Source organism: Lytechinus pictus, unplaced genomic scaffold, assembly GCF_037042905.1.
Source record: "Lytechinus pictus isolate F3 Inbred unplaced genomic scaffold, Lp3.0 scaffold_20, whole genome shotgun sequence".
Classification (NCBI taxonomy): domain Eukaryota; kingdom Metazoa; phylum Echinodermata; class Echinoidea; order Temnopleuroida; family Toxopneustidae; genus Lytechinus; species Lytechinus pictus.
This window is the reverse complement of record NW_026974141.1, coordinates 13,662,282-13,734,370: the sequence shown is the minus strand read 5'-3', so window position 1 is coordinate 13,734,370 and position 72,089 is coordinate 13,662,282. Positions and strand designations below refer to the sequence as shown.

Sequence of the window (72,089 nt, the reverse complement as noted above, 5' to 3'; positions counted from 1 at the left end):
TCCTGTAAACCGTCGCTCCTTCCGCCATCTGTGCAAGGATCTCGGGTAAAGACACACTGGCAAGGGTTGCATCCACGGGCGTCGTTGGCGGTTGGTGGGGGACTGCGTACAAACGCGGTAGAACGTTGTCCGGTGTGACGTCATTGAGTGTTTGTTGCTCTAGGTACTGTCTTTGCAGTTCCGAAAGTGCTTCAATCTCGTCCGAGGTATTTGCTTTGGTCGGGATTCTTCCACCGGTTATACAAATGGCATTGTAGCCAAGGCGACTGTTCAACCTACGTGGTTTTGATTTGCGTTTCTGTTGGCCGGTGTGCGCAATATCCGACTGTAAAGTGATCTCTCTGGGTTCATTCGTCATCGGCCTCTCTACATCTCCATGGAATGATATTTGAGATGGCAACGATTTGGACGTGAACTGATTCGACGCGTACAGTCGTTCATTCTCTCGCTTGGAATTATACATCGGATATTGCATGCGTAGCTTATGGCGTTCCTGAACAAGGAAATCAGTCGGAAGGTACTCATCTAGCGATTGTCCAATATCTAGTGTAGGCACCCTGCTTGAAGACCTCGTATACAATCTCTCAAGCTCCGGAGGAAGTGGTTGACTGCAGACTTTCGCGCTATCTCCTGGTGTGATGACACCTGTCATGATTGGACGTTCCCTGCCTTTGTGTCCTATATGAGTGTTATCCCTTGAATTTAGTTGACTCCGGCCACCATCAATCTCGAGGCGCTTTGGCAAATGCTCCTCCTCCAACATCTCCTCAAGACTTCGAGTCCTTGGACGCTTCTCTCTAGCAGCCGAGGACCAATCCAGGCTTCGACTTTGAAACATGTCCTGCTTACTGTTCATCGTATCCGACCTCTGAAGCATGGACATGAGCGAAACCTTCCGAAGGTACTCACTGTAGGTCATCTTACCAGTACGGACCGAGGCAGCCCATCTTCCGAGAAGAATCTTTCTTGTCATCTCATCAGGTACATCCTTTGGGGTTGCAGCCTCCGATGTACAGGTGTGGGTCAAAGCCTGTTGACAACGCGGTCGCAGGTCCGGCAGGGTGATACATTGGTCATCGAAGCCGTCTTCAGAGTAGTCATCAAGAACTGGCACTCGAACCTGTAATATAGGTGTATTCTGTCTTAAGACTGCATCAATAGCATTCGAATCGATTCCTTGACCTTGACTTGTATTTGGAAACGCGAGACCTTTTTCCCTAGGGGAATTTATTGGATCGTTGAGTAGTTGCAGCTTTTGCGTAGATATTGCAGGATAGGACTTCCAGTCAGGCCCTATTCGACTTTCCTTTAGCCGTTGTCTAGACTTATTCGAAGCGTCCTGGATGATTTTCCAATTGTTGCCTGTCCGATCACGAATCTCCATAATGTGAGGAAGTCGGAGCTCTTCCGTTAGTTCAACCAGACCCGAATCTCCCAAAGGTTTACAGAACCTTGGGGACACCTGGACACTTCCGGTATCGCTTACATGCTTTTTAAGCTGGTGCTTCAGGTCTCTTGTTGCTTCCTTGATGATGTCCTCCGATGCCTTTGACGTTGCAACCGGTGGGAGCTTCACCTCAACATTCTGTCGCAAGGGACCAGGCTTCTTTGCGTTGGTCACCTTCAACTGACCGTTAGGACCAAACAAGCCGGGGTTGCTCTTGGCAAAGAGTTCCTTGGAGTCATAGCTCTTCCCTTTGCATGTACAGTGTTGCTTATGCAGTGCAGTGTTGACACTATTCGTGAAGAGCTGAAGGAATGCCCCCGTCTGCATATCATTGGGGTCTGGGAGGGGAGGATTATGGGTCCGTGAGTGATCCGGACGTTCTGCTATCTGCTTCCATTGTCGAGTAAGATCCTCTTGATAGCTGAAAGTCAAAAAAGGAGAGAAGATGTGACAAGGTTTTGCTTAATTACACCTTGCAAGCACTATCAATTACATTTACATAATATTTTGTCAGGTTATCAAATGGTTTTCTGTTATCACTCCAAAGGATTTAAATGATGATATTATGATAATGATGGTGATACAAATGATGATAATGATGATAATTATAGTAATGATAATAATGATAACAATCATGCCATGATGATGATGATGCTGATAATAATAATAATAATCATAATAACAATAATGATTATAATACTAATACTACTACTAATAATAATAATGATAATAACAATAAATGCAATAATGATGATAATAATAATAATAGTAATAATTCTAGGAGTCGAGGTGTCCTTTGAAACGATACAGAAGGCAAGCTTGCTTGGAACAGCTCATATCCTTCGGAAGGTCTTGAATTAGAAAGAGAAGTGAACAATGAGAAGAGGACCCATTTGATAGAATATAGAACAATAACCCTAGATTTCTGGAAGAAGTCCGGTTGCTGTTTAATATACCAACAGAACACCAAGTTGTGGACAAGGGAAATAATAGTAATAATGATAAAAATGATAATAACAATACTACTACTACTACTACTAATAATAATAATAATGATAATAATAACATTAGTTATAATAATAGCAATGATATTACTATACTACGACCGCAGCCGGGGTAATAATATGATACCAAGTATCAAACGCAGTAGAGTACTGTATATGCAATTATAGTTGTTGCGCTATACAAATGGAACATACTACTACTACTACTACTACTACTACTACTACTACTACTACTACTACTGCTGCTGCTGCTGCTGCTGCTGCTGCTACTTCTACTACTACTACTACTACTTCTACTACTACTACTACTAATAATGATAATAATACTTCTATTATTACTATACTACTACTACTACTACTAATGTTTTAATTGATATTCACATAAAACACGTATTCGCGAACACGGGTGCGCAAGACGCATGCAAATAATGGATCTTTGCTAGGCGACGAACAATATAATATTTTAGAAGCACAGATTGACGGATGATTGTCAAGGGTGGAACAAAAAGAACTATTTTTGTTTAAGATTTTATTCAAGATTGTCAAAAGTAACAAAAATAGATATTTTTTTATTTAAGATGACAATCTGACAAAGCATTCCTCTTCTGAAATCAATAGCGGTTATTGCTCGCAACCTCAGAGTTACATATCTCCGTTCTCACAGTCTAACAAAAAACATCAAAGTGAAATAGATATTTATTGTTATAGCAACGGCGATTGAGAACAAGTACAGTATCAAATAAATGGCGTACGAGTCAATGTTTCTAAAGAGATTTTGACTTTTTCAATACAAGAAGTGAATTTTGTGATAGATTTTGACATGACATTCAGAAAATAATAGGGCCTATCATATTTCACCCTTTTCCTTTCCTTTTCTTTAATTTACCCCTTTTTTTCTTGGTCGTGATTTTTCTTCGCCCCCCCCCCCCCCATCTCCAGGCCAGCGCTTTTAGTCTATGTTTGCTTAGTTATATTTACGCATACTTCTGTGTATGATATAAATACTGTTTTCATATCAATTTTTTGGCTTTTGTTATCAGCATGACTTTATACAAAAGTGTAATTTTGAAGAAAATAAATGTTAACTTAAAATGAAATGAAATGGAATGAAATGAAATGAAAATGAAACTTAATAACAGGGCATTTCAGAAAAAAAAGATGGAGATAGAGCCAGATTCCATCCATGTAAGCGAAGTCTTTGTGCGAATTTTATTCTCCATTTTGTCATAATGGTATGTTTCAAATATTTCACCCTTTTCCTTTCCTTTGCTTTCATTTACCCCTTTTTTTCTTGGTCGTAATTTTTCTTCGCCCCCCCCCCCATCTCCAGGCCAGCGCTTTTAGTCTATGTTTGCTTAGTTATATTTACGCATACTTCTGTGTATGATATAAATACTGTTTTCATATCAATTTTTTTGGCTTTTTTATCAGCATGACTTTATACAAAAGTGTAATTTTAAAGAAAATAAATGTTTACTTAAAATGAAATGGAATGAAATGAAATGAAAATGAAACTTAATAACAGGGCATTTCAGAAAAAAAGATGGAGATAGAGCCAGATTCCATCCATGTATGCGAAGTCTTTGTGCGAATTTTATTCTCCATTTTGTCATGATGGTGTGTTTCAAATTTCTTAAAACGCGTTTTACTCTTCCTCTAGCTGCACTTTAACACGTTTCATTATGCATGCTATGAATTTTCAGTTTTGCCCATGTCATATCGAAAACCATTTTATTTCTGTATTATTTCATAAGCATCTTATTTATTAATGTTTAAAACGGCTTACACGAAATATAATAATACATACAATTCTCAATTCGATTTTTATTCCCAAGTCAATAAATATAAGAACTCATGATTATAACTGAAAACAAAAGTTTCAATCGTAAATAAACACAAAGGAGTTTAAATAAATTGAAATGAATTTCAAAAATCAACGAATAACGACAGGAAAATACTTTTAGAATACAAAATCCCTAAAAAGAATGGTAAACTTTTGCACATTTCCGTTGATATGTTTGAGTTTTGATTAATAAAATTTTCGTCTACTTAATCTTAAATGCCATGTAAATAATTTGGTCTGCATCGTTGTATCTTTCTTGATTTCTTTATAAATATATTTGTTATTTATGCTGTCATATCTTAGATAAATACTCAATCATAAAATGTATACCCTCATTCTTTTTATACGAATCATTTTCACAAGTTGAATTGCACAGTAAGCATGTTTAGTGAGCATCGTCAAATTATTCAACATACAAATCGTCAGACACTCAACTGTTTAAGTCCCAACTGCATTTATTTAAAAGAAAAACACTCCGATAAGATAAATAGCTATCAACTGACTATGTACACATTGTAGTTATGGTTATTATCATGATTATTATGTAACCATAATGTAAGGAGATAGATTATTTATCATCAATTTATGCAATGAATCCGCCTGAGTTTACGGACGACAAGACAGACTGTGAATATTGTTTTCATTTTCAAATAAAAATTATTTCCCTTGAAATTTACATTTCTTTTAATTAAAAAAGATGGAGTATTTTGGTGAAATACCCAGTGCTCGAGATAATTACACAGAATGGACTATCAATTACAATGCAAGCAGAAATTGACCTTATTGAAGCTACTCAAATATATTCGACGCTTATCTAAACTTAGTGGATGAGCAAGCAGATAATAGTCGTTCTAAAATTACAAATAACATTTGAGTTTCATAATTGATGTTTGTTTTCCCTTCTAAAAACTCGCGATTAGGTGTGAAAAACAAAAGAAATTCGGATGCAATTCTGCTTTTTTATTTCCTTTGTGAACCTAGACACTTTAGTTTCATTAAAGTATATATAAAGTAATTAATTTTTCATTGTTTTTGTTGTATTGCTATATTTAGCTTTATAACATGAACTAGTCATTTTCTTCCGTAGTGTGTTTTACGACAACCCGACCATCGAATTTTTAGTTCAAAAAGTTGTGTCTTGTTCTTCAAGCATGGCATTATGATTGGTTCCGTTTGACAAACCAAGCCTAAAATTTAGTTGAAGTTATAATTCTACCGTGCATGGCATAGCATGACGGACATTAATCTCCGAGTAATTAAAGAAAAAATGACAATGAGAATTCATAAGGTTAAATGATAATAATGAAGTTGATAAAGAGTATAGCTTCCAAAGTATTGAAGTGGTAAAAAAAAGAACTCCTACAACGTTACTCTACTCGCAGATTTATTTATGTTATATCACTCCTGTTTCTATTTTTTCACTTGATTTTTGTATTCTTTCCATGTTTTCTGTGTTAAGATGTTCCATGGACTGGCCTGCCAGAGTCTACCGGGATTCAACCCTACACCCGCTTACTCGATCAACCGGCGCCCCGCACATCAGCATTCGATAATAAAGATATTACCCCCTTCGCATACAATTAATCTTTACCTTCCTTCCATCGGACTTCTCGTTGCCATGGTAATTCACTAATATCCTCTCATCTTACAAGTGAAGCTCTAATTGCATATCCGATGAAGTTGGATTTTACACACATTCCTAATTGAAGAATACAGACATATATTCCTTCCGTAGCAACCGGCGAATTAGACTTCTGATATCAAAGGCCGTACTTTTATTTGTTATATCGACTGTTCGATGCACCACGCGGGGGTCGATAGTTTCTCCTATTGCCCGATGTTGTTTCCTCCCCTGCCCCATTCTCCAATCATTATCAATATTTAATGAGGAACTAGTTCCTGACTGGAGGGGTAACAAAAGCAGGATTGATCGGATTGTGAGGGGGTAAGAAAACTCTCCACGGTGGATAAGCATGAGAGGGGGGGTAGGGGTGCAACGCGCCGGTGTATGGTATTGAGCGAGGGGGCTGTAGGGGTGAAAGGTTATAGGAAGGGGTGGTATAGTCTTTCCCCATGAGCATGGATGTTGTTGCCATGGTGATGCTAATAGTGTATTGCAGACCGCGGAAAAAAGAAACGTGATGGAATGGGCGGGTGTGTTGTTGCGTGATTGGGATAAAATGTGAGGATTTATTTCTTAAAGAATAAATACAAAATTTAATTCCCAAACGCCCCTTATAGAGGGTTAAATGACTAACCCTCTCGCTGTCTCTCTTTCTCACTCTCACCGTGGGGGATCAATTTCGGATAAAATGCCTTGCTCAATGCATGGCATAAGTCTCGTGGCCAGGTTTCGAACCTCGTATACCTTGTACCCACCCCTTCCTCACTCTCTCACTCTCTCTCCCTCTCTTTGCGATCTACATTCCAGCACCACCAGTTATCATGGATATCCCGCTCGTAGAACTGACCAAAAACAAACCCTTCTTTCCTATTGTAAAGTCACCTTCGCGGGGTGCTTCAAACAAGTTGTTAAAACCTCAAATGACAATTAATTCTTTCTTTTGGTATTGTCTGATTCTACACGTGTTATTGAAAAGCGTCGATAAATATCTTTGACTGAGGAATTGATCAGTTCTATCGCCTGGGGCTTTTAGCGCAACAAAGCCGCAATGCTATCGATCGTGGAGTAGGCCACTCAGTGGAGTAACTAGTAATGGCGAGCATTCATTGTAGTTATAGTTTGTTGCTAGGCAACGGACTCGTAACCATGCCCATTTTTTAGGGCGAAGATGAAAAATGGAGACAGGAATGAAGTAAAAAAGCGAGAATAAAAGAAGGAATAGAGATCATAAATGATAATGGATGTAAAAAAAATGCAAGCTATAGTGAAAGAATGAAAGGTAGGAAGAAGAATCTTTAAAAGGAAAAGAAAGATAGATAGAAAGAAAGAAAGAAAGAAAGGAAGAAAGGAAGAAAGAAAGAAAGAAAGAAAGAAAGAAAGAAAGAAAGAAAGAAAGAAAGAAAGAAAGAAAGAAAGAAAGAAAGAAAGAGAGAAAGAAAGAAAGAAAGAAAGAAAGAAAGAAAGAAAGAAAGAAAGACAGAAATAAAGAGAGAAAGAAAAAAGAAAGAAAGAAAGAAAGAAAGAATGAAAGAAAGAGAGAAAGAAAGAAAGAAAGAAAGAGAGAAAGAAAAAAGAAAGAAAGAAAGAAAGAATGAAAGAAAGAAAGAAAGAAAGAAAGAAAGAAAAAAAAAGAAATAAAGAAAGAAGAAAGAAAAAAAGAAAGAAAGAATGAATGAAAGGAGGATGAAAGAAAGAAAAAAGAAGAGAATATAGAAAAAAAAGGTAAGGCAGTGAGTGATTCGTGTTTTGATTGGGAGGAATATTTTAATGGCTAACTAAACTTTCAAAAAATGACTTCATGAAATTATTTGGATAAGTATAATAGTATTGCTCAAATTTTCCCTCGTTAATTAAAGGTCAAGTCCACCCCAGGAAAATGCTGACTTGAATAAATAGAGAAAAATCAAACTAGCATAGTGCTGGAAATTTCATCAAAATCGGATGTAAAATAAGAAAGTTATGACATTTTAAAGTTTCGCTTATTTTTTTTTTATTTATTTGATATGCACAACTAGGTGACTCGGTCGATGATGTCCATCACTCACTATTTCTTTTGTTTTTTATTGTTTGAATTATACAATATTTCTTATTTTTTTATAGATTTGACAATAAGGACCAACTTGACTGACCCATATAGTATTAAACAATGATAATTCCACATGTTCAGGGAGGAATTAATCGTTGTATCACTTGACAATGAGGAGAAAATTGTAATATTTCATAATTCATACAATAAAATACAAAAGAAATAGTGAGTGGATGACGTCAAAGTCTCCTCATTTGCATACCAGCCAGGATGTGCATATAACTGTTTTGTGAAATTAAACGAACCTTTAAAATGTCATAACTTTCTTATTTTACATCCGATTTTGATGACATTTTCAGTGTTATGCTTGTTGGATTTTTTTTCTTTTTATTCAAATCAACTTTTTGTTGGGGTTGACTTGTCCTTTAACAACAATTTTGTGCCTTATTCATGTTATTCCAGAGAAGAATTTCCTGCATTGCCCAATATCGATATTTTGTATCATTCTTGCCAAAACCAAAATACATGCTAATATTAACTATTACATGTTATAACACAGAACTCGAGGCATAAGGGTTATTACATAATTTTTTTTATACCAGTTTTTATAATTGCTGTACACTGAATAATTCTACACCATATACTTTAGACCATACTTTAAACATATTCCTTTACTAGTCTGACATTCATTCATTCTATACTTATTTCATTATTATGATGTTTCATAAGTGACAATTTTAAATCCAAATGTTAACATTGATATTTTACATATGCGTTTCACCCATTTTGTTATGTTTCAGGGCCTTAAGGGGAAACAACGTACTGTTGGATGAACCACCCACTTGAAATAAACCAACTAAATACATTTTTGATTTTCAATAAAATAACTAAAATAAATTATTGCGACTGATGTTTTCTTCTTAGGTCACCGTGATAAATAAGATTCTAAATCATTTTGATTTCCATATTTTTCGCAAAGTTATGTTATAATTTATCATTAATATTTTTAAACATCTTTGAAAATAAAAACACGAACCATTCTACACACACGAGCCAACATGTTACCCTCCGCTTTTGATATTCAGATATGAAATACTACACTTACTAATGCACATAGACTGATTTGACAGCCATTCTTCTCAAATCAGTGTCGGGAGAGGTATTTTCTGTAGCTGTTTGTGATAAACAAAAATCTAAATGATATTCATGGCAAGAAAGCATAGACTCTGCTGTACGTTTCACCCGCAGATCAAAGAATTCTAATCTGCGTTAATGTTTCTTTTGCAAATTGCAAGCCTTTTCGCAAGTGTCAATTGAAAATTGTGGGAGTTTTGATTTCCAATGCGATTTTTGCCTTTATGTAGTACTATTGAGCGTCATGGAGGTCGTTTTGAGAATATGAATGAACTTTAAATGTTCTAAAGTGATCTTAAGTCAGCTCGTGTCACGTGAGACAGGTGTCGTGTCGAGGGGTGCAATATTATACTTCTACTGAACGAAAAAAAAAAAGGTTGAAAGGTCAGAAGGAAACTGCTTTTGGAAAGAAAGTGAAAGAAAATGTAAAAGGGTACGAAAGCTTGAAAAGCTTGATATATTTTATCTTGATAGGTTTATATATATAATATACATATTTCATCAACTTGAAAGTATATCTTTAGGAAAGTCAGATGTGTACGTGTGTGTAGGTAATATGTGGAGAGAGCGAGAGATTGATGTTGGAGAGGGGGAAAGGGTTGAAGGGAGACTGGAAGAAAAAGATTGATTCCCCGATAAAGGGGAGGGGGTGTAATTTTTTTTTAATTTCGGGTCAGTCCATGGTGTTATAAAATAGCAATGTAATATGTATGTATATATATATATATATATATATATATATATATATATATATATATATATATATATATAATACTATATAATATAATATATAATAATATATAATACTATATATATAATAATATATATATATATATTATATAATACTATATAGTAGTATATATATAATAATGTTATATTATATATATATACTATTAAAATACTATATATATATACTATTATAATATATATACTATTATATTATATATATAATACTATTATAATACTATTATATATATAATACCATTATATTATATAGTATTATATATATGATACTATATAATATAATACTTAATACTATATAATATGTATATATAATACTGTATGTAGAGCGTTGTGGCCAAGTGGATAAGTCTTCTGACTTGTATATGTTGGTAATGTATATATATATATGTATTCTGGGCAATTATTACCCAATTAAGCAAATTTATTACCCAATTATTAGTTTTTATTACCCAATTTGGGCAGATTTTAACCAATAGTTGTGTGGACAGTATGTTGCCTAGGGTTGGTTAAAAATTTGGCATTTTTTTGCCAAACTATTTTAAAAGTATATATAATACTGTATGTGTATATAAAATATATGTGAAGTAGTAGTTCATATAGTTCATAGTAGTTCATATAGTTCATATAGTTCATTCTTCCTTTCATAAAATTCATACATGGTAGTTCAAAAAATATTAAGATTAAAACAGATTGTCCACATTACATAGATTGAAGTAGTTACATATCTCACGTCATATAAAGAGTAGGATTCCGAACACAAAAGTTACACAAAACTTAGATTTTGAAAGAAAGAGGATAACTTAAAAAAGCTAGGCTTGTGAAGACAAGGTCCTTAATTAGGATACGATGTGTACAGATATGTCTTAAATACCTTAAATAAGACTACAAGACTAAATCTACATGGAAAAAATGAAAGGAGGAAATACAAAATGAAATTAGTAACAGAAGGAAAGAAATGAAGATAAATATCAATTAATAAATATATATAAGTTTAAAGGTCAAGTCCGCCCCAGGAAAATGCTGACTTGAATAAATAGAGAAAAATCAAATTAGCATAGTGCTGAAAATGTCATCAAGATTGGATGTAAAATAAGAAAGTTATGACATTTTAAAGTTTCGCTTATTTTTCACAAAACAGTGATATGCACAACTAGGTGAGTCGGTCGATGATGTCCATCACTCACTATATCTTTTGTTTTTTATTGTTTGAATTATGCAATATTTCATTTTTTTATAGATTTGACAATAAGGACCAACTTGAATGAACCATATAGTATTCAACAATGCTAATTCCACATGTTTAGGGAGGAATTAATCGTATCACTTGACAATGAGGAGAAAATTAGAATAATTAATTTTTCATATAGTAAAATACAAAAGAAATAGTTAGTGGATGACGTCGTAGTCTCCTCATTTGCATACCAGCCAGGATGTGCAAATAACTGTTTTGTGAAATTAAGTGAAACTTTAAATTGTCATAAATTTCTTATTTTACATCCGATTTTGATGACATTTTCAGTGTTATGCTTGTTGGATTTTTATTTTCTTATTCAAATCAACTTTTTGTTGGGGTGGACTTGTCCTTTAAGTTAAAGAAACAAAATTTGCTCATCTCTCGGATGTACTTAGGGTATAATTTCAAGATGCCAGGAAATCCTTCAATTATAATCTCTAATTAGTCAAAATGTCCCCAAAAAATAAAATTCCGAAGTGAATGAAAATTGAGGAAGGAGGAGCGAGCTGAGGATTTTTCGAAAGCAACTACTTCGGTTTCTTTCATTTTGGTTACTAATTCATTGCATTAGGCAAATATAATTGGAATTTTCTCCGTCGCGTGCATTATCATCGATTCATCAGCAAATGGTTATCAGCAAATATTTCATATAATGAAATACAAAGGAAATAGTGATTTGATTTGATTTGATTTGATTTGATTTGATTTGATTTGATTTATTGATTTCCGTTTCACAACATAAGCATGATAAGTATAACAAAACAAGGTCGAAAATAATGCAAGACGTAATAAAATATATATAACATAATCTTAGATTTAAGGAACACAATTCAATAAGTGAGTGGGTGATGTCTCTTGATTAGCATATCGACCAGGATGTGAATAAAAAAGTTTTGTGAAAATAAGAGAGAAACCTTGAAATGTCCCAACTTTCTTATTTAGCATCCGATTTTGATGAAATGTTCAGTGTTATACTTGTTTGATTTTTCCCTTTTTAGTCAAATCAAAATTTTTATGGGTGGACTTGTCCTTTTCATACCCCTCTTCCTTATCTAACCCCCCCCCCCCCCCCTTCTCTCTCTCTCTCTTCAACTCGTCATGAGGAAATAGCTCCTCCATATACATGGCATTTTTCAATTCAATTTTTTTTTTTCAATTCAAATAAACATTAATTTTTTTCCATTTCATTACATTTCTCGTAAACATAAATTCATACATAAATCAATTTGTTATGAAAGATATAAATAGGTACATGTTGGGTTTAAAGAAGAAGGCGTATATCCTAAAAGCTGAGGCTTGTGGCGGGATACGCCTATAGACAAAAATACAATACAAATACAATAAACAATACAAAGGAAATGGCAGAGAAAAGAAGAGAAGGAAAAGGAACAAGAGCATGAAGAGAGGGAGAGGTGAGCGGGGAGGCGGGTATGAATTACTAAATAAATAAATAAATAAATAATGAACAATAATTACTGTTTTCAAAATGTCAATAGCTTGCTTGCGCATTCGATTATTCCATCTTGGAAAAGGGGAAAATAAAATCTACCCCCCCCCCCTCTTTGGTGGATAATATCATACTCATTTCCCCATGATTTATTTACTTCATCCATTTTGTAGAAGCCAAAAGTCAGCACTCTTCTGCTAGATAATGTCAAATCCATTTCCACACCATAAATTGTGTAATGTACAAGTAATGCGATAAGACTGGACATGGTTTAATAATGTCAAATATTGTTTGGGTTTTCTGATAAGATAGATTTTAATTTTTTCCCAGAAAAGTCCGAGATGTGCGCATTAATACAAAATGAATATATTGTTCTATATTTGATATTTATCATTTACAGTAAATCTATTCGTTGAGGTTGCACGGCCCTATTAACAACTGGAAGGCAAAACTATCTTATTATTTTATATATATATATATATATATATATATATATATATGGCCCCCAGCTTTGAACGCCGGTGCCTTAACCACTAGACCACATAGACGGGTTAGTGGCTAGGGCGACCCCGATCCGATTGACGTCAGATAGCCAGATATAATTTTCTTTGTCGGGTGTAGGTGGGTTTTGAATAATGACAAGCCGCCATGCCTCAGCTGGATCAAAGCTATTGCTTTGATACAATTATACACGTATGAGAGAAAGTATACAAATGTGTGAAAATATACATGTACAACAGCTTTGGCAACTCTTTTATTCAAATATTTTGTGAAAGAAATGGATGAAGAGAACAATGGTATATATATATATATATATATATATATATATATATATATATATATATATATATATATATCTTACATTATATCATGTAAAATTACAGGAAATTGGTATTTGGTGTATATGGAACCTTACAAATTTCCTGAAATAAAACACAATTTCCCCCTTTTTAAATAGACCTGGGCCCCGTCTTACAAAGAGTTACGATTGATCCAATCAATTGCAACTATGGATGGCCAGCAACGTCAACATGTATTATGCATGTTTGTTCCAAATATTTTCAAACTATGATGTATATTCATGCATTCATTGTTTTCTTTAAAAATTCACTGTGCTTCTCTTTGTTTACAAAGGACATTGTATCAATCTCCTATTGAAAAAATTATGACACTGTTGGATTTCCATAGAGTTACGATTGATCGGATCAATCGTAACTCCTTGTAAGACGGGGCCCTGTTCTGTTCGTAGAAAAATTCCTGTTTTATGAATTTACAGAATGATTCTGTTATTGCTTTCTGCAAAATCTTGTTTTTTCCCCTTGTAAAATCAGGGTTTTTTTTAACAGTGTGTGTCCTGACAAGATGAATTTGATCCCTCGGATGTTTTCATAAATGCCGATTTTTATTTTTAAAATGAGCCGGTCGAGGAACCCTTTTGGGGGTCAGATATGGATTGTCAGATATATGTCCTATCCACTGGTAGTAAACATATTCGACCCCCGAATTTCATCCTTATTTTGTTATGATTTTTTTAAAGTGCTATACTTTTACACACAAGTCTATGGGAAATGATTTAGACCCGTGAAACCTGGAATATTGACCGTTTTCATCACCCTATTCGATTGACGTGCTAATAATTCACAGACGGAAATATAACCTTGCTGTTATTTTTCTTTTGTCATTTATTATCACTGTGACTATCATCTTGAAATTCAAAAATATATTTTTGGGGTTTGTAGTTCGGCAAACTGCTTACTTTGGTTAGTTTCCCAAAATACATTTTCCTAGTTTGGGGGAAGGCCTTATCGACCCTTCCCCCTTTTCCATGATTAATAGAAGACAAAATTTCCTTAAATTTACAATCAACAAGAACGTTTCAGTTTCAGTTTTATTTTTTCTCATTTCCAACAAAACAGTAGACAAATCCATAAATAATACAGCTTTAAGATTTGAAATATAAATAAAGAAAGATGTAACGCACACAATATACATATATATATCCATATATATATATATATATATATATATACATTATATATAATATATATACAGTGTACATTCATCTTAATTATACATTTTAAACTTAATATGAATCATTAAATATTTGTAGATGAAAATAACATGCTGGAAATGGAAAGGTTCACTGTGAATCTGTGCTTGTAAATCGTGGACCCCTCAAATCAAATTATTCATTAATATTAAATTACATAATTAAAACGTCTTGGGAAGAGGTCCACAAAAACATATTGCTGTTGCTGTTGATGCTCCGAATATTGTTCGGTTTATAAAAATTATGTTCGCAGTTTCGCATTCTGCCCCTTGTTTGAATTAACTTTGTCATCCGTTGCTAAATTGATGAATAATCCCAGGATTAAGTATATTTGTAATCTAAAAAACAAAACAAACAAAAAACACGACAAAGGTGTACACAAATAACTCACTGGATTACTAAAAGCTTCGATAGACTTTTCAGTGAGCTCGGATAATGACTTGTTTAATGTACAGGCTATATAGGAATACACTGCAAAACACCGGTGTTGATTTAACACCAGCCCGGAATCTATATTATGTCCAAACCAGAGAAGTGTTAAACTACACCAGTTTGGTTTTGATCTAACACCAGATAGGTGTTTATACAACACCAATTAGTATTAAAACAGCATGCATGGGTTTGATTCCAAACTGGTGTTGTTTCAGTACTTCTCTGGTGTGGACATATGTAGATTCCGGTGGGCTGGTGTTAAATCAACACCAGAGTTTTGCAGTGTAAGAGATTTTTTCATAAACTAAAAAAAAAGGCTGATAGTATTGATAAAAAACGACAATACAAAATAATACATCCTGACATTTTTAATATTTTAGGTATATGAATTAAAGATATCAAATATTCGCATTAAAAACCCCTTTAATAGAGCATGATGGGGGTGGAAAAGCTGTTCGTATACTACACATGTAGTTACAATTACAAACATAACATTAATCTTAGCTAAATTGAAATCGATCTTACCTTTCTGAAAGAAAATCAAATCATTTCATTAATGACGTAAAAGGAGATCCCTTGATCTCGAGTTTTATTTGGCCATGTTGGCTATTTCGATCTGTCACTTCCGTTCCCCGAGTGTGTTATGTAGTTTGGCGTTCCATATGACATAGGACTGTTAAACACAGTAACAGACATTATTTAAAGATTGTAGTGTGTTTCTACGACGCTGTAAACGTATTAGTTTAGGAGAAAGAAGAAAATAATAAAGAAAATCCTGACAAAAAAAATTAACGGCAGATAGAGATCACTTTCAGTTGTATCGATCGAATGCCCCTTTTCTTTTCCAAATGCATTGATTTGATCCTTAATACTGCATGCTCCTGATAGGCCTACTGCGTAAATCAATACTTAAAGACTTGGTCATGCCTTTTATAGCCACCATTATTAAGTAACCAGGCAATGATCGCATTTCCCCTCCATAACAATAGAACTTATTTCGAAAGTGGAATGGCACTTTTCTGGTTTCGCGGCATTCATTGTATTCACTTTCCGCCCTTTCACACGGTAAAAGAAATCTTAATTTGAATGATGATTCCAGTGAAATATAAGGCTAATGACGAATTTTTAGCACGTGTGAAACCAAACTAGAATCACGAATGCTAATCACAATCACGAATTCAAATTCTACTCCAGAGGTGAATACCATGAATTCCAGTTAAGTTTCATTCAAATTACGGTACGAATTTTCCGTGTGAAAGTCCGATGATTCTAAAGACATGAAAGACGAACTACAATCATCATTACAATGATGATTCAAGATTCACATGTGAAAAGGCCCATTGTCTGAGGCCTAGAAGGGCTCTACTTTATAAGGGTGCCTTTTTAATTCATACATCGTCTTGCACTATAATTATTTGCCAACACTCATCTATTATCTCTTCCGAAATCCCTCTCTCTCCCCCATTATTTTCTCTCCCCCTTTCTATTCTCCTTCTCGTTGCATTTTTGTCTCTAATTCGAATTCTTACCATCCCCTCGTCCTCTCTTCGACCTTCCCCTCTTGCCGCGGCCCTTTCACATGGTTTAAAAAAAAAATCGCAATTTGAATGCTGATTCCAGTGAAAAATAAGGCTAAAGACGAATATTTAACACGTGTGAAACCAAATGCAGAACATGCTTAAAATCACCAACGCTAACCACAATCACGAATTCAAATTCTACTCCGAAGGTGAATTCTAGTTTAGTTTCAATCAAATCACAGTTTTCGAGTGAGCGTGTGAAAGGTCCGATGATTCTAACTTAAGACGAATTGTAATCATCATTACAATGATGATTCAAGATTCACGTGTGAAATGGCCCACTCTCTTTATTTTCCCTCAAACCCATCAAAATCTCCACCACTTATTCCCCCTGGAAGTACATCATTCGTTTCTTCAAAGTAAAAAATAAGAAGATACACCTTATGTTTTTGTTAAGTAGTCTTTATTGTTAATTCACTTAAAATTCACATACATAATCTGAAAATTATTACATCAATCATTAATGTTGCAATTATAACATCGTTGTTCAAATCGATTGTATCTAAAAGTCTTTATTTTTTGGCAAATCCCCACAAGCATGTCATTTTTCTGATTCATTACTAGATTACATTACATGATGAATTGAATTGAATTTATTAGAACGTCACTGGCATTCGCCAATATTTTGTTCAAAACAAGAAGTACAAAATAATACAAAACAAATATATACAATTTAAGGAATATAAGCAGATAAACAAAAACAAAATAGTATTTCGTCAAAAAGAGAGACATGTATAGAAAGATGTAAATAAAAATGTATTTTATTCGATAAAATAGACCTATATAATCCTACGCAATTTAGGTTTTGGCCTACGTTATCGTGCTGCAATTTTATCGATTCATCGAACAGACAAAAAAGAAAAGAAAACAAACACGCACAGACAAAAGTGTACAAACAAATTTAAATCGAGCCATTTCTACAAGATAGTTGTCTTCAAGTTTTCTTTGTTTTTTTTACTATTTCCCCAAACCTTTATAGATTCCTTCAACATCGTTTTAGCAAAAAAAAATAAATCAATTGTCCAAACAATAAAACAAGCAGACTATAATACCGCATTGAGTGCCAGTCACACCAACGAAACCGAGTCCAAACCAATCGATGGTATGTCATCGGTAATAACGTAATAAATTTGATCGGTATGGAATCAGTTGTACAGGTGTGACTGTAACACGAGAACTAAGTCAATTGCTGACGTCACATCCTCGACGATTTCAATATTGTCGTGAAGAGTGGGTTTCTTTGTATATTTCTTGTGACCGGAATACGATCGAGGATTCTGAAAATATAATTCCTAGCCATTCTCTCTCGAAACGTTGCTTTGTTATTCGTCTCTTTTATCTTTGCCAGTTTGCCTTGATCATTTTTTTTAATTCAGACTTCTTAATAATCGATTTTGATGTTCAAGGTTTTTCTTCTTATACTGCTCCTTCATTGCAAAAGGAATAATTCCCCCGGTTTACTGCACTGCAGTAAAACGGGGGAATTGATTCATTTTATGATAATTATCTTCTCCGGCATTTAAAGAAATATAGTTTGGGGTCATATTTCTTGCTTTGTTGCAACTCTCTCTCTCTTGTGTTCTTCCTCCGCTAAGGTCGGAGATCAACGGCACCGTTGGAAGGGCCGCAATTCATTGAACTAGATTCCATGTGTAGGCGATACCATGCTAAAATTTTTTAATCATAATACACTTTGTATTACAATGTGACATGATGTTTGCATATTGTTTTTTTAAATCTAATTCGGAGTTATGAATTTGTATGCCAACTCACAACTGTATTCTCCCGATTTTGTGCATGACAGAAGTGCCTATAATTATTGAAGAGTTTGGTTGCTAAAGGGGTTAGGTCCACTTTGGATCATTCCGAGAAGAAAACACGTATTTTATTCTCACTTATTGCAATATTCTTATGAGAAACTAAATTGTCATGATGTACTACCCTATCATGTGAGTTAAAATGAAATTGGGTATAAGAAAAATCTACCTGTCTTCAATTTGTTTCAAAAATTATCATTGTGGACCTAACCCTGTCTGCAAGCAAACTAAAATGAATCCAATCTCTTTTGAATTAAAAAAAGTGATTTTTCTTTGCCACGTTTATTCACGTTTTAATGTGAATTTCAACTTTTCTTTGGTGTCATCTTATAGAGTTACTAAAATTATATACATTGAGACCAAAAAAAAATCAAATTTGGTGAAAATTGACCTAACACCCTCTGCAACTGAGCTCTTCAATTATTGCTTGTGTCTCAATCATATTTAAAAAGTTCAATTCAATTCAATGCTTGAAAATACAATCAATACATTGTCAATAGCAATCTGAAATTAAGAAATATCACTTGTTTTATTCTCCTATCATTTAACTTTCACCATATTCCGAGTTATTTTGTATTCTGGATATTACAACTTTTCGTTACCTCTTTCTCTCTCTCTCTTTCTGTTTTCTACCTGCAATATGAGTTAATATTTCTTTTTTCATAATTTTAAAGATTTTTTAAATTTCAAATTCTCAAAACAAATCAGTAAAAAATGACAATTTAATCGAGTCAGCAGGGTGCAACTATGAATATACATTATATTTGACTATTTTCTAATCGTATTTTACTAGAACAGAGTTATTTCTGACTCGAAGATACGTCTGAAATGTGACTAAACATATCAGTTGCACCCAGCTACATACAGATCTAGTCAATTTGTATGATTCGTTATAAGAGTGAAAGCTGTGTTTGTTGTCGAGAGATTGTATGTTTACATTGACCTTTTTTCCTCTAATTTGTTGTCATCTTTCCTTAATAACTACAAAGTAAATCCCTTTATTTTCATCATCTGCCCTTGACATGCTTGAATCGTCCATACAGCTATTTCGGATTAAAGATTAGCGTTTGCTACAAAGTAGCTTTTAGTTCACAGCGGACTTTAGAAGTGACCAAATAAGTAAAATCCAATACATATACAAAAGAACGTCGGGTTTCTCGCATCAGGGAAGAATTCATTCTTCATAAGTAACAGGACAAAGTACTAAAAAAATCGTCATGAAAATTCATATTTTTGAATTAACCATCTCCTCCCCACTATCGATTAGTTCCTGATCATCCTCCACAATCTCTCTCTCTCCCTCTCTCTAACCTTTCTCCCCCTTTCCTTATTTATCTTCCTCTCCCTCTCTTTTGCCGCTCTCTCTTTCTTTCCTAGTTTAATACTCTCTTCATTATTTTCATTTTAACATTTCCATTGAATTTCAAACAGAATATGCTAATAAACATGCAACTCCCACCCCCACCCTGCGTAATAGAGACATTATTTACCATCCAGTGTAATTATTAAAAAACAAATCAAACAAAAATTTGCAAAACTGTTTGGTTTTTCTAGTCGGGTAACATTTTATTGCATTTGTGAAGGCTTTACCAAGCGGTGCTAATTCTGGTGTTTTTAATGATAAATATGTCACAATGTTTAATTCAAAGTTGCCCCCCCCCCCCCCGTTCTTATGTTATGACCCATATGCCTTTGGAATGTGCATTATGTGTGAATAATTATGGGCACACCGTTGTTTCATCCGAGGGCTTGCAAAAGATACTTTCCTGATATCCTGGGGAAAGTTTCATCGAAGTACTTGTCGGACGTTTAATCTGGCAAGTCCTCTTTAATCCGACAGTTACCATAGTAACCGTGCTACTCAGCCAATCAAAATGAAGGAAACTTGTCAGATCTGACAACTTGTCGGATGAAAATATCGATGAAAATGCTCCCCGGATCTGTATTATCCTATATACAAACATAATGATGCACGATCGATTGGTTGAGATCTGGCGCTGGTCTTTCTCAGTCTGTCCTCAGAATCGCGTTTTTGAGACGAGATTGTTAAAGCTTTCATTTTCACGAGACAATGCCCAGACATTAATATTGGAACGGCCAATGGAAGTCTGTATAAGGCCTGCAGGAGTGATGAACTGGTTTCATATATGCGTATATAAGTTTTGTTCATTTGGTATCCCCCTTATTCTGTTGGCAACTCTTTATTGCATGTCATTGCTGTATCCCAAGATTAACCAGTTCAGAATTATATAACTGATTCAGTCGATATTTCTATTGACATATTACTGTCCGTCTTTCTTTCAGAGTGATACAGCGACCATTGATTGCAGAGTTTATATTTGATAGACAATTGAGTCGGTGCAGGGATATGTGTACCTCCTATCCCTTGTCATACATGGCTCGATTTTGCTTGACCTTGACCTGCAAAACAATTAGAATTGTGAGTAATAATTTCGATTATTTAAAATGTATAGGTTTCACACTCTAACATGTATATCATTATTGTGGGTCTGAGTAATTTTTCAATAAAAAATGTTCTTGACAAACCAACAGCAATAATAATAATAATTGGCATTTATATAGCCTGCGCTTTATCAATCCACGACTGTTCAAAGCGCTTCACAATTATTATTACCCGGTCACTGGATTCATAGCATTTCAAGCAGCCTGTTAGGCGCACACTTGCTTAACCAACCACAATGACGGTTGCTTCCTACCGGTACCCAATTAACACCTGGGTGAGAGTGGCAATATGTGGATTGACGCCTTGCCAAAGGGCGCTAGGCCATGGTGGGATTCGAACACACGACCCTCTGATTACAAGGCGAGAGTCAGAACCGCTACACCATGGCGCTTCCACACTGTCGAACAATGTCGAACGGTCTTTCAAATAGCCATATCCATAATTTATTTTGAATGTAAAGTATTTGAGAATAGCTTACCATTACCATTAAGAAAGTATTTTTTTAGCTTCTTTATTCCCTTCATCATACTTGGAGATTTAATGATGGATTGACAAAACTCCCTATGTCAAAGATACAGTTTCGGCTTAGTGGATTCATCCAGTACAGTAAGCATCGCACATCACCATGATATGACAGAAACCATTGGTTTTTATCTACTTCAGAAGAATGTCGTAGCTCTGTAGCTGATGCCTTGATCACCTTTCTTTCTTTCTTTCATTCATTCATTCTTTCTTTCATTCTTTCTTTCTTTCGTTCGTTCTTTCTTTCTCTCTCTCTTTCTTTCTTTCTTTTTTTCTTTCTATCTTTTGTTCCTACAAACCAAAAGAGTAATAAGAACGATTGTGTATGTTGTTGATGCAACGATTCACTTTGATCACAATCCAATTTATTGCACAATTGAACTACTATCCAGCTAACGACAAATTATAGACATCGAACTCAGCTGTAATATTGCTAATTGAATCGGGGTGCTTACTTGTCCGGTAGTTCGAGAGCAAGAATGAAATCGTTTCATTGAAGTTGATCGTGTTGGCAGGTAAGAAGAAAATAGCACCAGGTTTCGAACCCAGGTCCTCATTATAACAAGGCCAATGATTTCCTTGAACCATCAAACTCCCAAGTCCGTATCCTGATTCTAGACCGTGTATAGCATCCCAAAAGTAAGATATTTCCTCTCCAAGTGCTCTGGGAAAAATCTTAAAAAACAATAAAATGAAAAAAAAAAATAAGCATGGTAACATTCAAGATTTCGATATTCGATTTTTAACATTCCTTTACTAAGCAAATTAAGGCTAAAACGGGAGATAGTTGATTTAACAGTGTTTCTGATACTGGTATGGAAAGCTTGATGAATTCAATTAGCATTTGCTTGTACAATTTCCTCTTACGGATTTGAGATATTTCGAAAATTCAAGTAGTTTTTTTTAATTAAAAACAGAACATCGCAAACATGTCTAAATTTTCAAAGTCCGTTGACTCTCTATTTACATTCATCACACTTATTAATTTTGTTTTCATTTGTGTAATTATCGGATTTACAAACCTTGGACATATTATACGATCGTTTTGGTTCTCAGATGACCATTCTAGTCACAATGGTTGTTGATACCCTCCTCCAATGCCGTTCCCTCCTTCTCATCATCTCCATAGTCGCCCCCTTCCATCTCCTTCCTTCTCCTCCTTCCCCTTCCGTCACCTTCATACTCCTCCTTCTCCCCTCCAACTTCGTACGGGATCCTTCCCCTATAGTCATCTTCCTCCTCCTCCATCTGCCTCCTGCTCCTCTTCTTCTACGTATCCCAATTCTCCCCCTTCTCCTTCACCTTCTTCTCCCTCTTCTCTAAGGGGACCCCTGTGATCATGCAGTTGATGACGTCCCAGAGATCAGGGTGACCTAACAGAAAAAAAGCCAAACTTAACATAACGACCTATAAAGTATGATTATGACATCGTTTAGACTTTTCACCATGAAAATATACATCAGTTCAGAGATTTTCTTTTCCTCTGATAAGAAGCCAGCATAATATTAGAAAAAAAATCAACAAAACATTAGAAAAATCAATAAAAGATTGTAGGGGGCAGCCACATCCTGTCAATTTTCAAGTATAGGGGGGGAAGGAAGAAACCGAACGAAAGGATAATAACAAGAAATAGAAGTACATAAGAGAAATGTTCCGGTCGTGCTACTTTATACCTCTTTATTTCATGAAAAAATGACACAATTTTGGGACCATCTTGCCCCCACATATTAAAATACCATGGCGACCACTGGCGGATCCAGGGGGCACAACCGCCCCCCCCCCCTTTAAGAGGCACAATTCAAATTGTTATGTAAAAATGCTGTTAGCTGTTAATAGAAGTCCCCTCCCCTTTGAAAGTGAAGACCTATTTTTTTTGCTTGTCAAATTTTTTCGTGGACGAAAATCCCCTTAAGTTTTGGCGAAAACCCTTTTTTTTTGCATGTCAAATTTTTTCGTGGACGAAATCCCCTTAATTTTTGGCGAAAACCCTTTTTTTTGCATGTCAAATTTTTCCTCGATAAAATATGCCCCCCTTTTCGGAAAATCCTGGATCCACCCCTGATGGCACCATGCCCCTTTTTCTATAGAGTATCTACAGCCCGTGACAAAATATGCATTGTTTATTTATGTTATTAGTTTCCGATTGTTCTGATTACAATAATACACATTGGCAAATATTAATTGAGATGTTTTGATAATTTTTAGAATATATTGACTGAAAATAATTTATAAGTAATCTAAGCACATCAAAGCTTTTAGGCGTGGAATGTGTTCTGTTCCTAATCGTTGACCAACCTGATGAAGTATGATCTCCTGTTTCTTTATCATTGACCACGGTGCATCCCTCATCGATGTCCATCTCTTTCTTATGTTCTCCCATTACGATGTCGTGTACGATCTGGAGTCCTGTTCGGTAGACGTTGCCGCATGCATTCCTGATGTCATCCAGGATATTAAATTGGAAGTCATGATACTTGTCTGGATGTGCGATTAATAAAAACGAAAAATAAAGTTATTCAATAATGACTGGATCTTACTGTAGATATATTTTAGTGAATAATTATTAATATTTAATGAAGAAGTATTTTTATAATTAGTATTATTGTTATTTTTTTATGTGGACACGTCCTGTCCTTCCAATGTTTTCAGAACATTTTTAATTTCCTCTTTCTACTACTTCTTCTCTTCTTCTTCTTCTTCTTCTTCTTCTCCTCCTCTTCCTCCTCCTCCTCTTCTTCTTCTTCCTCTTCTTCCTCTTCTTCCTCTTCTCCTTCCTCTCCTCCTTCCCCTCCTCCTTATCCTCCTCCTTCCCCTTCTTCTTCTTCTTCTTCTCCTGTTCTCCACCTCCTCCTTCTTCTTCTTCTTCTTCTCCACTTCCTCCTCCCCTTCTTCTTCTCCTTCTTCTCCTCCTCCTTCTTCTTCTCCTTCTCCTTGCCCTTCTCCTTATTCTCCTCCATTTCATTATACTTCTCCTGTCCTATCCATTTTCCTTATTCTTCCTATTTTTTCTCTGTCCTATCTTCCAATCATTCAGATAGACAAACCTAAGAGAATACGATCTCCAATCTCTCCAGGGACACCAACACATTTCTCCTCGTCGACGTCCTTATCATCCTCACTTGCGACGTCATTTCCCTCTGATGTGCTCGAGGGATAGATGGTGTCTTCATCTGATAGGTAGAAAAGAAATTAATAAAACTAACTTAATTTTGAAGCTTTTCCTCAGAGTGACAATTGCGCGTATAATAAAACCTGTGGTTTTCAATAATTTCCACACTTCAAATTGGGAAATTTAGAAATTATCAAGGAAAAACACACAACTACATTTCAACTCATACATGTAGACAGAAGAGAAAACGAAGGAGGAGCCAGCTGAAAAAAAAGAGAAATGCAAAAGGAAACACAGAGACGTAGGGCATACATAGGAAGAGAGAGAATGTTAACAGAAAGAATGAGCTTCTTCTTAAAATCTTCATAATCGCCGCTCAATATAAGAGTAGCTCACCTGACCAATTAGTGTCCATGATATTTGTAATCTGGTCAAGGACACACCCCTTGACCATCACCGACTCTGAGCTGGTCATATTTCCACTGCACCCATCGTCCGTTTCTTCGACAATGTTCTCGAACTCCTTATGAACGTTGACGGTATCTTGTTAAAGTTAAGAAAGATTTAAATGATACTTCACAACTACATGTATGATAAAGAAATGTTATAATTGTCATCTCTTCAGAATAAAGTTCCCAAAGGAGGTAGACATCTTTAGTATCATCGAATTCATCATCATTATCAATGTAACTCTTGTTTGATCAATTTTGTTTAAAAAAATGTTAATGTTCGTTGAGTGTATAATCCTTTATGCTTGGATATGGAATCAATAAAATAAACTTGAAACTTGTGGTTTATCATTCTCACCCCTTCACTCCCTCCCTACCCCTTTAAATTACCCCTCCTCCATTCTTTGGATCTCACCAATGAGATAAAATGTACCTTCATGATATCACCCTTACTGGCGCTCTTGTCCTCATCCATTATTGTATAAAACACTTTATTATTACCCGTTAACCAATTTTGCTCCTTATGACGTATATATAGTTACTGAAATTACGACCATGTTTTTTTTCTTGAAACTTACACATATCCTCTGAAAAATCAAAGCCAGATATTGAGGTCTGGTCATCATCGATGTTGGATTCAACATCAGCATCGTTATGGTCATCACTGTAATCGACGGCAGATGAAACCGATACGTCATCGTCGTCCTTATCGTTGACGAATCGATCTTTTTGAGAGGCAACAAAAGAAATGCAAATAATAATTTTAAAAATAAACATGACTGCGTCCACACACCCCTTTTAAACATCTTGTATACTTCTTGCTCTTTTTATGACTCACCTCTATTTTTTTCTCAACATCTTTGCTGGTGTTTTCTTCTTCCTCCTCTTCCTGCTCTTCTTCGTCTCTCTTCGTCTCTTTTCTTCTTTTCTTTTTCCAATTTTTTTTCATCTTCTTTCTTCTTCTTCGTCTTCCTCCTCTTCTTGTTCATTTTATTCTTCCTCAATTTATTTCGTCTTTTTCTACTACAGTGCATATAAAAAAAAACCGGACAGATTTGAAAAGTCTATACAATTTTTGTTTCAAATTATGATGTCTATATCTAAGGTCTTATCTTTGAAATGCAATTTTAAAAAATAAATTTTGTTCATGCTTGAGCGAACACGGGACGTTTTTGTTGGGGGTTCAAAAAGAGGCTTGCGCCAGAATTGCAGAATATGAGTAATATGATGATCAGACTTCTCGCTAATCAGGAGACTACCTCTTGACCTTTTCATTATCTGTGCCACAATTTTATTTACAAAGTTTATTTACAAATTTATTTATTTACTTGAATCATTTTGTTTTTTCATTTAAACTTCTCTTACCTTTTAATTTTCCTTCCTAAGTAACTGAGAAAAGAAGATTTTTTTTCAACCCAAGCAAAAAGATTTGCATTATTAATTGGGAAAACTTGTGATTATTCAAATCCTTTTATCATGTGAAACAAATTATGTTATGTACCTTTAAAAGACATGAATCTATTTTTCAAGGGGTCATTGATTCCTTGACCAAGTTTAATTATATGCTTGACAGGACAAACAGGAAGGGATTCATGTCTTTCAATGACAATGGTGTATTGAGTCGATTTTGAAGGAGTTAGATATGGCAGATCGGGTAAAATGTATTAAAAAGTTGTGAGCGAGCGAAGTGAGCACGCAAATATTCCCACTTTTTTATTACAATATCAAATTTTGTGATAGATTTTGACATAATATTCAGAAAATAATATCATATTTTACTTTCTTTCTTTCCTTTTATTTCCTGTCCACTTTTTTTCTTAGTCATGATTTTTTTTAATTGAGGGGGGGCATCCCGAGCCCCCATCCATTTGTGTGGCACTGTTCAAGAGGCACCATAACCTTTGTAGCACACAATGAAAGGATTTGAAAAAAAATCCACGCTCTCCCATACTTCGGTTGAAACAAAATTGTTTTAGCTTGAAGAAGGAATATTCAAAGCTAACAGAGAGCATATTAAAAAGAAACAACAACAGAACAATTCAAGCAAATAAATAGATCTGAAGGTGAATTTTGACCGCATGATTTGAAAATTATGGCAAAGTTAATGAAAAGGTTAAGAGGAAGTCTGCTAATTAGCAAGAAGTCTGATCATCATATTTATAATTTTATGCCATTTTGGCGCAAGCCTCCTTTTTAACCCCAGACAAAAACATTCCGTGTTCGCTAAAGCATGAACGAAACTAAATTTTTTTAATAGCATTTGAAAGATAAGACCTTAGAGCACCTATTAACACCAAAATATAGACATCATAATTTGAAACAAAAATTTTATAGACTTTTCAAATCTGTCCCGTTTTTTTTTTATACGCACTGTATATGCCTGCTTAAATCATTAACTTCTTTTTATTTCTCGGTTTTCTTCCTCTGTCTCTTTTTCTGTTATTCACATGTAATACTTCAAATCCGATTATCTATATTTTATTTGACGCTCCAATTTAAATCACCAAACGGATAGCCTATCCAACTTACGGTAGGACAAGAAGTCTTGTGCAGAGACCATCACGTCCCTCGGATAGGACGTAGAGGGCTGCTCATCCTCGGTTCTGGGGCTCATTTCGGGCATCAAGGTCTGGCGGCTGTCTTGGTGGCTAAGAATAGCTGGAGCAGACCAAGACTGTCGGAGTGCCCTTGACTCGATGGTAGTGACTGAGTGGATGGATGTGGCGGAGTGGATGGAAGTCACTGATGACTGATCAAAGTTGATGCGGAAGCTGCCTTCAGTGTCGGCATCACTGCATATATATTCCTCCAAAAGCTGCAACTCCTTCGAAGTTTAATTTGGTAATAACATTTTGTTTAACTTTATTACAAATTCATAATCACTTTTTAGGGGAGCGGTCAACTCTCGCATCATAAACTATAGAAAATCAAAGCCATAAAAGCAATCAATGGTTGACAGTAACTGTTTCAATGGAATCATTTTTCTCATTATCTAACGTCTACCAACTCAGCTCTCTTCTTTCTATATTCATCTCTTCCCCTGTATCTCTCTCTCTCTCTTTTGATCCATCAGTTTGTAGACCTCGAGATCTGCACTCTAAAACAGGATTGTTCAAATTCAAAATAGCTATTTTGTTGGTGATAGATGACGTGTACGACAGAGAATGAAGGTTAATTGCAAATAGATTCTAAGTTAAACCAATAATGAATTGATTTCGATAATTTTCTTTGTCGGTCGGACACAATCAACAAAATGGGCCTTGTCAGACCTTTTATATTTTCCATGACAATATAAGAGTTTCCTTGCCGGGCTCTTTTTCCTCATGAAAGCATCTTTATAATAATCGGCTACAATGCCATTTTTATCTCCAAAATGGTGGTTTGAATCTAAAATTCAGTTTAAGGTAAGCCTTTCTTAATGTGTTCTTGTGAAGGGAAATCGGGCCTCCTCTGTTCCATCTAAAGATGAATTTAATATCTAATATTTATCTTCATTCCATATTAGGTTTAACTTACACCATAAAACATTTTTTTTAAATTGAAAACTATAGAAATGTGTAATGAGTCAGTCGGCACGTTGACGGCCCGCGACAAATAGTTAAAAAAAAAAGACTTAGGGAAGAGAAAGTGGAGAAAGTGAAGGTTCATATAATAATGAACATATTCTACACAGTACTAAAAATATTAAACATGTATCAATGTTTTATACCCCCCCCCCCCGTTTACTCTATAAAATTGTTTGTTAAAAAAAAAGTTTAAAGAAAATGTTAACAAAAGTTTCACAAATTTAAATAACAAATCTGCAACTTTAAAACAATATACATGTATATTGCGTTTTTATTATGTAGAGATTATATATTGCAGTTGAATATTTGATAAATAATATTTGTTAAAAATTTAAATATTATCCGATATCAGTACATATAGTAAAGCAGATTGTATAAGACCTTTTTGCTCTGCAATCAATCAATAATTGGCTCGTGAAATTATAATTTAAGATCATTCATCAACATAACAAGTCAGAAATAGTCGAGACAAGAATAAATATGGGGGCCAACGTGAACATTATGCTATAAAATATTTGCATGTCAACCCTTAAAAGGCTAATTTCCTCATGAAGTGGTATTGAAAAGCATTTAATTCTCTTAAAGAATATTTTGCATGTCTACATTATGATAATTTTCATGCATCCTCATCTGTTCTAAACGAAGCTTACCATCTTGTTATTGGAGAAGAATGATCTAATTCCTGTCAGACAACAGGTCTTGTTCTTCTCTAAATCATCTTTGTTTTCTCTCGTGAAAGACAAAGATCGGGGTCTGGATTTTACACAACCCATCTTGAAATTTTGCTCGAAAATTTCGGAAAGAATTTGAGAAAAATCGCTCAATAACTCTATGTCAGCAAGCTGTAAGAGATAAATGATAATAATCATGAAAGTAGGCGTGGCCGTGGTTACCTGAACAACACGCATGCGCATTGTGGGTTTAGATTCGCGCGTTTGCCAATATACGTCAACAATAAATATGCGCACGCCTCAGAAAGTTTGGAAAGTTTTGTTTTGCCATAAGCTTTTGCATAATGCTTGTGTCTTTTAGTTTTCTTCATTCTCGAGATTATGATTAGTAGGACCTATGAGTAGCATGCTTATACACTTTTTTTGTATCCATGGATTAACATAGACCTCCCCCCCCCCCCCCCACCTCCTATGAGGCTAAGAGCTCAAGACATATTGGAAAATATATATTCCAATTCGGCCCTCTCTTCTTTTATCTCATCGTCTTAAAAAAAATTATCTCCTTATCTCTTAGCTTTGATCAACTATAAAAATAATAATAATGAGGGGGTGGGGGGCAAGACATGGCGTATGCTGAAATTTTTATAAAGTTGCAAGCCAGCGGAGAGAGCAATTTTTTCCCTTAACAATACAAAAATCGAAATTTGGGGTAGATTTTTACATAAATCCAGGGCAAGATTCTTACCCTTCTCGTTTCCTTTTGTTCCATTTCTCCCTCTTTTTTTTTTTTTTTTTGGGGGGGGGGAGGGTCCATCCCCCTATCTGTACGCAAGCTTCTCCGATCAATTTCTCCCTATCTTTGTTTTGTCACTCCTACATTATGCATAACCATTCTAATCTCTCTTATCCGACAATTTTCTCTCTTTTCTCACATTCTTTCTTATTTTTCCCTCTTTTACTTGTCTCTCTCTATCCTCTCCCCTTTTCTCCATCACTCCTCTTTTGCAGTCTTGGCATCATTCCCCCTTCTCACTCTCTCTTCCCTCTCCATTCTATTTTCTTCCCCTCCCAATCTCTCTGTATCTATACCCTTTATTTCCTGTACGTTGTCCTTTCCACTGTGACACAATCCTCTTTATATTGCTTACCTATATTTTTTTTCTTTTTCTCTTGTCTTGACAACACCCCCCCCCCCCTCGTTTACCTCTTTTTCTCTCTCTCTCCATCATCTCCCCCCTCCTCACCCTGTCTGGTTATCATGACGTCATCCATTTCTTTCTACCTTTCTCTCTGTCCCTCTCTCTTTCCTTTGTTCTCTCAAATTTCTCTCACACATAAAACCATCATCAAATTAAGTGATGCAAACATTTCATGCACACCTCAAAAGATATGAAGAGGGCAATAACACAGATGCATTGCATGTAAATAAAATCATGTTTATTTGATGTAGTACATTTCCACCACTCGAATGTCAGTTTTCAGGGTAATAGCCATAAAAGATATATATATTTTTGCAGTATATGAAAGTACTTGAATGGGTAAAGGGGTAGGAAAGTATTTTATGATTACATTTATGTATAATAAATATATTTAACAAAAATCCCTATTGAGAGAGTATAGGGGCGGAGTGAGAGGCTACATACCAAGAAAGTTTTTCACAAAGATACAAGTCACAAAAATCACAATTATTCAGACTGAACACTTTGTGGAACCCCCCCCCCCCCCCTCCCCAACCTCAAAATTTGGTTCAAGCGTGAGTATGCAGAGAAAGCATCCGTATCAGTGACCAGACCCATGTTATTAGATGGGGCAGGGCATTTTGGTGAGCAATTCAACAAGAAGAGGGCAAACAAGTCTTTATTTCTTCCTCCATTGAGTAATGAATTAACAAGCTATCTAGCTTATGTTTTCACAGGAACAGAGTAGCAAATTGGTAAATGTAAGGTTATGGACACAAGATGGCGTTACACACTATATGGGTACAGCAAAGAAATACCGGTAGTTTAATAGGTGAGGGCAAACCTTGCAATCCTGGAGCTCAAAACAGTTCAGGGGGTCGTGACACAAAGATGAATTAATTAAAGTAATTAATCATACAATTGCTTTGTATGCTAGATTGCGCATAATAATTAATGTAATCATGTATAAAAATATGAAGCTATGTAGTAAGTAGCCTCATGATCAGGCCTTGGCGACTGCTCTTGGTTTGTCGATAGTATACCAGGCGAAACATCTGAGCTCAATTATATATTCACTAATGAATATACATGTTCTCATGAATAATTAACAATCACCAAGTAAATCGACCAATGAAATGTCAAGAGTGATTCAACTGGAGTTTGGAATAGTCAATTTTTAAGGCAGGGGGTTCAATCAATTGAAGAAACTTTGTCTTTAAAATATGGTCATAAAAATCACATCATGATACTGGCATTAATTTCATTGTAAGTATATGGGCTATTGAAGAAATTTTCATTAAAAATCATTGCAGAATCTTAACGAATAATATTGAACGTGATTTGCGGTAGAACGTTCAACCATGGCGTTCAACAACTTCACATGGTCGCTACCAACGGGTGATAACCAGCATGCTATTGTATCAGCTGTGTACCCGACCCATCACCTGCCCAACAACTTCCCAGGGGAGATCGGCCTGGTCCACACAGCGAAGTAGCAACAGGACAGCTCCATGTTCCGGTCGCAGAGAAAATTTGTTAGCGCGAACAGAGGCCCTGTTACCAGCGGTAATGTTGCGGCGATGCCCAATGTGACAACAACGTGTTATTTACGTCTTTGATCAACGTTTGACATCGCAATCCGAAAGATGTGACGGAGCCTACTGCACAGTTGGCACTCTGTTTGCACTAACGCTTCTGTGCGGCCAGTAGTTAGGATAAGAACATCTGCTTGTAAGCCAAGCACACGTAAACCTCATGTAGTGGTGACAACTGAAATAGTTTCACTGTGGTCATTTAAGCAAGTGTCTTTTATTAAATAGTTCATGATTCATCTAAAATGAATAAGCCCAACTTCAGTCACTTGGCTCTTTGTTCTTCTTCTTCTTCTTCTTTTTCCTCTTTGCGCTCTTTGACGCCGACGATGTCGTCGATGACGATGCTTCCGATCCTGTCTCCATGGAGTCCGCCTCCGCTGCAGCTTCTTCGCTCTCGACCCCTTGTGACCTTTGACCTCTGTGCACCAACTCCGAAGGGTGTGGTATGACGGGATCTTTCTGCCGCTCTCCAAATCGCTTCACAACTTTACAAAAGAAAATCAAATTGAGAGGATAACTTATTGGTACGTACATAAAATGTAAGTATAAAAGTAAAAACCAATGGTGTTTCAAATTGAAGAATTTTTTAGGGTTCCATTTTTTCTCAAAACGACATAGAAAAAAAAACATAGTACAGAATTGCACCAATTTCTGTACATGAATAAGATAAGGCCTAAAATACAACAAATCTTTGCTTGCTGTAACTGACGAAAAATATGAATGTTGATCTGTCGTTTCATTTTTTTATAAAGACATCATACAAAAGATCTCCTTGGTTTATTTTTATAGAGGTTGAGGGTTGTTCAGTTACAAGATAAGGCCTAAAAAATTGAACAAACAAATCTTTGCTTGATGCAATGGCGAAAAAAAAGAATGCTGATCAGTCGGTACTTTTCTTTTTAAGGGATGATACGAAAGATCTCCTTGGTCTAGTTTTATATGGAGGTTGAGGATTGTTCAGTTACAAGTGTCTCCTGCTTACTAAAATGGAGTCTGGACAATGTTCTTGCTCACCATTTGCCAATTTTAATCAATTTTATTTGTAAAAAAATGTATAAAAACAAATGAATATAAGAATCGACAATTTAAGGGATAGAGCAAAGTCGATCTGACGCTGCACAGTGGCTGCCAGGCCCACGATTATTTGAGATTTCTATTTCAAACAATAAAATATGGATTTACATCTACATTTACATTTACAGTTTTGGGTTTCCAATATTGAACTACCGTAAACAATAAAACTTGGCAGGTTTTACAAGGGTTGATCGGGTCACGGAAAACAAACAACTTGTTGATGTCGAATGTATCCATTCAATAAAATTTGGCAGGTTTTACAAGGGTTGATCAGGTCACGGAAAACAAACACCTTGTTTATGTCGAATGTATCCATTCCAAATCAAAACATACTATGCATTTCATCGATAGACTGATATTTACCTGGTGCATGCTGGGATAGATCCATGAGACGTAGACTGTCCCTCTCGCCTCCCATGGCCACAAGGAATGGAGAATCGGGACAAAAGAGGGCGTTGTTTATGATACCCATTTTAGGGTCTTTAGATACCACCAGAGCTGGCTTGTTATCCTGTAGAGAGATAGAGGTGAAAATATGTCATCTATTTAGAATATATTTATTCACGTAAAAAGATCAGCGAAAAGCTGTGTTTCATCAATGGCCTGGAAATGGAAGTAATGGGTGCTATTACTCTTTTCCTGGAAATTAAAATTTTGACTGAATCAGTATTTATAATGTAATAACATGTGTCAAACAACATAAAGTATATATGATTATACAAGGATGTAATAAATGGAAACAACTATCTGGAATATGAGAAAAATGTGTCATTGTTTGTGGAAAAATGTAGAGTTTCTAGCTTTTGAAACATCCATATTTCAGAAATTGGGGGCTATGTGACTCCCATGTATTTGGCATCATGTAGAGCATACATAAAATGTAAAAAATCAGGAAAAAAAATCAATTTTGAAACTAGCACATCAATGATGTGGAGCTCATCCGGCATCTCGCAACAAAATTTAATATAGTGGTGACATTAATTGAGGATATAGAATTGAAATCGATGAAGAAATGACATAGAAGCATTTTTTGTGATCTACATGTATGAATAAATTTCATATAAATTAAGCATAAATAATTTTCTAATCAAAATTTCTAAACTCTGTGTAGAACCATGGTGAACATCATGTAGCTCTCAGATGGAACAAAAATAATAAAACTCAATCAACAAATAAATATTTTTTGTGAGTTTTGAAAATATATGAATAAATTAGCATATTTAATGAATTTCAAGATTCTGTGTTGAAATTTTGTATCACCACCTAGAGCCATCATATAAAGCAAACAAAATTGAAATTGACCAACAAATGAAGGAGAAAGAACATTTTTTTGTGATTTATGAATAAATTTTGCATAAATTAGCATAAATAATTTTCTAGACAAAATTTCAAAATTCTGTGTACAAGTTTGGTTAACCCCATGCAGCTCTAGCAGATGGAAGAAAAAAATCAAAATCGGTCAACAAATAAAGAAGAAGAGGCATTTTCTGTGATTTATGAATAAATTTTGCATAAATTAGCATAAATAATTTTCTAGACAAAATTTCAAAATTCTGTGTAGAAGTTTGGTGAACCTCATGAAGTTCTACCAGATGGAAGAAAAAAAAATCAAAATCAGTCAACAATTAAAGAAGAAGCATTTTATGTGAATTTTTAAAAATACACATAAATTAGCATATTTAATGAGTTTCAAAATTCTGTGGAGAAGTTTTGAATCCCCCACCTAATGCTATCATATAAAGCAAACAGAATTGAAAATCAGACTTGAAATGATGAAGAAGAAGCATTTTGAAATTCAGTCAACAAATAAAGAGGCATTTTCTGTGATTTATGAATTTCGCATAAATTAGCATAAATAATTTTCTACTCAAAATTTCAAAATTCTGTGTAGAAGTTTGGTGAACCTTACGAAGCTCTACCAGATGGAAGAAAAAAAATCAAAATCGTCGACAAATAAAGAAGAAGCATTTCATGTGATTTTTTTTAAATATGCATAAATTAATTTCGCATAAATTAGCATAAAAATTGTTCTAGTCAAAATTTCAAAATTCTGTGTAGAAGTTTGGTGAACCTTATGAAGCTCTACCAGATGGAAGAAAAAAAAATCAAAATCGTCAACAAATAAAGAAGAAGCATTTCATGTGAATTTTTTGAAATATGCATAAATTAATTTCGCATAAATTAGCATAAATAATTTTCTACGCCAAATTTCAAAATTCTGTGTAGAAGTTTGGTGGCCCTTATGAAGCTCTACCAGATGGAAGAAAAAAAAATCAAAATCGTCAACAAATAAACAAGCATTTCATGTGAATTTTTTGAAATATGCATAAATTAATTTCTCATAAATTAGCATAAAAATTGTTCTAATCAAATTTTCAAAATTCTGTTTAGAAGTTTGGTGCACCTCATCAAGCTCTACCAGATGGAAGCAAAAAATTCAAAATCGGTCAACAAATAAAGAAGCATTTTTTGTGAATTTTGAAAAATGCGCATCAATTAGCATATTTAATGAGTTTCGAAATTCTGTGTAGAAGTTTTGAATCCCCCACCTAGTGCTATCATATAAAGCAAACAGAATTGAAAATCAGACTTGAAATGATGAAGAAGAAGCATTTTGAAATTCAGTCAACAAATAAAGAGGCATTTTCTGTGATTTATGAATTTCGCATAAATTAGCATAAATAATTTTCTACTCAAAATTTCAAAATTCTGTGTAGAAGTTTGGTGAACCTTACGAAGCTCTACCAGATGGAAGAAAAAAAATCAAAATCGTCGACAAATAAAGAAGAAGCATTTCATGTGATTTTTTTTAAATATGCATAAATTAATTTCGCATAAATTAGCATAAAAATTGTTCTAGTCAAAATTTCAAAATTCTGTGTAGAAGTTTGGTGAACCTTATGAAGCTCTACCAGATGGAAGAAAAAAAAATCAAAATCGTCAACAAATAAAGAAGAAGCATTTCATGTGAATTTTTTGAAATATGCATAAATTAATTTCGCATAAATTAGCATAAATAATTTTCTACGCCAAATTTCAAAATTCTGTGTAGAAGTTTGGTGGCCCTTATGAAGCTCTACCAGATGGAAGAAAAAAAAATCAAAATCGTCAACAAATAAACAAGCATTTCATGTGAATTTTTTGAAATATGCATAAATTAATTTCTCATAAATTAGCATAAAAATTGTTCTAATCAAATTTTCAAAATTCTGTTTAGAAGTTTGGTGCACCTCATCAAGCTCTACCAGATGGAAGCAAAAAATTCAAAATCGGTCAACAAATAAAGAAGCATTTTTTGTGAATTTTGAAAAATGCGCATCAATTAGCATATTTAATGAGTTTCGAAATTCTGTGTAGAAGTTTTGAATCCCCCACCTAGTGCTATCATATAAAGCAAACAGAATTGAAAATCAGACTTGAAATGATGAAGAAGAAGCATTTTGAAATTCAGTCAACAAATAAAGAGGCATTTTCTGTGATTTATGAATTTCGCATAAATTAGCATAAATAATTTTCTACTCAAAATTTCAAAATTCTGTGTAGAAGTTTGGTGAACCTTACGAAGCTCTACCAGATGGAAGAAAAAAAATCAAAATCGTCGACAAATAAAGAAGAAGCATTTCATGTGATTTTTTTTAAATATGCATAAATTAATTTCGCATAAATTAGCATAAAAATTGTTCTAGTCAAAATTTCAAAATTCTGTGTAGAAGTTTGGTGAACCTTATGAAGCTCTACCAGATGGAAGAAAAAAAAATCAAAATCGTCAACAAATAAAGAAGAAGCATTTCATGTGAATTTTTTGAAATATGCATAAATTAATTTCGCATAAATTAGCATAAATAATTTTCTACGCCAAATTTCAAAATTCTGTGTAGAAGTTTGGTGGCCCTTATGAAGCTCTACCAGATGGAAGAAAAAAAAATCAAAATTGTCAACAAATAAACAAGCATTTCATGTGAATTTTTTGAAATATGCATAAATTAATTTCTCATAAATTAGCATAAAAATTGTTCTAATCAAATTTTCAAAATTCTGTTTAGAAGTTTGGTGCACCTCATCAAGCTCTACCAGATGGAAGCAAAAAATTCAAAATCGGTCAACAAATAAAGAAGCATTTTTTGTGAATTTTGAAAAATGCGCATCAATTAGCATATTTAATGAGTTTCGAAATTCTGTGTAGAAGTTTTGAATCCCCCACCTAGTGCTATCATATAAAGCAAACAGAATTGAAAATCAGACTTGAAATGATGAAGAAGAAGCATTTTGAAATTCAGTCAACAAATAAAGAGGCATTTTCTGTGATTTATGAATTTCGCATAAATTAGCATAAATAATTTTCTACTCAAAATTTCAAAATTCTGTGTAGAAGTTTGGTGAACCTTACGAAGCTCTACCAGATGGAAGAAAAAAAATCAAAATCGTCGACAAATAAAGAAGAAGCATTTCATGTGATTTTTTTTAAATATGCATAAATTAATTTCGCATAAATTAGCATAAAAATTGTTCTAGTCAAAATTTCAAAATTCTGTGTAGAAGTTTGGTGAACCTTATGAAGCTCTACCAGATGGAAGAAAAAAAAATCAAAATCGTCAACAAATAAAGAAGAAGCATTTCATGTGAATTTTTTGAAATATGCATAAATTAATTTCGCATAAATTAGCATAAATAATTTTCTACGCCAAATTTCAAAATTCTGTGTAGAAGTTTGGTGGCCCTTATGAAGCTCTACCAGATGGAAGAAAAAAAAATCAAAATCGTCAACAAATAAACAAGCATTTCATGTGAATTTTTTGAAATATGCATAAATTAATTTCTCATAAATTAGCATAAAAATTGTTCTAATCAAATTTTCAAAATTCTGTTTAGAAGTTTGGTGCACCTCATCAAGCTCTACCAGATGGAAGCAAAAAATTCAAAATCGGTCAACAAATAAAGAAGCATTTTTTGTGAATTTTGAAAAATGCGCATCAATTAGCATATTTAATGAGTTTCGAAATTCTGTGTAGAAGTTTTGAATCCCCCACCTAGTGCTATCATATAAAGCAAACAGAATTGAAATCGAACTTGAAATGGCGAAGAAGCATTTTGAAATTGTGGACGGACGACAGACGACGGACGCCACGGCTTAAGCTCATCTGGCCCTTAGGGCCGGATGAGCTAAAAAAATCAGAGGTGCTTCCTTTTGTCATGGGACAGCAATATTGTAAAACAATGTAAGTTAGGATGGTTGCAATAAATGAAACTGGATTGAATATAAATTGAATAAACACTGTCTATTGCTCACCTGTGTGTCCCAAACTTTATACGAGTTATCTGCTGAGCAAGTCACTAGAAGATCAGGAACGGTATAACTCAAGGAGATACCTGTCGTTGCTTTCTCATGAGCATGTAACGTGAACAAGGGCTTGTCGGTACGGATGTCGTAGTTATACACAAAACCCTTGTCCGAGCTTGCCTGAGAATAAATAATTAAAAACATCAAACCATAAATGAATTGTTTGAAATGACTTTGCTACATCTTATAGAACAAGTTGATGATGAGGGCATGATGGCAAAGTATATATTAAAGCATGAAAAGACATAAGTATATGTTTTCAGTATGAAATAAAATTTCATAAAAATCAATGATAATATATCAATGATATGATTACAGTCCGACCTCTCTTATCCGCCTCCCCTTATCCGGATCTCTCTATCATCCGGACGCACACTTGCCGAATTTTTTTTTACCAATTCAATCTAGTATGTGGGGAAATGAGATTTCAATCGAAACTCAATCCTACGCAAACTCACTTTGATTACATTTATTTTCCAATATAATCTACCTACAACCACATTATTTTTCATGAAAATATCTCACCCAAATCACTGAAAGAACTCAGGATTATTTTCCAGTAAATTAGGGCAAACATTTCATCACATTCTCTTTATTTCCCGGGGGAAAAAACAACAAATATCTCGTTATCTAGCGCTAGGCCTCAATACGGACAGCGCCATCTATCATGTTTGAGCCTACAGTCAGTATAACAATGCCTGACATTGTGAAGCTGCGATACCTGCTGCGATTATCCAATTGTAAAACTTAGTTTTGAGTCATTCTCTTTCTTTCCATTGATCGATTTCAGTTCTGTAAAAATACCGCCTATAATTTGCACTGACACTGCAGTGAATACTGTCTGTATGCCCACTACAATAGATTACGTGTATAGCTAGCTACCGCCGTTGGGGAGGCAGCTGCGTGCATTTGATATTGGGTCTCCCAGATTCGGATAAATCCCTATCCGGATTGGTGCTGGTCCCAACGTGTCCGGATAAGAGAGGTCGGACTGTACTTGCAGCCATTTGCATGTTGATATCAATTGTGAAGTAATCGTGTATTTTATCATTAAGGTGTGATGATCAGTACACGTGTCAATGTAGCACTTGTCACTATATTTAGGTAAAAAATAGTTGTTGCAGCAAAAATTATTTCATGAGAAAGTCTTTAAAAACCAAGGTTAAATGCCACAATATTATCATAGATCAAGATCTGGTACATTGAAATAAACTTATCTTTGTGAAATCATGAAATCTTAGCTGAAAACCGATAATTCTGATGATCACTAACACAAAAAGGCATATGTGGGACAATGTATTAATATCACTTGGAAAAATACCCAACATTTTATGAAATTCTGTGCTTGTTTCGCTCATATCTCAGCAATTACACATTTTTTTCCAAGAGTCATTTGGTACATATATTTTATTTATACACGCATACACTTGGGTGGCCATTTTATTTTGAGATCATTACAACTGGCCTTACTTACACTAACTTCCCTTTGTGTCTGCCTACTCCTTTTCTTTCATCCCCTTCACTAACCTGATTGGCAGGGTGAGACATAAGCGCTTGCCCGATTGCCCGGGGCAAGTAAAAGTTAGAGTCGGGCAAGTGTTTCTAAGCAAAGACAAAAACTGCTTGCCCGAATCGGGCAAGCAAAATTCTCCTATGGAAATTATATTTTAGAAAGATTACCCATATTTCACCATCAAAATATAGAAAAGAAAAAGGGACCAAAAAAAGCAATATCCTTAATTTCTTCTTTCGAATTTTGCAAAATTTGCGCAATGTGCGCCATTTTCTGCAATAAACACACAGCTCAGAGACGTACACACACACACAGAATCAATGGCAGTCTAGCATACCTAGCTAGCTAGCGCCTAGTCCACGCAGCCGATAAGCATGTAGTTAAGTTTGTACGAGTACCGTGCTGCACGAACGAAGTTTGCTCTGGAAGAAATCTCCCACAGAACTGTCAAAATTCACATTTCTTACCAATGAAAATTCTTGGAGTGTCCATATTTCCTAAAAATTGGAGGTAGCTCTGTCATTTGTAAGCAGTAAAAGGAGAAATTTTCCCTTCTGTTATGCTTAAAAAAGATCGGGTTTCGAATGATCGTCTGTATCGCACACACTGAAATACATTGTTTGACAGTCCCACATATGCATTTGTGTGTATGTTGATAAACGTGGTTTCTTTCGTAACTATTTTTTTAGCCAAGGAAATTGATAAATTTTCTTCTTTATTTATGACTGGATAGTTTGAGCTTTCTTCCTCTCTATTTTCTTTCTTTCTGCCTATCTTTCCTTCTTTTGAATCTCTCTTTATTTCTTTAAATTTCCTACCTTCTTTTCTTAATTTTTTCTGTTACTATAGCTGTCTTTCTTTTCTTTCTATCTTTTTATCTTTCTTCCTTCCATCCACCCTTTGTTTACCTATTTCTTTAATCCTTCCTTCTTTTTCCCCTTCCTTTCATTCTTTCTTACTGTCTTCCTTCCGTCCATCCATTCTTTACCTTTTCTTCCTGTCTTTTTTTCTTCCTTAATTTCTTCATCCCTTTCATACTTTCTTTTCTTTCTTTGTCTTTCATTCTTTCTTTCTTTCCTTCTTTCTTTATTTCCGTCTTTCGTTCTTTTGATTTTTTTTTTCCCATCCATCCTTTCTTTTCTTACTTATTTTTTCTTTCTGCCTTCCTTCATTTCTTTCTGTCTATCGTTCTATCTTTTTATCCTTCCTTCCATCTATCCTTATACCTTTTCTTTCTTCCTATCTTCCTTCTTTCCTTTCTCTCATTTTCTTTCTTTCTCATTTCCTTCCATCAATCCTTTACCTTTTCTTTCTTCCTTTCTTTCTTTTTACCTTTTTTCTTTCTTTTTCTTTTTTTATTAGTTCCTTTCTTTCCTTCCTTTCTCTTCCCCTCAGTTTTTTTCTTTCCTTCCTTCTTTCTTTCTTTCTTTCTTTCTTTCTTTCTTTCTTTCTTTCTTTCTTTCTTTCTTTCTTCCTTTCTTTCTTTCCTTCTTTCTTTCTGATTTTCTTTTTTTTTGTCTTTTGTTCTTCTGATCTTTCTTTTTTTTCCATCCATCCTTTCTTTTCTTCCTTATTTTTTCTTTCTGCCTTCCTTCATCTCTTTCCTTCATTCCTTCCTTCATTTCTTTCTGTCTTTCGTTGTATCTATCTTTTCTTTGTTTTTCCTTCCTTCCATCTATCCTTATACCTTTACTTCCTTCCTTTCTTCCTTCTTTCCTTTCTCTCGTTTTCTTTCTTTCCCTTTTCCTTCCTTTCTGTTTACCTTTTTTCTTTCTTTTTTTCCTTTTATTCTTTCCTTCCTTTCTCTTCCTCTCATTTTTTCCTATTTTTTTTTCTTTCTTTTTTTTCCATCCTCCTTTCCCTTCCCTTTTTCCTTTCTTTCTTTCCACCTTTCTCTTCCCTGCAGCCATTCTCTCTCTTTCTTTCTTTATTTCTTTTTTTTTCTTTCTTCCTTCCTTTATTTCTTTGTCCTTTCTGTCTTTCTTCTTACTTTTTTTTCTTTCATTCTCTCCCCCTCTCTTATTTTTTTTTCTCGGGTTATTTTCAGTGATTTCCCCTTTTTTTTATTATGTGTCCTAGTCCCCTCCAAAAATATATGGAAAATATATGAGATTAGGAAATTAATTAAAGAGCATATTTACCATATATTTTGTCATGATGTTCAAGATAAATATCATTAAAAAAAAAGAAATACAACTAAAAGGTACATCAGTAGTCATGTTGAAAAATGTATTCTTAAAGCCGTCAATGGTATGGTATGTAAAACTATAAGGCTATAACTTGTTTTGAAGCAATAACACTTTGTTTTGAAGGATTTTTTCGGGCAAGTGAAATCTATATTCCGGCAAGTATTTTCCAACTATTTGAAAATTTACTTGCCCGACTGGGCAAGTGCTTCAAAAAAGTTATGTAGCACCCTGCTGATTGGTCTTCTCTACTCACTAATGCCCCTTTTGTCTCCTTGTTTCTAGTGTTGCTGTAGCATGTCTGTGGTCTATATTATGTTTGTTCCACTTTATATGTTTGTCATTTTGCCTCCGACGAAGATTCTGCTAGGATCAAAAGCTTAGGCCCCTTTTGACTTTCTAACAACTGGTATTTATCTTTAATTGTGAAATAATCATGTGTTCTTTCCTCCAGGTGTGATGGTCAGTGTGCCACTGGTCACTTTTAAGAGTTGGTTGCTGATGAGCCTTCTAACAAAACAGTCTGTACAACTTAAAGATAAATACCAGTTGTGGTAACCATCTCAAAATGAGTTCAAACAGAATCCAATCAAATGGCCACCCAAGTGTTTGTATGTATAAATAAAAAATATGTACCAATTGGCTCTGGAAAAAAATGTGCAATCGCTGAGAAACGAGCAAAATAAGCACAGAATTCCCAATAACGTCGAGTATTTTTCCCAGCAATATTAATGCATTGTCTCACATATATCTTTTTGTGTTAGTTATCATCAAAATTATCAATTTTCGGCTAAGATTTCATGATTTCATAAAGATGAGTTGATTTCAGTGTACCCAATCTAGATCTATGATAATATGGTGGTAATTAAGCTTGATTTTAAAAGCTATCTCATGAAATAATTGTTTGCTGCAAAGAAATTACTGTCTTTTACACGTTACACTACTCCAGTCAATTAAATTTTGTCCTCTTTCTCTGTCTCTTTATATTATATTTTTTATACCATGTCACAAGGAATTATTTGTTCACTATTTGTGTTTTTTTTTCCTCAAGATATCAAAATCTGCGGAGCCACGGATACAAAGTTGTCGTGTTGGTGCAAGAACGCCCTAAGCAAAACATTTTTGCGCACTGAATTAATGCAGAAATGCCCTTACGCATTGCACTTATGCGTGTTGCTATGAATTATTATTCATACATTGTACGCGCTATGGTACTTTTTTCTCAGCGACTCTAAATATCCATTATTATTATTATTAAGGACATTTTTGCACCGATACAACAAATTATGCTAAACACTGCCAATCACTCACCAGGAAGTTATACGGTTGAAAGTGATTCCATAATACCCGTTCAATCTCGCCATCAACGGACCAAGTCTTAAAGCTATCGTCACTACGGCAATCGTATACATTAATCCTCCTGCAACGTTTTAAAGAATAAAATACAAGCGGTAATGACAACTAAATTCTGCTAGAGTAGTTTCAATTACTCTGCATGCATTGAAGATAAACTCTGCTACTGGCAATAACACAAGATAAACTATTCACAGAATCGAACAAAACTTACACAGAATTATAAAAGAAATAAATAAATGATATCTGCCAAGCAATTTTTCAGTAAAAAACATTATTACAGACTAATTAGCAAAATAAGATCAGAAATATAAAGTAAAATGCTCATCATATTGTAGTGTGGTCCCGCATGGTGTTTTCTTCGTTAGCTGCACCAGGTAAAGCACATTGTAATGAAACAAATATCTTTTAAAACAAGCCTGAATTATTGTAATTGAATTTTGAGGTTATAAATAAGCATTCTGGCATATGATAAATATTTTAGGATTGCTTCCAACCATTTCCTATCAAAATCAGATTTCTATACCAGACCTTGAACTGTATTATAGCTTTAAGGTTACTATCATCTGCTTGCATTACTCACCCATCAAACCCACCACTCAACAATGACTGCATTTCAAATGGATGCCACTCGATGGTTTGAACCTATAAAGAAGGACGAATAAGAGTAATGTCATAAATTCAAGAAGCACAAGTGTCAAGATACATTATTTTAACAGAAGTCTGAGGAGCACATATTCCTGAAAATGCACTTTTGACCACAATGCAATGCGTGACCCTGAATCCCCGTTTCCAATTTTCACATATTTCCTAGATTCCAACTTCACAAAAGGACTTGTCAGATGTGTTAAAGTCTGTATTGAATACTAATGATTTCCATGAATATTTATTGATTTATCTACTTTGCATTATTCTTTCATTTCTATTCTTTATTTAAAGATAAATTCCAGTTTTGGTAACGATCTCAAAATGACTTTTTACAGAATCTAATATAATGACCACCCAAGTGTCTGTTTGTATGAATAAAAAATATGTGCCAAAGGATTCTGGAAGAAATCGTGTAATTGCTGAGAAATAAGCAAAATAAGCGCGGATTCGGTCACTTCCGTCGGGTCTTTATTCCAGCAATAATAATACACTGTCCCACGTGTGCCTATCTGTGTTTGTGATCTTCAGTGTGAACATTTTTCAGCGTAGATTTCAAGATTTCACAAAGTTCAGTTTATGTAACTGTACCAGATCTAGATCCTCGATGATATACTGACAATTAAACCTGGTTTTACAGACTTTCTCATGAAATCAGTGTTTACTGCAACTACTGGAATTTATCTTTAACTTCTGTGTTTCTATTTTGCATTTTATTTCATTTATTATCATCCACTTATTATTATTAATTTTTATTTATTCATTCAATCATTCATATAACAGGGCTCACTAGCGCCGGTCCGACGGTCCCCGACCGGTAAAAATCGCTGTCGGGCCAGGAGATTTTCAGAAATAGGAAGATTTACTGGTCCGACATGACCAGTAAAAAATATCATTGTCGGGCCAGTCATTTTTCCAAAAATAGCAAGATTTATGGGTCCGACATGACCAGTAATAAAAACCATTGTTGGGCCAATAACTTTTCCAGAAATGGTCAAATTCACTGCAAACCATTTCCCCCCGTTAAATTCTGACATTCACACACAGAATACACACAGAACGAATCGCACGTAAGTGTTACTAGAGTACCATACACTGTACGTGTAGCCAGCCACACAACCCACGTGGTAAATTCTCTACTGGCTGCACGAACGAAGCTTGGCTAAACTCTGGCAGAAATCTCTCACAGAACTGTCAAAATTCACGGTTTACACTCATGAAAGGCTCTTATAATGTCCATATTTCCTAAAAATTGGAGTAACTGTCATTTGTAAGCAGTAAAAGGAGAAATTTTCACTTCTGTTTTAGTTCTAACAGATCGGGTTTCGAGTGATATCGTCTGAATACATGATAGCCCCACATATGCATTTATGTGTGTGTTGATACACTTGGTTTCTGACTTTCTTTCGTAGCTATTTTAATTGAGCCAAAAAGAAACTGATAATTTTTTTATGATGATAATTTCAACTTTCTTCCTCTGTCTTCTTCCTATCTTTCTTTCCTTCTTTCTTTTCAATCTTTCTTTGTTTCTTCCCTCTCTTCTTTCATTTTTTTGTTACTGTCTTTCTCTTTTAATTTCCTTTTTTTTTCTTTAATTCGATCTTTCATTCTTTCTATCCTTTAAAAAAAATTTTTTCTCTATTTCTTTTTTCTCTTTCTTTCTTTCTTTTTTTTTGATTTCTTTCTTTCTTTTATTCTTGAGTCCATCCATCCTATATTTATCTCTTCTCTTCTTTCTTTCTTTCCTTCCTTCTTTTTACCCATTTCTTTCCTTCATTCTTTTACTTTCTTTGTTTCTTTCTTCCTTCCATCCATCATTTCTCTAACCTTATTTGTTTGTTTTTTTTTTCATTCCTTCTTTCAGCCCTTTCTCTCTTTCATTCATTCCTTCCTTTCTTCTATCTGTCTTGTTCTTTCCTTTTTCCCTTTGTTCAATCTATATCCTTTTACCTTTTCCTGCCTTTTCTTTCTTTCCTTTTTTTGACTGCTTGCTTCCTTTCTCTTTCTTCTTACATTCCTTCCTTTCTTTGTCTCTCAGTCTTTCTTTTTTTTCTTCCTTTTATCTATTCTTTTACCTTTTCTTTTTTTATATTGCTTGCTTGCTTCCTTCCTTCCCTTCCTTCTTTATTCATTTCTTTCCTTCTATCTATCATTTTACCTTTCCTTTATTTTGTCCTTTCTTCCTTCTTTCAATCCTTCCTTCTTTTCTTTCTTTCTTTTTTCCTACTTTCCATCGGCTCCTTTTACCCTTTCCTTTTTATTGCTTCTTCTTTCTTTCCTTCACTACTTTCTGTCTTTTGTTCTTTCTTTCTTTATTGCTTGCTTCATTTCTTTCCTTCATTCCTTTATTTCTTTTTTTGTTCTTTCTTTCTTATTTTTGTTCTTTCCTTATTCCTTCCTTCCTTTCCTTCTTTCTTTTCTTTTCCTTCCTTCACATCTATCCTTTCTTTACCTTTTCTTTCTTTTTCTTCCTTCCTTTCTTCTTTCCTTCCTTTGTTTTATTCTTTCTTTCCTTTCTTTCTTTCTATCTATCTTTCTTTCTTTTTTTTTCTTTCTTTCTTTCTCTCTTCGTTTCTGTCTTGCTTTCTTTTTGTCCTCCATTCCTTCATTTTATGGGGGGGGGGGGGGTAACGAAAGGCTAAAACAATAAACTTGTGCCTTTTTTTATGTTTTTCTTTATTTTTTTGGACCAGTAGATTTTAGGTTCGGACCAGTAAAAAATTGAAAAACTGGGTATCTACTGGTCCGACATGAATATGTTGGACCAGTAGAAAAAATGGGTTAGTGTGGAGCTCTGCATATGTAGTAACAATAATCATAATCATAATAACAAATGCAATTAATTAGGTGCTACATTCATCTCGTAAGATATGCTCAAGGCGCACAAGTGAAGGGGGGAGCAAAACAAAATAATAAAAAAATCATAGATAAATGAGTTATAGAGGTAAAGATTATCTGATTTGCCCAACTTAGCATTAATTCTGAAATATGTTACCTTATCTGTGTGTTTCTGGAGCATTGATATGGCCTTGCTCTGGTTCATATCCCATAGTAAGATTGATTCATCAGCCGATGCGCTCGCCAAACCATGACCAAGGTGATGGTTCCAGGACAGATCAAGAACAGCATCAATATGGCCATCAATCGTTGGAGCAGTAGGTTTCTGTTATAATTATCATAATAAATGTTAAAGTTAGAAGAATGTAGTTGCAGCAAACAAATATTTCATGAGAAAGTCTTTAAATTCAAGGTTTAACTGTCCCCCTATTATCATAGATCTACGAAAATAGATCTAGATGAACATGAACTTATCTTTGTGAAATCATAAAATCTCAGCTGAAAACTGACAAAACTTATGATCACTAACACAGACAAGGAATAAGCGATTTTGTGTCTCGCCCACTTATGAAAATAACCAGAAATATTGTGATTTGCGGGGGCACGCAACAGAATTGTATCGAAACTTCATTGTGAAATGACTGGGATGGAATAACACTTGTCAAAGAGTCTTGCAAGTAAACTTTAATGTTGACCTCAAAATGACCTTTGACCTTACCATGTGACCTGCGACTGCAGCATGACATGCAGGTCTCCTAACTTCATCGGCAATCCAAGTTTGGGTGAAAAGTGACTTGCGGTTGCGGAATTAGGTGTCATAAGAGAGTCTTGCATGTAAACTTTAACGTCGACCTGAAAATTACCTTTGACCTTACCATGTGACCTCCTACTGCAGCATAACATGCAGGTCCCCTAAGTACATCTACCATCCAAGTTTGGTTGAAAAGTGATTTACAGTTGCGGAGTTAGGTGTCATAAGAGAGTCTTGCATGTAAACTATAACGTTGACCTGAAAATGACCTTTGACCTTACCATGTGACCTCCGACTGCAGCATAACATGCAGGTCCCCTAAGTACATCTACCATCCAAGTTTGGTTGAAAAGTGACTTACGGTTGCAGAGTTATGTGTCATAAGGTTTGTGACGGACGGACGACAGATGACATTTGGATCCCTAAGTCTCGCCTTCGCCTCTGGTGGGCGAGACAAAAATCATATGTGGGGCAGGGTATTAATATTGCATGGAAAAATACCCGCCATTTGATGGAATTCTGTGTTTATTTACTCTTTTCTCAGCAATTACACTTTTTTTTCCAAAGCCATTTGATACATATATTTTATATAAACACTTAGATGGTCATTTTATTGGATTCTGTTTGAACTCATTTTGAGATCGTTACCACAACTTCAGTGTAGCCTTTATCTTTAATACAGCGCTCAAATCAATGCAAGGCCACCGAAGGCCATGGCCTCCAAGCCATCAGAATGGCCTTCATGCCCTTCCAAATATTTATAGATTTAAGGCCAAAATAAGCGTCCTTTTTGCCTGAGGCATTGGCGCCCGGCAGTAATCTAGTTCATGCGTCCAGAGCTGCCAACCACACTTGACCAAAAATCCTATTGTTTCACCCCAAAAATCCTATTTTTAGGCAAAAAATCCTATTCATACCCGTCGTGTACTTTCCTACTATACATCTCATTATTTTGTTGTGCTCACTGTAATTTTTACATCCGACAGGCAAGGTTCCACATTAACTTTTTTGGTGGTGGCCCGTTTGGTGGTGGCCCGTTCGGGCCACCAAAACCTTCAAATTATTTTTGTTGGTGGCCCAATATTAAAGTTTGGTGGCCCCACCAAAACAGAACAGGAAAAAAAGTAAAAAAGTAAAAAAGAAAAATTAAAGAAAAAAAAGAAACAAAAGAAAATTTAAAAAAAATTAATAAAACAAATTAATAAAAATGGTGAAGGGGGAAAAAATGAGAAGCCATTACAAATATTTTTTAACAGCTGTACGTAGCAACAGTTTAAGCCAATTGAGCAAATAATTTTCACTCACCTTTTGGGGATGACGCATTTCTATTTTTATAACCTTTATTTCATTTGTATTATTATTTTTTTAGTAGAAACATATTCTTTAATCAGGCATATTCAATGGGAAGGGGTATATGGTTTAACCACTGTCAAAAAAAAAAAAAAAAAATAAGAAAACTGTAAAAGTTATATCTGGAAAAAAGGTGTGAGAAAAGTCCTTTACTTTGTTTGCCAAAATGTTTGAAAAATTCACATTTCATATCAATGAAATGCCTTCCCAAAGTATTTTCTTTATGAAGAGTGATCTAAGAAGTCATTTATAAACAAAAAAGAAAGAAACTGTCTGCTTATTTTTTGCTAGAAAAGACGCAGCTTCGAAAGAAACCAAGTATCAACATACATACAAATGCACATGTGGGACTGTGATGTACTCACCTGTGTTTTTATGTGTATTAACACATTTGGAAATCGGTCTTTTTGAGTCAAAAGAGAGGTCATAATTCCTGTTTTTAATGCTTGCAGATAATCAGTTTACACCAAATTTGAGTAATCTGGACTGTAGAAGGGCATTTCATTGGTGTAAAATGTGACTTTGACATAGATTTTCAAAGTTCTGTGGAAGATTTCTTAGCAGCAACATTTCGTATCGTAGCTCCCCGAATCTGAATAGGCTGCTAGCGCACAGATAGCTACATGTAGCTGCTGTGGTTTCATGCAAAGCTCACGCCAGCCGGCCGGCAGGATAATAGCTACTGTATGCTATAGCGGTAAGGCTATGTACTGTCATGTGTGTGTGTATTTGTGTGTAGATCAACAAAAAGGGCGCATGATGAATTGGTTGCAATTTGAACTGTATAAAGTTGATAAATGCGTGAAAAATCGGAGGAAAAATTGCGCTACTTTGAAAATTATTGGTTGCCCGATTCGGGCCACCAAAACTTAACATTTTTCATTAATGATTGCCCGAGGTGTATTTCTGTAATGTCGAGCCTTGCCATAGCTATATTTTCAAAAAATCGTATTTTATCTATAAAAATCCTAGTGTCGTATTTCAAGTGAAAAATCGTACGGAATACGACAAAATCGTACTATTTGGCAGCTCTGTGCGTCCCATTGAAGAAAAAAATTTATTATTGATGCCCTTTCTAATGACCATGGATGCCCCTAAAGTGAGCACCGCCTTCACTTTCCTTGAAGTGCTCTATATTAAGCAATATTGACTGGCCTCGGGGCGTTACAACATATATTGCCCAAACTAGATTTATATCGCCCGAGTTGTAGACAAGGGTGATATCAATAGTGAGGGCGATATATGTCCTTTCACCCCCAGGCTAGTCAATATTGCTATTATTAACCAAATCAGACATCTAGAGCAAAATCGTTAAAATTTAGATATTTTAGAGTTTAAGAATGGGAATCTATTTTGTCATATTGAGCAGACTGGGCCTCTGAACTTTACCACTGTGACGTAATTAAAATGACGCGTCCCTGGCCTCTCAACTTGATTAACATCTTGATGTATAGCACTGCGCGGTTCAAGGACGCGTACAAAAACATGTAGAATACCCGGATGCTAGCTCTGCCTTATTGCCCGCTACATTTCCATGCATTTTCTCATTGACTTTCCTGAGCGGGCAATATATTGGGTCCGTGGATAAACAATTTGAAACTTATGACGACCATTTGATCACAGTCATAAGCAAGCAATAAGGTATTTAAGTTGCCCTGCTCAGATGTCTGATACGGTTAATAATAGTTTTTACTCCTAGATAAATACATATGTAACAAACAAGGTACATGTATTGATGGGAGGATCATAAAAAGGCATATTAATGGTATTTTGGAAATGATCATCACAAAAAGGAATTTACAAAACAAGTGATTAAGATACAATCAGTCGTGCGAGATTAGAATATTTCTCCAAAAGTACACACTTTCATAATTTTCTTACACCAAAATTAAGATGATATGGTATTTGCTCAAAAAAAAAAACCTGCCCTTTTTGTAGGAGAGTATTAAATCATAAAAAATAAATGGAATCTCGACTGCTCTCAGTCAAAACTTTTGCTATCGTCATTACCAGATCAAGCATACACGTCTAACCTCTAAAAAAATTTAATGAAAATCACTGTGACATTTGACCCTGCACTGGGTTATTGAACCAAAGTGATTGAATCCGAGGAGCTGACCTGTTTTGATTTCTTCTTTTTCTTCTTGCCGAGGGTGAAAGCCGGCTCCACAGCATTCATGATATCAAGATCCCATACATCAATCACAGGTGTCATACTACCAACTGCTAATAGGTTACCTGTAAAACACATACCATGTACATTTTAAGTAAAATATATTTAATTTAATATTTTTCCCTTGTAATTCACTTTATTAACATCCATTAAAAAAGAACAAGAATACATACAATCTATGAGCAATAAAAACAATAATACATGAAAAATGAATATAACAACAAAAGGAAAGGATAACATGAATATGCAGTGGATGTAGGGCATCGGCAAATGCCAAAGACCTATGGAAGTCAATCCCGTAAGTTCTTCTGCGCATTGACTAAAACAAGTTTTAAAAACTAATAGGCCCGAATTCACAAAGGTGGTTTTTAAAACCATGGGTTGAACCCATGGTTTATGCAGATTTCCTGTATAGATTATGCCTATTTACCGCGCATATTAAAAAATGCCCAATGCTGATGCGCGCTTTTGTCACAGTGCGCCAAATTGACGCCTGTTGCCGTGGTTAACCACGCTATGTTATTCATGAGACTGTTTTGAATGAATGAGTCCAGTCTTCAAACAATGGACTCATGAATAAAATAGCGTACTTAACCATGGCAACAGGCGTCAATTTGGCGCACTGTGACAAAATCGCTCATCAGCTTTGGATATTTTTTTTATACACGTCTTAAATAAGTGTAATTTAAACAAGAAATCTGAATAAACCATGGGTTCGACCCATGGTTTTAAAAACCACCTTTGTGAATTCGGGCCATTAAGTACATCATATTACAGCTGTAATTGGAGCATCCAGGGGGACCTGGTGGGTGTTTCATAAAGCTGTTCGTAAGTTAAGAGCGACTTTAAGAACGACTGGTGATCCTTTCTTGTGGTAAATAAAATGGTATATAATACATTGGCGATGGTTTTGCGCGTAAGAAAGGTTCATCAGTCGTTCTTAAAGTTGCTCTTAACTTACGAACAGCTTTATGAAACGGCTCCCTGGGTCCTCACATCTGGTGGGTGTTTCATAAAGCTGTTCGTAAAGTTACGCACGACTGGAACATGTTCTTAGCTCATAAATCGAATATACAGGGATATCATTTAGCACAAGAAAGGATCACCATTCGTGCGTAAAGTCATTCGTATCTTACGAACAGCTTTAAGAAACACCCACCTGGAGGGAAAATTTTTTGAAAATTCTGGAAAAATATGACACAAAAAACCAGGGAAAAAATTATGCAGGGACTCGGGCGCTTAATCCCCCAAAATGATCAAAAGAGCCCTAGGTAAATTCCCCCCCCCCCCACTGTCAGTGGGGGTGGCATAACTGATGTCCTCATCCCTGTAACACAGAGCTTTGAAAACTTATCACAAGGTAGACTTTAAAGGTAATAGAAAGTAGTTGCGGCAAACAATTGCTTCATGAGAAAGTCTTTAAAGGTCAAGTCCACCCTAGAAAAATGTTAATTTGAATAAATAAAGAAAAATCAAACTAGCAAAACGCTGAAGGGTCATTCTCAAAAAAATGTTACAATTCACAAAAAACGTGTCTCGACTATCTTATGGCCACTAGCTTCACAACCCTGAACATTTTCTACAAAAATATTATCAAGAAAATGACAATAATAGACTAGCTCCACAAAGCATATGCGACCAGTGACTAGTAAAGCTCTAATTTTATTACAAAAGCCTTTTATTTTTGCTTTTTGTTAGAATCGACGCTGTCTCGGGTCAGTTTTAGATTTTACTATCATTCTCTTTCCTAAGTAGTCTGTATTTCTTACCTACATTAATGTCTGGTGAGGGCAGCTTGGTGTAAACGTCCGACATACTGCGCTTATCCTAGTATTTGATGATCCCTTTGTGATTAATTTCACTTTTAACTTTGTCCCAAATTCATTTTAACCTCCGTAACAATACTGCCACAAGTTTTTTATCCCATTCATACTGAATGATATTATGTGATAATGTGTCTACAAGTAGAGTGATATTCATTAATAAATAATTGATAGGGAATTATCCTATGTGTTTCCTGTATTACACGGAAATAAAGGACTATTCTTAAAAAATAAAAAGTATGACTAAACAGCTTTAACATCCGTAACGCACCATAAGAAAATATGCACTTTGGCAGTTCTGTTAAGGATTCAGTATTATATAGAATAAGAGACACATTTCATAATAAATACAATTTTCAAAGGTATGGCTACTAAATAAGGACCACGTTGGACCATAAAGACATTAACTTCCGTAACGCATTAACTTCCGTAACATTTTTTCTTGAATATGCTACAAATTCGTGCTATACTGAATCACTCTGGATCATACAGATATAAATCATATAAGGTACCGTCCACCTATTTACCCATAAAAATGATAGCTATTCATCCTTGTCAAATTATTATTACACACCTTATTTTCAACATCACTTTGAAAAGAGGGAAAATTGCCAGCAAAAAACAATTTCCCGAGAATTATATATGATATTTAATGCTTTTAGAATTTTAAGTAATTCATACTACAAATTTTGAATATTGGCATCTTCTTTAGAACTTAAGATTTCTAATTTCCTTTGCTATATAAAGTGCATTAACCTCCGTAACAATTACTGTTACGGAAGTTAAAACACTTCTTTGCTGTACTTTGCTAAGATTGATAGCACGATTCTAGTTCCAGAACAGGTGGCATGGCTTTGTCTAATGCTGTAGTCGGCAGAAATGGTGTAGAGAAAGGGAAAAATGAGAAACAAATAAGCTTTCATGGACAAGGAAAGAGACAGAAAAACTGTTTGCAATGACTCATGAGGAGGGTTAATGTATCACCGATCAAAAATGTGAGCGCAAAGCGCGAGCTAAAACTTGTGTAGTCTAACCTGAAAACTTGAAATTCTAGCATTTTTTTGTAAAAATGATCAGGATGTTATCTGAATAAACTATTAATGCAAGTACAAAGTGTTAGCTGATTTTTTTTTCGTATTCTGACTGAAAGCTTGACATTCTAAACACTCTTTGTACCAATCACAAGGATGGGTATCTTAATTGATGCGATTGTAAATTTTTCATATTTTGATATGAAAACAATCATTTTTGGACGTTGTAATTTGAGAACAAGATATATATCCAATAAACAATTATTGCAAAGGTAAAACGCGCGCTTTTTGAGGTTTAGTCCCCAAAATGGGACATTCTACTAATTACTTTTTGTAATCATAAAAAGGATGGGTGTCTTGCTAAGGAAATGATGCGCAGTGAGTGCGAAGCGCGAGCTGAAAATATGTGTCATTCCAATATGAAAACCAGACATCTTAAGCACGCTTTCAAATAAAGAGGATATAAATTGAATAAAAAATAATTTCATGCAATACAATACAAAAAAAAACAAGTGGGGATTACATGTATGTACACCATCAATCAACTCTTTTAATATTCATGAAGATATGCATAGACTATATTGTTTCACTAAAATAATGCAAATCTTTAAAATGGCATAACTTCGTTATTTCTTGTTCAATTTTGATCATATTTGCAGTATTTTGTTTATCTGCTTATTATCTGTTCGAGATCATATTTTTCAGCCTGGATGACCCCTTTAATGTGCATGAAAAGCGCTTGAATAATCGATATAGGCCTACTGACATGAAAACATGGAAAGGGGTATTTCAAACACTCACGCTTTGTTGGAATTTATAAATGAAATACGTATTTCGATAATCAAACATTTTAGCTATTCATCATTTTTTTTAAATCACGAATAGGATGCGTAATTGCGTATCTCGATAAAACAAACTAATGAAAAAAAATCGCGATTAGATCATATAGATTCCATTAATAATTTATGTATTTGTGAATTTTTAGCCTCTTGTTTCATTCACCTTACTTTTTTATTATTCATTTCCCCATGTCCTTTTTAAAATGTTTTTTCCCCTATTTTTCTATCTTTTTTTACTATTGGCAAGCGGCGGGAGTCCTCGTAACCAAGAGAACTCGTCCTGGTTACGGGACTGCGATTGTTACATTTTGTTTATTGCCAGAAACTTTAAAGATGAACTGTAATTCTGTGGCCCGGTTATTCGGTTTTATCATTCCAACTTTGAACAAGAACGACAATAAAATTACAGTTTCCGTTTCCTGTTTATGTTTTTCACATTTTTTTTTTTTGGGGGGGGGTGGCAAATTAAGCTATGCGTTCCACATTTATCTTTATTTATTAAAAAAAGGTTATACGAATACCTAAATATGGAATTTCCTAAGCTAACAAATAAATACTGCAATTTGTAACTTAATTTAACTTCCGTAACGAAGATTGACAAGGGTAAATGCCACTCGAGGATTTGATGGTAAAGTATCTTGGGATTCACAGAATTGGTCATGCATTGCTTAGGATCTTGCTTAGGATTACTTAGGACCAGAAACTTGTAAGATGAACTACAATTCTGTGGCCCGGTTATTCGGTTTTCTCATTCCATCTGTGAACAAGAACGACAACAAAAATGACAGTTGTCCGTTTCCTGTTGTGTTTTTATTTATTTATTTATTTTTTTTTTTGGGGGGGGGAAATTAAGCAATGCGTTCCACATTCATCTTCAATAAACTAAAAGAAAAATGTTATACCAATACCTTAATATGGATTTTCCTAAGCTAACAGAATAAGTAGTGCAATTTGTAACTTGATTTTAACTTCCGTAACGAAGGTTGACAAGGTTAAATGCCATCGAGAGGATTTAATGGTAAACTATCTTTTGATTCCCAGCATTGGTCATGCGTTGCTTAGGATCTCAGGTTATGGATGAAAGTTATTTTAAGGTTGCCTCATTCAAATTATGAACATTAAACTAAACGAAAGATGAGCAATGATTTTTATGGTACTTTTTGTTAAATGTTATTTGGTAAAATCCTGCTTCTGAAAAAGAATATTGAATATTTTTGCTATCTTGCAAACATTTTTGCTTCAGTAAATAAAACTGTTGATACCACACTGAAACTAAATGGTGTGCATTTCTATTTCAATCATTTCAAAAGTGATTTAATTGAGTAACATAAGTGAACAATGCTAACGATTTAACCTCCGTAACGTTGATATACAGTGCTTGAGTTAATCCGGTCAGTACTTCAAATTGACGCAACAGCGACATGCCCCTTTTCTGTTGCCACTTTCTCATACATGGTACTTTCACAATATGTATTTTCTAACCCATTTTCTAGACTTCATTTTTACGATTTTTCCTCCCATCAATTGTAGCATTTTTCTGAGAATGACCCTGAAAATTTCATCAAAATCGGATGTAAAATAAGAAAGTTATGACACTTTAAAGTTTTGCTTATTTTTCACAAAACAGTGATATGAACATCTCAAATGAGAAAGTCGATGATGTCCCTCACTCACTATTTATTTTGTTTTTTATTGTTTGAATTATACAATATTTCATTTTTTTTAGGATATGACAATAAGGACCAACTTGACTGAATCATATAGTATAAAACAATGCTCATTCCATATGTTCAGGGAGGAATTAATCGTTGTTTCACTTGACAATGAGGAGAAAAATGGAATATTCCCTATTTCATATAATAAAGTACAAAAGAAATAGTGAGTGGATGATGTCATCAGTCTCCTCATTTGCATACCGACCAGGACGTGCATATAACTGTATTGTGAAATTAAGCAAAAATTTTAAATGTCATAACTTTCATATTCTACATCCGATTTTGATAAAATTTTCAGTGTTATGCTTGTTGGATTTTTCTCTTTTTATCCCAATCAACTTTTTGTTCGGGTGGACTTGTCCTTAAAATCAAGGTTAATTGTCAAAATATTATCATACATCTAGATCTGGTATATAACTTGTAAACTTGTAATTCTGATGATCACTAAACACAAAAAGGCATATGTGGGACAGTGTATTCAATATTTTTCAGAAAAATACCCAACACTTAATGGAATTCTGTGCTTATTTTGCTAATTTCTCAGCAATTACACCTTTTTTTTTGCCACAACCATTTGGCATATATTTTTTATTTATTCATACATACAAACACTTCGGTGGTCATTTGATTGGATTCTGTTCGAACTCATTTTGAGATCGTTACCACAACTGGTATTTATCTTTTACCAATGATTGAATTGATCATTGTGTGATATCAATCATAATCATTAACTGAATGATCAATTACTATGCCTCATATCAAAGGGCCCAGGTGGGTGTTTCATAAAGGTGTTTGTAAAGTTACGAACAACTTTACGCACGACTGGAACATGATCTTAGGTTATAAATCAATTATATAGGGATGTATCACTTGGCATAAGGATCACCTTTTGTGCGTAAAGTCATTCGTATCTTACAAACAACTTCATGAAACACCCACCAGGGGCCCGTCTTACAAAGAGTTAAGATTGATCCAATCAATTCTAACTATATGGAAATCCATCAGTGTCATAATTTTTTTATACAGGAAATTTGCACAATGTCCTTTGCAAACAAAAAGAAGCACAGGTAATTTTCAAGAAATCAATGAATGCACGAATATACACCATAGCTAGAAAATATTTTGAACAAACATGCATAATAGATGTTGACGTTGCTGGCTTTCCATAGTTACAATTGATCGGTTCAATCGTAACTCTTTGTAAGACGGGGCGCCCATGCCTTTCACAGCATATATACCTGGTTGTTGTTCTAAGGGGTCAAAGTTCAACCATTCCAGAGCAAGAGGAAATGACGGCAGTAGAACATCATGATGAACGTACAAAACACCTTCTTCCTCATTGTACACTAAAAAAAAGTCATAATCAAAATTCATAAATATTAGTTGTTTAATCTTTCAATATTTATTGAATATAAACAGTGTTCCAATAGAAACTTATTAAACTTTACAATTTCCACTTAGTCAAAATGAACAATATTTTTACACTAGCTTCAATAATCTTTTTTAAGCACATGTCAATAATTAATGGATCAGTTCAATCAGACAGGCTATAGCCTCTCACATCAATTGGTTTCAAAATCCAAAGTCACAAAATGGCAAGAGAAAGACCAATTAAAATGAGATGGGATCAAACAAACTTCCCAGTTTATCACACATGTCCTTCAATTGGACTCTGAATCCGCCTTTTGTCTACTTCCCATTTGGTCCATACCACACGGTTCTACTTTGTTTATAGCTAGTTAGTATTTCCTATAACAAAAATTATGATGAAGATGACGATGAAGAAGATGATGACGATGAAGAAGATGATGATGAGGATGATGATGTTGATTATAATGATGAAGAAGATGATGATGATGATGACAATGACTATGTTGATGATTATGATCATGATGATGATGAAGATGATAATGATGACAATGATGGTGATGATGAAGATGGTGATGATGAAGATGATGATGATGATGATAATAATTATAATAATAATAACAATAATACATATACATATACAAAAGAGTAAACCCTTTCTTACAACCGAAATAATCTTACCATAAATCTCTAGATTAGTAAAGTCCTCCAATGCCTTCCCTATAACAATCATGTTGTCAGTAGGTTTGATATTTGTGTCTTCTCTCTCATCATTCTCCTCCTGATCAATTTAAAAGAACAAAAATATAATAAATCTTAAATTTTAGTGTGTAATATTGAACCCATTCATTGAATTCAATCAGTTTGCAGGCTGTTGATATATTGTATTCCAAAATCTACAACTTAAAATTAAATTGACGACAACTAAGAAAAAGTAGTATTTTAGTCTAGAATTAGGCAACGTGTCAAACGTCTGACCCACATCTATTGGCTGGCTATAATGATCCTATGCTTTTTTTATTGCAGCTTTCTTGCATTACCTATCACTATGTCAATGATGAACAAATTATTTACGATTCGTCCAATTCCCAACTCGTCTATCACTTGGTCTACCATCAGTTCGTCCACTATCCACATGGTCTAATTGACATTTCGTCCACTCATCATTTCGTCTAATAACCAGTTGGTCCAATAGCCATTTAGTCCATATATCATTAGGTCTAATTGGACCAAGTGTTAATTGGGCAAAATGGATTGAAAAAATAGATATTAGACCAACTGGTTATGAGACGAAATGGTGATTAGACAAAGTGATGATTGGACTAAATGATTATTAGACCGACCAAATGGTTGTAAGACAAAATGTTGATGGATGGAATGGCATAAGATTAAATAAAGGTAGACCATGGGATGAATGGAAGAGTTGGCAATAGACTAATTCGCAATTTAGTGATGAAATGAGTATTGGTCATAAAAAGCTTTTTGATGGATTCCTGCAGGAAAGACAAATCCGTGACTTTCGACAAGGTAAGGATAAAAACCTCACATTGTCAGAAAACAGTCTCTTAATTCCTGTAGAAAACTCATTCTATGTAAGAGAAGGTTGTCACTTATGTCTTCTTAACTCCTTTTCTGCGCAATCCTCAAATTTTGATTTAGAGCAAAATCTAAGCTATCCTCAAATTTTGATTCAAAGCAAAAGCTAACCACCTCTCACCACCTCAAATCCTCAATTTCTCAAAGCTGTCCAAGTTTCTTACCCACAATGCAACATTCTCTGAGCAGTGTAGTCTTGCAATATAGGCCCATTTTAATGATAGCACACTAATTAAGTACTCAATTTATTCATACAGCAATAATTATGTTACCAAGTACATGTAAGTACTTTTCCTCTCAAAACATTATAGTCTCTCTATATAAATGAAATTATAGGCTAATTCATTCTCTTTATTACTCATAATTATCTCAAACGTTACAATTTAATTGATTACAAGCCAATGTCAGGTCTCAAAACAAATCATAAGTCTTGGTATTAAAGCTAAATGAACGTAGTTGCAGTAAAACACTGATTTCGTGAGAAAGTCTGTAAAACCAAGGTAAAGTATTGATATATCATCGTGGATCTAGATCTGGTACAGTTACATAAACTGAACTTTGTGAAATCATAATATCTAGCTAAAAACGATCACACTGAAGATCGCCAACACAGATAGGCACACGTGGGACAGTGTATTATTATTGCTGGAATAAAGACCAGACGGAAGTGACCGAATCCGCGCTTATTTTGCTTATTTCTCAGCAATTACACAATTTCTTCCAGAATCCTTTGGCACATATTTTTTATTCATACAAACAGACACTTTGGTGATCATTATATCAAATTCTGTAAAAAGTCATTTTGAGATCGTTCCCACAACTGGAATTTATCTTTAATTGCAAATTTCCAATTGATCGCTGGTCTGTTTCTTGTATGATCAATAACTATAAATTGATTTGCTCCAGTTAAAATTGATCTTTCACTTGTAAATCTGAACTTGAAATTTGCAATTAAATCCAAAATGTTCTTACAATGCACAATAAGACTAACTATTTACAATACACAGTCAATAAGAGATCACATACAGTATTGGCCATTTCGCTCCGCCTTTAAATAATGAAAACGTACGTTTTACTATTAAAGCTTTTCACTATTTACAATTGCCATATCATGTGTTTTGTACTTCTCATCAAAGGACACGGAATATAATGTTTAGAATATTAAGGAACATTGAATTTACATATAAGAGAAACAGAAAATTGTGGACTTTTGACTTACTCTGTCTTCTTTGAGTGTAATATAAGGATCATCATTATTATCTGCGTAGACGGCAAAGTTGTGAAATCCTGAGCCGTGTACATCGGGAACTATTGTGAAAAATAAATATGATCAAAGGGATTTGGTATACTGTGTTACTGCGACGCATTGCGCGCATTAATTGTTACGTAATAAGTGTAATTTTAATCTTGATTGCTACGTCATGGTTGCCATGTATATTTGCGCATAATAATAATCATAATAGTTGCGCGCGTTTTATCAATAAGTGTCATTGTTTAAGTATTACGAAGGAAAAAGGCTGTGTCCATTTCAGTAACCAACAGAAAGCCATATTTGGTAAGTTTGATTACTTTTATTGGATTATTGCACACTGTTATTTACCAAATATTTATTACGAGAATAATGATGAATGGATGTTGTTTTAATGTGAATGATGATAACTAAATTATAAATTGTAAATATGAATCTAATGTGTAAACGAGAAGATAATATGTCTGTGTATTTATGATTCTTGTTTATCTGATTTATAATTTTCAGAATGTTATCTGCAACGCTTAATCTACAAAATAATTCTACTGATCATTAATCGACAATCATCTCTATTAAAGAGTTCTTTAAATCGTATGAAACTCGTCCTGTCATTCGTCGTATATTATTGGAAACTCCTCTTATATAGAGGCAGCCACATACTGGTATAAACACATCACAAACTGAGTTCATATGACTACCATAATGCTCAAAATGTGTTTTTATAGCAGGTTGTCACAATTTTATATAAATATTCTTTATCAATTCGCTTTCTCTATTTGGTCTTTCCTCAGCTGTGATTATTTATATGTTTGAACTTTTGTTTGCCTGCCAGTGGCAACAATTATTTCAGTATTAGTGGTCACAAAAATGCACATGGTGAAAACTTGGAGTAAAGGGATGCTCCAGGCTGAAGATATTTATTTCTCACTGAATAGAGTAAAATTCACAGAGCAAAAATGCTGAAAATTTGATCAGAATCGGATAACAAATAAAAAAGGTATTGGATTTTTAAGATTTGCATTATTCTGGTGAAACAGAACTTCGAGGCATGTCTTCATGAATATTCATAAGGTGTGCTGATGATGTCATATCCCCACTTGTTCTTTTGTATTTAATTATATGAAATTAGGTTTATTCAAAAATTTTCTACCAAGAACTGAAATCAACTGAATTGACAACTGAGTATAAAGTGCATTAGTTATTTCTTGCTGCAACTTATTTCATCATAATGAAGACACATCATTTACACATTTATGAAAAAAAGAAACAATCATGATTTCATGTAATAATGTAAGAAAAGGGAAAGTGGGGATGTGACATCATCAGCCCACCTAATGAATATTCATGAAGACATGCCTAGAACTGTTTCAACGGAATAATGCAAATCTTCAAAATTCAATAACTTCATTATTTGTTATCCGATTTTGATGAAATTTTCAGCATTTTGATCTGTGAATTTTACTCTATTTATTTAAATATAAATATCTCCAGCCTGGAGTATCCCTTTAAACTTACTATCAGGCTCTCCGTCATAGTCGTCCATCTTGTACAACCTATCGACCGCATCTCCTTGTTGTACTCCTTCAGTCTCCTCAACATCCTCCCATTCTCCATCTCCTTCGTTCCCGGCTGCGGCTCCATCTCCATCTCCATCGTCGTCGTTCAGACTGAGATCTTCCAATGACCTCTGGCCTTGTTCAATCAATAACTTGAGTTCATCCTTCGATAGCTCTACCTGACATGTAATGAATGATGATAATGAAAGTTACACTTATGGGGTTGAGGGTCATCATAGTGATTTATTTCCGTCATCATTTTCCCTCTTATTGAAGGTTAGGCCTACTGACCCACGGCCTGGATGAAACTCCTTTCTTCCACTTCATTTTGTCTTTAGCATTCTTCCTCGTGCATATCAACCTTTCTGCTTTCCCGCTTTACCGTGGCCCGTTTCCTGAACTCGGGTTTAACTTAGACCGTGGTCTAACTCTGTGCTGAAATTATGGGAAGCCAAACAATTCAAAATTTGTTCACATGGTATGTTTTTTGTATGTTTACTGTGCTCTTTCCTAATTATCTTATTTATGCTTCCTAGGCAGTTAAGAATTATTTGAGTGTCGAAAGAGCTGATACTATGAGCCTATACTATTTATGTCAAAATAGGCTATCCATAGTTAGAACATAATTTAAGACCAGAGTTTTAATCAAACCCGTCTTCCGAATACAGGCCTTACATTGTACCCTTTAATACATATCACCTTTGATCTTTCCTTTCCTGTTATGCCATTTGATTCAAGATCCCATGCTCTTTTTACAGGTTCATTATCTTCCCTCCTCAACAAATGGTGTCCTATCCATCTCAAACCACTTCTTCCAATTGGGACAGTGATTTTCCGTTTCTAAAAATTGCCTTTTCCATTGCAGAAATTTTTTTATTCCGTTTCAGCATGTCTGAAGATGGAAATTCCATTTCCCCATAGCCAGTTGATAATCGTATTTCGTTGAGGATTTGGGAGGGAGTACTTTCTGTGGCTATTCTGTGCATTTTGAGAAAAAATATGTTTTCTGTGATTTTCCGTTTGAAAAGCCACTTTCCGTTTTAAAAGGCCGATTCTGTGAATTCTGTCCGTTTTCCGTGATCGCGGAAAATCACTGTCCCTATTCCAAGCCAAACCTTTCCAAGAGTTCACTTGTATTCTTCATCAAAATCAAAAGTTTTATGAAACATCCTCAGTCATGATCAACTTTGCAAGAGACACAATTAAAATTTCAACCTACCTTGTCAGGAACTGCCTTAGCCACTCCTCGCCTGACCCAGCTCAAACTTGTCACTATAGCACTCGCCATCTTTCCTTCTCTCTACAAATGCTATAACAGAAATCAGACAGAAGGAATGCAGAAACAGACCAATTAAACTGATCATTGATTGGTACACTAATGTTTGAGATGAACAGTTGGTCAGTGTTATCAAATAAGTTTGTCAGTGGGCGCGTCGTCATGGTCTAGTGGTTGTGACTCTTGCCTTTCAAAGGGACGTGGGTTCAAATCCTAGTCATGTCGTGTTTTCCTTCAGCAAGAAATTTATCCACACTGTGCTGCATTTGACCCAGGTGAGGTGAATGGGTACCCGGCAGGATTCATTCCTTGAATGCTTGAGCGCCTAGGCAGCCCAGCTAAAGCCTGGGTAATAATAGCAGGGCCCGCTGGGAGAACAGTTTTCGGAACTGAAGTTGCTACCCTGGGTAAATATACTGCTATTATTATAACAATGGCGAATAGTGAAGAAAAAATAGCAAAACTCGGAATATGGAGACAGTAAACATTAGAAACGAGAAGGGAGGGGAGGGGGAGCAGGGGGGAGAAGGGAAAGGGGCGGGGAAGAGGGGTAAAGGGGGCAGGGAAGAGGGGGAGGGGAAGGGGGGAGGGGAAGAGGGGGAGGGGAAGGGGGAGGGGAAGGGGGGAGGGGAAGAGGGGGAGGGGAAGGGGGGAGGGGAAGGGGGGGAGGAGGCACTCTAAGGGGCATTGGTACGTCAATAAGGTGGAAAAAGGCTGCCAGAGTAGACAGACTTTCAAGCATGACATTGTACAAAATCCACAGGCCACAATGTAATTAGTGAATGTGATATGAACAGTAATTAATTTTGCTCAAAGAAGTTCATGGTGCTAATGTATTTTCGCACCAGCCAACTTAGAGCAAATGTCCCCACCAGAAATTGTTCGCAAATGCCATACATGTAGCAACATAGTCATAGCAAGTCTCTTTGTCAAAATGTGCCCACTACTTAATTTCAAATATCGCGATCGGCCACTTGCTCACTGCAACCATCCTGCCTGTGGGGAATCTACAGGTAGAACTATGGTATGCCAATGATGTACACTTATGTACGCTTAAAAACATAATTAAACTTTCACTTTTGTGTCCAAAATTACTCATTTCCATACAGTTCCAATTTATTTTCAATGGTAAATTGGGAATAATTTTTGTATTCAACAAAGCGCTCAAAAACCGGAATTTTTGTCATATTTTTGTCATATTTTTGTGTATGCCCTCTATTGATGAAAAGTAATATGGCAAGAAAATTCTCATTTTTCAATCTCTATTTTTTATTAAGAAAAAATAAGTTAAAGAATCAAATTTACTTAAGAGCCAAGTTTATGATGAATAGCTGTAATGGAAACCGACAGTCTAAAAAAATTAAGCATTTGTCCCAAAGAAAAAAGAGAAAATATGCCAAATATTGCAAACCTTATTTTGCCACACGTGGAGATTTAACAGAGAACAACTTGTTCATTGAATGAGTACGATACGCAGTACTTAGATTCTTTTACGCATTTATTGGCTTTGATCGATCTTGTCCCTCGTTCAAATTCTCATTCGTACATGCATATATGAATTATGATGTACGTTCAGACATCGCGTTTCACTTGGCTTCGCTATAATTTTGATATGGACTGAAGTTCGCGACCGAAATCAAATGAATGGGTGAGCTGCCGCAGGCAAATCTTTTGTTTTGGTCGCTAAATAACAGGCTACTTCAGTCCATATCAAAATTACTAGAAGGCGAAGCCAATTATTGAATTAAGACTACAGTGAAGCAAGTGGCCAACGGCAACGGCCAAGCGCAATTGTCCAACTGAAAATTTGAAATTTGAATGATAACGATTAACGTGTAACTCGTAAGATCTGAGCCGAAATACAGCCGTTCGTTCAGAATCGTGATATTTGGGAAAGCGTTGGATATATTATTGACTTTTAATTGCCATTCCATTGACCTCGTGCATGGAGAAAAGTGAGACTGAGACTGAGAGTGAGACTGAGACAGTGAGACTGAGAGTGAGACTTGCGTTGCGGTCTGACATCATGATTTGCGAACAATTTTTGGTGGGGAAGGCAATTTAATTGTCGAGGTCGGCCGGTGCAAAATTGCATTAGCGCCTAGTTCATATCTAAAAACAGTGCAGACTCTTTTGACAAGTTTATTCAAGGGGACAAGGATTATTAAGCGAGCGCAAGTCATTGACATTGCATAAACTTGATAACCATACAAGTTTTTCTACATATGGGACCGAGACCTAAACAACTCGTACAGTGCATGTACCTGCTGCATGTTCATGATGTTCATGAAAATAACTGTCTATACAGCAGCCTATACATTTACAGTGCATCTAAATCGTTACTTTATGATCCTCAAAAATCATTTTCAATTTGCTACTACAAAACCAATCATGAAAGTCCTTATTAAAAACAAAAAAGAAACCCAAACTTACCGCATTCGCACTCGCAGTTGTCACATGTGTCCACTGCACTGAGTGCATGTGTCTCGTGATGAGCTAGCTGCTCGCGCGTATGGTATCTTCGATAATTTTTTTTTATCACATTCTACGAATTTTATGTCAATTTTTTTTTCAATTTACCGTGCTGTTAATCACGTCTCGGTGAACTTCAGTCAAAGTTGTGGACAATTCATATCTGATTTCAAATCTAAACACAATTTATTATTTTTTGCATTTATTATTTCTTCATTGAAATACATCTATAAATCATTTCTAATTTCATTCGCATATTTCTATTCTTTTTCTATTTTATTCAATCATGTATTTATTATGTGTTTATTTATTGTTATCTAATCATATCTATTCATTGATCATTCATTCATCAAAGTTGCGCTATACAAATTATTATTTATTATTATATTTTTTTAAATCTTTTTATTATTACAAGCGAGCGAGCGTAAGAAACACCCTTAAAAATGTATACTTCTTCAGCAATACCAGCATGAGATAACCATATATGCATGATTGTGGCTTAATTTTGTTCCCCATCCAAGAAATATTTCCGAGAATAGCGAGCAAGAAAATATTTGAATTTCACACTTTGTGTACATTCTCATTGGCCGTTTGTTACAAATTCTGGAAATATACCTATTGAGATGGATACCATAAATACAGATAATCCTGATTATTTGTGTAGACAGAGAACTAAATTCATTTTGAATGGAACGCACTTGTTTTATTATTTGGTAACATAATTACTGTGTGTGTGTGTGTGTGTGTATTTGAGTTTTGTCAGACGTGTATCAATCAGATATGATTATTTACGTCTGGGACCGACCTTTAACGTCACCATCCGAAAGACGTGACCAGGGCTCGAACCTCTGCATCAATTTGTAACTTCCCCACATAGCTTGGATTACAGGCGCACGCCACAACGCCCAGTTGTCATGAATATATTGCATAGTCTTCATTCAAGTGCATGGCGTGCATGGGCCTAAACCACATGACTACCAGTGGCGTAGATAGGATTTCTTTGCTGGTGGCACTGGGGGTCCTTGTTTTTTAATGGGGGGGGGGCATGCAACCATTTTTTCTGTGAGTGTATATGACAGGGGCGGGTCCAGCTTTCGCCAATAGGGGGGGGGCGATTTTTTTTTACCCATATTTTCCCCGATCGACCGCTCAACTTTATTTTTGTTTGTTTCAGGGGAGGCGATCCGGGGGGCCAGGGGCACAGTGCCCAAGCTTTTTGAAGCACTGAAAACTTGCCCTGTCTAGGCAAGAAAAATGCTTTTTACGAACGTGTAGGCCTAGCTACTGTGCCCCTTTCATTGGAAGAGGACCTGGTTTATAGGTGAGCGGCCAGAAGCCAAAAAGTGCCTTATTTCTTGACTTTAATCCACCCGGCTGGATCAAAGCAAATTTATACATCAAATCAAAGGAAATTTTCTGAATTTTTCGAAATTGGGCATTGAAAATGCCGTAATGTGTAGCATCACCATGGAAACCAGCCTTGAATAAGCCACGCCCATTTTAAATACCTATTGAATATTTATCATGAATATTGATTTTTTTACTCATTAATTTAAATTATCAGGCATTTTTTCTTATTTTCAAAGGATAGATCCACTATATATTGTAAGAAGAATTACTGAACAATAACTTAACATGAATTTTATGAATATTTTCTCAGAAATTGTTGCCTAGCAGCATAACTTTAATTGGCAACCATTTAGCTCATTAAGTGAATTACTTATTTTTCCATTTCAAACCTAACTTTTAACTTTTTAACTAGGTTGAATTAAACCAAATAAGTTACAATGAAATTATATATAGTATTATTGACAAATAATAAACAGAACTGAAAACCCCCATTTTAGCTATTGCGAACCTCGAATGAATATGCTAATCTTTACCTGACTTACCCCTTCACATCGTACAAATCGCCATATTATTGCTCATTTTGACTACATTGATACACGTACGTACAAGTCACATACTTTATACTATTTTGTGGTGAAAAAGTTGATTGAGTTAATGATACATAATCAATTAACATGCAGTATCTTGTTTTCAATAGAACAACAACAAAATGACCATTTCATATTACCCATGGATACCAATTTGTTGCCTAGCAACGAATATTTTCCAGAGCAACGACTATGTTAACACTCTTTTCCCTGGACAAATCTGTGGAAAAAATAGTCAATTATGAGCAATAATACTGACACAATTATTATATAGATACCTACAACCTCGTTTTCAATAATCAGTCAACAAACTAACTATTTTATAGCTTCCATGGAGTCAAATGTGTTGCCCAGAAACAATATTCCCTAGCAACAGCTATGTTACCACTCTTCATCTCAACCAAATGTGCTGACGAAGCTGTGCCGTAGAGTAAAAATATTGATAAAATTAACATATGATAGTGTGTTATCGATAGGCAAACAACATTTCGGAGTTTACCATTATCTAGTGACACAATTCCATTGCCTAGCAACACTTTTTACCATAGCAACGATATATTTTCCCCTTAAAGGTCAAGTCCACCCCAGGAAAATGATGATGTGAATAAATAGAGAAAAATCAAACTAGCATAGTGCTGAAAATTTCATCAAAATCGGATGTAAAATAAGAAAGTTATGACATTTTAAAGTTTCACTTATTTTTCACAAAACAGTGATATGCACAACTCAGTGACATGCAAATCAGACAGTCGATGATGTTCATCACTCACTATTTCTTTTGTTTTTTATTGTTTGAATTATACAATATTTCATTTTTTTATTGATTTGACATTAAGGACCAACTTGACTGAACCATATAGTATTAAACAGTGCTAATTCCACTTGTTCAGGGAGGAATTAATCGTTAATCACTTGACAATGAGAAAAAAATTTGAATATTTCATATTTCATATAATAAAATACAAAAGAAATAGTGAGTGGATGACGTCATAGTCTCCTCATTTGCATACCAGCCAGGATGTGCATAGAACTGTTTTGTGAAATTAAGCGAAACTTTAAAATGTCATAACTTTCTTATTTTACATCCGATTTTGATGAAATTTTCAGTGTTATGCTTGTTGGATTTTTCTCTTTTTATTCAAATCAACTTTTTGTTGGGGTGGACTTGTCCTTTAACAAGTCTTGAGGAAAATAATCCACTTTTAAGTGTACAGTACAATTTGTTCAATAATATACCTACATGCATACTGGCAATGGTAAATTAAAGGACACTGCTTCATTTTCTTATTTCTTAAGAAAAATATCATTTATCCTTGTTTGTATATTGCTTGTCAACCAATTCTAAACATGAGCATGGTATTTAATCTTTATCATATCAAAGAGAGCAGCTTCAAAGAGAAATTTGAATGTTTTTGCAGTTAAAAATAGAATAATATGGTTTGGAGGATTCATAGCTGGGTATATAACATTTTTTATTTTAGTTTGCTACAGTAGGTATAGCATTGATAATATAAAAGAATGGACAACACTACTCTTTAGGCACAGTCCCTGATTAAAACTTCGATCATAAAGTGGGTCTTCACCTAAGGATTGTACAGATATTTTGTTTCAATTTCAGGGACCTCCTATACTCAATTAAGTCACTGGCAGAGGCTTTTGGCTGCATATTCAGATCACTTTCCTCGAGTGAATATGGAATGGTTAACAAATGGATCTGTCTTGTCAAATAAATGAATACCTAATCACCCATGCATGTCCAAATTTCAAGGTTGTGTCTGTGTTGAGGATGTAGCCCAAAGATGCCAAAGCTGTGAGTTTGACAAGTTTCTGCTGAAACTTTAATACTATTAAAGAGTGTCAGAACTTTAATCACAGGGAACTTATGATGTCACTTCAATCTGATAACTGTCAAGAAATCAGAAGGATAAAAGTATGGAAACGCGGGATCTTAAGTCTCAAAATGGCGGTCGTTTACCTGATTGCTAAAAAAGCATGAGTGCTTGTAAGCAAACAACCAGAGGATCGACAGCTTAATGTCCTCTCCAAGACCTTGTAATGAGGATGCGCCTTAAAAAAAAGAGCACTAATGCACGAAGTGGGAATCAAATCCAGGTCACCGGAATCCGAAACCCCCGCTCTACCGGTTGAGCTATAATTCCTGATTAGACCAAGAAAAGGACAAAAATCCATTAAGGATAGAAAGGCTTACTAAATTGGGAGATGTTTTCATCATGTAATATGTCATGGGATTTGCACACATCTGCTGAATAGAGATAACCATATGGGCATACAATAAAAGTCCCTGAATATGGAGAGGAGGCATATCAGCTTATAAAGTAGTCTTTGATGTTGTCCTTCGGGTATTTTCTGCTACAGCGATATTGTCAGTGACTCTGGCTGTTAAAAACTGATGCCTTAAATACTCAGTTTAAGAAAATACGTCTGAAAGAAAAGACAAAGATTCCTCTCAACATGCATACATATGTAAAGGACATTGACAAAGGTAAAACTTTGGAAAACATGTATACATGCCACTATTGTAGGGCTTACACTAACGCTACTGTTCGTTCCACGGAGATTTAGATCAATGTAAATCTTTAAAGACATCCATGGTATAAGAAATATGTCTGAATAAATATCTAAAACTGACGTAATTGGGATAATAACCCTACAGTATTAGTAAAACTTCTAATACTACTAATAATAATACAAATACATCTGTATTTGTAATGATGATTTGTTCATTTATAATAAGGCTGGAACATCTAAATTACAGCCATAAGTTTGTATCACTACTTGAATGGAGTGGGAAACATTGAATTGTGCAATAATATCTAAAGTAATAATCACTCCTCAGTGTACCCAAATGGACTCAGTGATGATCTGGCAAGTCTAACTCCTTACTGTGCTATAAATCATCTCTGAGCAAATCCAGAAAGACCCCAATTTAGTGTTCCACCTTAAAAACAGAGAGCAGATCAAAAACTGAGGGTCAGATGGTAACAGCCAACCTATTGGCGTCATTCTAGACCGTTCTTTTGCATACAAAGAACATGCTGCCAAAATATCATTCTGAAGAAGCTGGGAAACAGATGGGGAATTGACAGATGCCAAATCTGTCTGTTCCAAAAGCTCTTGCTCTATGCTTCTCCACTGCTGAGTACGCAGCCCTTGGTGCTAAATATTGACTCAAAGTCTTGAATGGAGCTTGCAGAGCCATCACTGGCTGTTTGCGACTAAAAGAAGTGAGTAATCTATACCTACTCTGTATTATTGCCCCACCGTACGTCAGAAGAGAAGTCATCAGCACAGATGAAAGAAAAAACAATCAAGAAGATAGTATTCCACTCGTCAACCATAAACCTGCCAAGAGACTCAAATCTAGACACATATTTCTCTGCTCAACAGAATCCCTTGATGATTATGAAAGCGTCACCCTCTGGTCTAACAATCTCCAGTCTGTGATGCACATCATGCAATCTCACCTTTGGACTTAGTACATCACTCTCCAGGTCCAAGTGAAGAATGGCCTACCTGATCTTGTTTGAATCGGGTCACTTCACAAGTCCTGTGTCGTAGAGGGTTCAAGCAACATCTGGCTTTTGGGTTGAACGACTCCAGATCTTTGGCAGCGCACGGCTCTGGTAGTGGGGGGGGGGGCAGACCAAAATGTGATGCACTGTCTGATCCTCCCCTCAGTCGTAGATAGTGTCTGCATCCCTGCTGTTCCCCCGAACTTAGGCGATTAAGACATAGCCAGGATGGCCACTCATCACTTCAACCGGGGGGGGGGGGCGTGATTCGCTAGGTCACATGAGAAGCTTTTGCGTCACAGACTGTAGGTGATATGATCATATGGATATCATTTGACTGTGTGCATAGCCATCAAGGGATTCAGTCAAATGAAGGAAACTGTCTTGATTCAAGTCTCTTTTTGGCAGGTTCATAGTTAAAGAGTGGAAGAAGAAGGACATCTTATTTGCTTGTTTTTCAACCCGTGTTGATACCTCTGATGTGTGGGGGACTGTGCCACACAATAGATAAAGATGAACTACCCCAGGTAACAAGCC

At 35.0% G+C, this 72,089-nt stretch overlaps 2 protein-coding genes across 2 annotated transcripts in view; both read right to left on the bottom strand.

Moving 5' to 3' along the window:
* Positions 1 to 6,083, bottom strand: part of LOC129282589 (uncharacterized) — a 7,982-nt gene extending 1,899 nt beyond the window's left edge. Inside the window, exons 1-2 of the mRNA XM_054918470.2 lie at positions 5,886 to 6,083; positions 1 to 1,868 (exon numbers count right to left, since the gene is read on the bottom strand). The exon at positions 1 to 1,868 is cut by the window's left edge and continues 1,899 nt beyond it. Coding sequence (XP_054774445.2) covers positions 1 to 1,868; positions 5,886 to 5,914 — 1,897 coding nt within the window. The 5' untranslated portion in view covers positions 5,915 to 6,083. The remainder of the gene's footprint in view (positions 1,869 to 5,885) is intronic.
* Positions 6,084 to 30,578: 24,495 nt separating this feature from the next.
* On the bottom strand, positions 30,579 to 66,159 carry LOC129282916 (periodic tryptophan protein 1 homolog). The gene is made up of 13 exons (XM_064114800.1): positions 66,044 to 66,159; positions 63,554 to 63,643; positions 62,294 to 62,513; positions 60,749 to 60,837; positions 58,615 to 58,714; positions 57,804 to 57,911; positions 51,104 to 51,222; positions 47,041 to 47,208; positions 43,984 to 44,045; positions 43,359 to 43,467; positions 38,298 to 38,468; positions 33,374 to 33,521; positions 30,579 to 32,421 (listed from the first exon to the last, which is right to left on the bottom strand). Exons 2-13 carry the CDS (start codon positions 63,620 to 63,622, stop codon positions 32,195 to 32,197), a joined length of 1,590 nt encoding a protein of 529 aa, XP_063970870.1. The 5' UTR covers positions 63,623 to 63,643; positions 66,044 to 66,159; the 3' UTR covers positions 30,579 to 32,194.
* Positions 66,160 to 72,089: the final 5,930 nt, after the last annotated feature.

Bases quoted from the DNA above. Each gene is read 5' to 3' on its own strand.
- LOC129282916 (XM_064114800.1), bottom strand. From the start codon at position 63,622: ATGGCGAGTGCTATAGTGACAAGTTTGAGCTGGGTCAGGCGAGGAGTG. The intron at 57,912-58,614 runs GTAAGATTATTT...ACTTTTTTTTAG, and splicing joins TACTAATCTAGAGATTTATG to TGTACAATGAGGAAGAAGGT. The intron at 38,469-43,358 runs GTGAGTGATTGG...ATTTATTCTCAG, and splicing joins TTCAACCGTATAACTTCCTG to GCAAGCTCGGACAAGGGTTT.